General features: G+C 36.9%; 2 protein-coding genes, 1 long non-coding RNA gene and 1 other non-coding gene across 5 annotated transcripts; 3 read left to right on the top strand and 1 right to left on the bottom strand.

Annotated features, from left to right (window-relative positions):
* Positions 1–46,755: 46,755 nt before the first annotated feature.
* LOC133820147 (small nucleolar RNA R71) lies at positions 46,756–46,862 on the top strand. Its single transcript, XR_009886577.1, has one exon. It is a non-coding gene; the product is annotated as a small nucleolar RNA R71 (small nucleolar RNA).
* Positions 46,863–53,859: 6,997 nt separating this feature from the next.
* Positions 53,860–55,234, top strand: LOC133819789 (glycine-rich protein 23-like). Its single transcript, XM_062253129.1, has one exon. The coding sequence runs from the start codon at positions 54,024–54,026 to the stop codon at positions 54,921–54,923; it is 900 nt and encodes a 299-aa protein (XP_062109113.1). The 5' UTR covers positions 53,860–54,023; the 3' UTR covers positions 54,924–55,234.
* A 5,341-nt stretch (positions 55,235–60,575) lies between these two features.
* Positions 60,576–61,346, top strand: LOC133815693 (secreted RxLR effector protein 161-like). Its single transcript, XM_062248502.1, has one exon. The coding sequence runs from the start codon at positions 60,576–60,578 to the stop codon at positions 61,344–61,346; it is 771 nt and encodes a 256-aa protein (XP_062104486.1).
* A 1,310-nt stretch (positions 61,347–62,656) lies between these two features.
* Positions 62,657–64,737, bottom strand: LOC133816792 (uncharacterized). 2 transcript variants are annotated; one of them, XR_009885469.1, is made up of 5 exons: positions 64,585–64,737; positions 63,919–63,993; positions 63,753–63,810; positions 63,242–63,360; positions 62,657–63,151 (listed from the first exon to the last, which is right to left on the bottom strand). It is a non-coding gene; the product is annotated as an uncharacterized LOC133816792 (long non-coding RNA). The 2 variants fall into 2 exon arrangements; XR_009885468.1 differs by lacking the exon at positions 63,753–63,810 and having other exon boundaries at positions 64,585–64,733.
* Between the last annotated feature and the right edge of the window lie 7,352 nt (positions 64,738–72,089).

The following is a 72,089-nucleotide window of genomic DNA, read 5'->3' as shown; positions in this document are numbered from 1 at the left end:
AAAACAGAGCAAGAACCAGAGTTTTAATGGCTAGAAATTTACCTCAAGCTCAGAATCACACCCTCTTCAATGATAGAACACAACCCTAGACCCTCAAGGTCCACTGCCCTAGCTTGGTTCCTCAAGTGGAGCTAAAAAAGTCAAAGGAAAAAGAAGAGAAAAAGATGAACGAATGAAGAATGAGCTATGCTCTGTTTTGGTTAAGTTCTACACCCATCTTAGTTCATATATATCTTAAAGTCAAAAGACCAAAATGCCCATATGTAACGCCCTGGTTACCCCAAGACTGTTACGGTGAACGTTGAATCGTGATTTTAACTCGCTACCCGAGTTCTTTGGTTAAAAACGTGCTTCTAGGTGTTATTAATAGGGTAAGGTGGAAAACCAATTAAAAGGAAATGATATATTTTATTTAAAACATAAAATTGTTCATGGGCCCATAAAACATTTACAAGTTATTTACAACTCAAAATGGTTGTTGACCCTTGTTTTGGTCAACTGACACAGAGTCAAAACGCTTGATGTGGATAGATGTGTTGGAATGAATATAATGACAAAAATAGTAAAGAACACAAGAAATTATAGTGGTTCGGCCCCAAGAATTGATAATGACCTACGTCCACTTAAACTATTATTGATATGAGATCTCAAATGAGTGATCAAAGAACTAGGGTTCTCTAAGTTTCACAAACCTGAGAGGGATAAGCAATATAATCGTAATACAATAGCTCTAATTCTCTTGTAAGTGTATAACTTCAATTAACCAAAAGCCAAAAATTCCCTTCCTTGAGCTATCTTTCTCTATTTATAGGCTCAAGGAGGATTACATGAATTTGATACAGATATTCTCTCCTAATTAATTGGATAATCAGAAATCATTGGAGATAATCTCTGAATTGATTATGATCTCCACAAGATCATCTTGAAATATGTGGAGTGTACGACCATGCTGGTCGTAAGGAAAACTCAACTGCCACGCCAGGAAGGTCTTACTGGTCGATGTTCGAACAGAACTCTGCCAGGTGTCAGCCACGTGTTTAAAAACGCCTGCCACGTCACCTATGCCTGTTTTTTTGGATAACATTTGCCCCCCAAGTTTATTTATTACGACCAACAATAAATAAACTTTAAGGAAAACGACTCTTCGATAACCCCACTAGATCTGTCAGAGCAGTTCGTGCATCCTTGGGAAAAGTAACCTACCCTTGTCTAATCACGGTTTTTCGGTTCCCAAGTACCCCACTGACGGCTATCACCCTTCCCCATGCTTCAAATAAAGAAACTGATGATTACTTCTTCTTTCATGCCACGGACAAAAATATAGCCTTCTCAGAGTCTTCTTTTCCTTTTTACGCAAGTTATTTCTCCTTCAAGAAACCCTAAATCAGAACCATCATTCTTTCTAAAGACCATCTTTCAGCGTTTCAAGAACCAGTCGTCCGTTCGTCTACGCTTGAAACTCCTTCAAACCTCCACTATATTTTCTTTGGTAAGTTTCAGAACCTTTCTGCTCTTTATTTTTGCCGTGCATGCCTCTGTGAGTTAACTGTTAAGTTCTGGTGTTATCTGTGTTCCTGGGTTGAGATGCATGAAAGTAAGGGATTTTTCGGGTGATACTTGATAGGATGATGTTTCTTTTCCATTTTGGAGTTACGAGTTAGTTTGATAACCGAGATCATAAATTTAGGACGTAAAACTGAAGTAAAACTTCGATTTTTATGCTAGTTGAAAAACTGAGTTTTTCTCGCCTTAAAGGAGTTGAAAAAACTTTTTCAAAAACTTTTTACTTTCACTTTTTGATCTGCTTTTCAAAATGTTCGTGTGAAAAATTGGTTTTTTTGTTAGAATATTGTTGTATAAAAGTTTGACCTTTATACACGACCAGCGTTATTCTAACCGACTTTCTAGATTCTCCATCCTCACCTCCCCATTTTTCTGTTCGCAGATTTTAATGCCAGATTTGTGGGGAGGTGAGCGGCCAATCGAAGGCGATCTTCTTGCGCAACTGCTTGAAGGCAAAGAACAGCCGACTCAGCGTGTTCACGAGATTCCATTCTCAAGACTTTCTTCTTCTAGACCTCAACCATCACCACCTAAAATGGCTCGCTCTAAATCACCAGGAAAAAAGAAACCAAACTCTAAAAACAATCCAAATCCTCCTGCCCAGCCTGATTCGCAGGCTAGGGTTCCCTCGACCAGTGGTCGAGAAAACATTACCCCGGACCCTCGCATTCAGGTCAGGGCTCGCCCTCGGCATTCAAACCTTCCTGATGTCGAGTGGTATCTTTCTCCCCTCAGCCATGTGACTCCCAGGATGCTTACCAATTACCTTAGGAAGTATCCTCTCACTGGGGTCAATCTCAAGATCCCTGCTACTAACCAGAGGGCTAACTTGCCTGGGGGTGTCTATAGTGCCTGGTCGAGGTACCACATAGAGGCGGGGGCTACCTTTCCTCTACATCCGTTCTATCAGGGGATGGCAAACTACTACGGTGTTTCCCCCTTTCAAATTACTCCAAACGGATATAGAATGCTTGCTGTACTCTATATCCTTTACAAACTCAAAAAATGGCCAGAGCCTACTCCTCACGAGGTCAACTTCTTTTTTGACCTTAAGTCCAACCCTCAACAGTCCGGGACAGGCTTTTTTCATTTTTGTCACCAGGAAACAAATCGAACATTCCTAAGTGACACCACCCATATCTCCAACGTGGGGAAATACAGCCAGGAGTATTTCCTCACGCCCGACATGACTACGAACAACTTGGCCTTTGTTCGAGGAGGTAAATGTCCTTTTCCACTGGTCGCTACTTTTTCTTAGCAAATTTCTTTGTACTTCTCTAAAGTATCTTGTGCCTTTCAGGACCATGGCTACGTCCAAACCCAACACCAGACATGCTGTTGAGGTCCAACGCATTGGCCAGGATGACTAACGCTGAAAAAAGCGTTAAGTCTCTGGTCACTGATGAAAACTTGAGGCTGTCTGACCTTCTGACCCCTCATCAGGAAACGAGGGAACCCGTGGTGGCAGACGCCACTGCCGAGGGGCATCCCGAGCAGCAACCCCCAGCGTCCCCACCTCGAAGGAGACCGACTGGGGTTACGATATGGGAACCGACTGGCGCCCCCTCAGCAGAAAGGCCTTCTGCTCCCCAAGGGAAGGGGAAACAAGGCAGCAGAAACTATCGTAGACTTGGATGAGTCTTCAAACGAAAACGCTACTATTATTTCGCTTTTAAATAGCTTGCCAATTCCCTGTCACTTATTTGACGGGGACGGCAATTTTACGTATACTCCAAATCTAGGGCCAGAATTCTTCGTGCCAGAGAGTGAGTGTATGACTAGTAGAGTCAGTAGTGTAGCGACAAGTAGTAGTAGCTCGGGTATTGGACTTTGTGATTTTCCTTACTTCTTTTTTGATGAACCATAATCTGTCATCTATTTTTGTCTTACTATCTGCATGCTTATCTTTTTCTGCAGAAATGGCCTCTCCCAACGTTTTCGACTTGTACCAGACTCAGGAGGAGGAGGAAGTTCCCCTGGTTCGAAAGAGGAAATTGGCCAGGAGACAAGATGGCGAGTCTAGCCAAGCACCCTCGGCCAAGAAGGGTCGAGCAGCTGATCCTTCAAAGGATGGGCCTTCTAGCCAACCTTCTGCTCCTGCTGAGAAGGAGGCCCCGCCTGCTGCCACAAATCCTTCGCCTGCGGCTCCAAAAGAACAAGCCCAGCAAGCCGAACTTCCTGGGGCCAGACTCTCGAGCCGCTCCCTGCGATCAGCTAAAGATCACCTTGCTCATATCCTGAAGCATGACCATTGCAGGGAGGCAATGGCTGAGGCTGAGAACATGGGGGTCGATCAGATTCTCAACAGGGCTCTTAATGAAGTGGCCAGTGTAAGCACTCTTTCTCTTTTTGCGATCTTGGTTTTTATTTTTTCTTCTTGTAATATAGCCTAACTCTTATTCTTTGACTACAGGCCATGCTGACAATGACCGCTGCTCGTACTCGCACTGGTGTGAACATCGAGCAGTCTCGGGCAAAGGTCATCGAGGAGTTTCAAGCCGCAGATGCTAGGCATGCTGAGGAGTTGGAGGTGGTCACCCAGCAGAAGGATGCCTTGGTGGCAGAGCTGGCAGAGAAGCAAGCTTCTCTGAAACTCTCAGGAAGCAGAGGGATGATTAACAGGAATCCACCCGAATCCAATGGCGTGAAGTCAAAAAACTTAGGGAGGAGCACCTTGCTAAGGACACGACCATTGATGTTCTTCAGAGCCAGGTGGAGCAGCTTAAGCTTACCAATGCCAAGGACCTGGAGAGGTACAAGAATGCGACACTTCGATGTTTCTACGATTTTTGGAAACACAACCAAAGTGTCGATTTCAGTTACCTTCCAGAGGACGCTAGGAAGGACGAGCTAGCCCGCTGTACTGCTCGGTTGGCTGCCGAAGAGAGAGCCAGGATTCCTGCTTCCCCAGACATTCTACCGGCCGCCGGAGTGGAGGGAGGAGAAGCTGCAAGAGGTGTGATCGATAAGAATGCTCCACAGGATCCTCCTGCTCCTCAAGCTCCGTAAAAAAATTCTTTTATATTTCTTTGATCACACGACCTACGGGTCGTGATGTAAAGACTATGATTATTTTTTCTTTAATTTTGCTGCACGGGCAGCTTATTTTACTTTTGAACAATTACATCCAAGCAGTACTGCTTGTGGTGTAAAAGAATTCCCTTTGATATTATAATATTTCAGCTTATTATAACATCTGTTCGCATGACCGAACTTAGCATAGTACTTTGGCTTGATTTAACAAAATATAAAATTTGAAAAATACTTTAAGTACCGTAGCATGCTTTCACTTCTTTTGTTCATGTGTTTACATACCTCTTGGTATGCTTTGCTATCGATGTACCTTATATTCCCCCCAAGTGACTGAGGAGCTTTAGGTCCTTGGTCACTTGCCTTGACCACGACCTGTACGAACATTACTGCTCGGTATAAAATGAAACACTTATAATACAGCAAAACAACACACGTAATGAACAAATACTTGTAAAAAAGTTTACAAAGGTTGGCAAGAATGACTGGTTGCGCACAGTCCCTTATAATTCTCGTATTAAAATGGACTAAACATGTCATTACGAGTGATCTTTTAGAAAGATCTTACACTTATAAGCAATTAGCCATATAACATGACTAACCCTTTTTCAAAACTTGTAAAAAGTAAAAATTAATACAAGCCAGTCCTTTAAGAAGGACTGTTTATTGATAATACTTGCGCAGGTGTTCTCCGTTCCAATAGCGCGGAACGAGATCTCCATTTAAGCATGCAAGTTTGTATGTGCCTGGATGAAGGACTTCTTCAATCTGGTAAGGTCCTTCCCAGTTTGGTCCGAGTACTCCAGCAGCTGGGTCGCGGGTGTCTAAGAAAACTCGTCGAAGTACTAGGTCTCCAACGTTGAACTTTCTTTCTTTTACTTTTGAGTTAAAATATCGGGCGACTTTTTGCTGGTACGCAGCTACTCGGAGTTGGGCTTTTTCTCGTTTCTCCTCAAGCGAGTCTAGGGACTCCATCAACAATTAGCTATTCTGGTCTTGGTCGTATGTGATTCTTCGATGTGAGGGCAGATCTAACTCGACTGGCAACATAGCTTCATACCCGTATGCTAAGGAAAACGGGGTATGACCTGTTGCTGTTCGATGAGAAGTTCTATACGACCAGAGTACTTCGGGCAGTTGTTCTGGCCATGCTCCTTTAGCTTCTTCGAGCATTTTCTTCAAGGTATTCTTAAGTGTTTTATTCACTGCTTCGACTTGCCCATTTGCTTGTGGATGCGCGACTGAAGAAAAACTTTTGACGATTCCATGCCTTTCGCAGATGTAATGCCCCAAATTTCCTAATAAGGTTTAGAACTTTGATTAGGAGGCTGGGAGGGCCATAATTGATTTATTATGGTATTTAATGATTATATGCATGATTACGTGGATTATATTATTATATGATGGTGAATGCATGCATATGGGAGAATTTATTATTATAAGGGTATTTTGGTAATTTGGTCGTTGTGGGCGTAATTGTGTATTTTGGGTGCATGGTTGTGATTAATTAATATAGCCACATTATAAGGTGGATTGGTTTGAGCTATTCGGCATGAGACGATCATGAGATGTAAGTGTTCGGTCTAGTCATAACGGGTTTAAGTTCGGGGCTCGGGGTGAGTCTCGGGGTCATCTTGATGACTAGAACATTGCCGGGAATAAAAGGGTAATGGGATATGATTTATTGGTATGTGAGAATATTGAGAATAGCGGGAATTGGAGAGCGTTAATTATAATTAACGAGATAGGCGGGAAAGGACAGTTTTACCCTCGGAAGCCTTTAGAGGGATTTATTTGGCTTAAGGGCATTATGGTCTTTTGACCTTAAGGATTTATATGACTTGAAGGCTTTAGAAAATACAGAACAAAAACAGAGCATCCTTATCGTTATGCGTCTCTCCTTTCTGTGTACCATTTCTCCTTCATCCTCCTTTCAATTTTTTTGAGAGCCAATTGAAGAACAAGCTAGGGAAATCAAAGCTTGGGGATTCTAGACTTAGCTCAACCATTGGGAAGGATTCAAACCAGTTTAAGGTAAGGAATTGAACCTGAGTTTTGAGCTATACCCTGTTTTTCTATTAAGTTTTCAGTTAAGGATTTTGATGTGTTAGTTGAGAATTATTGGAAGTTTAGTTGAGGTTTAACTTGGGTTATGATGAGGGTGAGTTGTAGATGATGTTTGGTGGTTGAATTGGATGTTTGGGTGATGTTTGGGATTGATTTGGAGGGTTGGTTTCAAGAGAAATCGCAAAGAAGATGAACCAGAAAGTTTCTGGTCTGTAATTGGCGCAGCAGCGCTAAGCAGGGCTCAGAGCTGGGCTCTCTGACTTGGAAATAGGGCTGCAGCGCCATTTATTAGGGCTGCAGCGCCACTTGATAGGGCTGCAGCGCCATTTGGTAGGGCTGCATCGCTAGTCCATTTTTCAGCAAACCTATTTTAGGGCTCGGAATGATCCTTAAGGCTCGGGGTTTGGTTCCTTTGCCCCGTTTGAGTATATTAAGATTCCCGAGAGTGGGGGATTGATCCCGGGAGTGTGGTTTTAGATTTTGAACCATTTATTAATTTATTTTATTAATGGATTATAATTGGTTATGACTAGGTGACCGCTAAAGGACTAAAAGTTGATCGTTCTCAAGGGTCGTTCTTTAAATCATTCTAGCTCGAATCTGAGGTAAGAAAATTGCACCCTGTGTATATGTGACATGCATGGCTATTCTTGATGCATGTTGGTTGGTTATTAAGTATGACATGCATGGTTATTCTTGATGCATGTTGGTTGGTTATTAAGTATGACATGCATGGTTATCCTTGATGCATGTTGGTTGATTATTGAATGTGACATGCATGGCGGTTATTGATGCATGTTGGATTGTTAAGTATGATGCATGTGATGCACGAGAAACATGTTATTAGGACATGCTTTGTATACTGGGTATGAAATCGTTCAGAGCTTGAGCCTCTGTGTTGTGCATGGACCTAGCTGTACTAGTACCTGTTATGTAAGCATGTTGAATGCCTTGTTTATGGATATTGGACATGTGATATATGTTTGGTGGCATGGCTTACCTGTGTATGGCGCAGGCTTATTAGACAGAATCGGCAATGGTGCTAGATCTGTCTGTGAAGCTGTAACTTATTAGTTAAGTTCACCACGAGCTGAGCACTGGTCGTGTTTCACCGACCCAAGAGTCAGAAGTGGTAGTGCGTTGAGAATGCCGGGCCAAATGAAGATTAGATCTAATCGAGGTTGGCGTTGAATGACTCATATAGGGTATTAATGTTGGACCGACCGGAAGGTCAATGAGAACTATAAGCGCTTACCTGGTCTAAGACCAGATGTTTTCAGCCAAGTTATATGACCCAGGTGACTATTTGTCACATGGCTGGGGGACGCTGTCCTTAGTTACGACTCTAGAGTCGGGATGATGGTTATGTTGGTGACCAATCACCATGCACCTATCCTGATCAAACTTATGAAAGAACCACTTATCAATTAAGCCCTGGTGACCCTATCGTCACATGGCTAGAGGGAGCTGTACCCATTTCTGTGACTTTTGGCTATTGTCACCTATCTGTGTTGGACCGTTGGTCCTGAATGGCTATTATGATTATTGTTGATATTATATCATGCTTTATTGTGTTTTCTTGCTGGGCTTCGGCTCACGGGTCCTATGTGGTGCAGGTAAAGGCAAGAGAAAGCTGGACCATCCTTGAGTTGGAGAGCTTAGGTGATGACGTGTACATATGCAGCTGCTTGTCCGCCACGGCCGAGGTTTAAAGTGGAACTAGGGTTAAACCCTGTTTTGCCGCTTAGAACGTCCTGTTGTAAATATTTTCTGTAATAGACTCTGAAACTATATTTTCGGGATCCCAATGTATATATTAAATGTTCTAGTGAAACGTTACATCTTAACCAAAATGTTTAATCCCTAAACCGCTAATCATACTTAGTTACACGATTTTGGCCAAATGACTCGACTAACGAGTTCAGCACTGTTTACAAGGCACACCGTAACGGTCCCTGGAGTTGGGGCGTTACAGCAGAAGTCTGTGAATAGGTCGCTGTCAAACTGGGTGTTGTTGTCTGAGACAATCTTCCGAGGCAATCCACACCGACAAATAATGTTCTTGATGACAAAGTCAAGAACTTTCTTTGTCGTTATGGTAGCGAGTGGCTCAGCTTCGGCCCATTTGGTGAAGCAGTCGACTGCTACAACTGCGTATTTTACTCCACCTTTTCCTGTAGGCAAGGACCCAATTAAATCGATACCCCATACTGCGAAGGGCCATGGACTTTGCATTTGCTTTAAATCGTTGGGAGCTGCGCGTGGGATCTTGGAAAATCTCTGACACTTATCACATTTTCGTACAAACTCCATTGAGTCTTCGTTCATAGTCGGCCAGAAATAACCCTGCCTCATAATCTTTTTCGATAAGCTCTGCCCCCCAGCGTGATCCCCACAGAAGCCTTCATGTACTTCCTTCATTAGCTCTTTAGCCTTTTCTGGTGTAATACATATGAGCAGTGGCATGGAGTATCCTCTTCGGTATAGAAAACCATCGACCAATATGTACCTAGCAGCCTGTCTCTGAAGAGTCCTGGCTTTGTTTCTATCTGCTGGTAGTACACCATTCGTGAGATACTCCAAGTATGGTGCCATCCATGTATCTTCTATCCGAATTTCCATACTGGTTTCATTTGCCCGTATGCTCGGCTCGAGTAGCCGTTCCACTGGCACTATATTTAAAGTGTCAGCATCTTTCGCACTCGCGAGTTTGGCTAAGGCATCTGCATTTGAATTCTGATCTCGAGGTATTTGCTGGAGGGTATATTTCTCAAACTATGCCAACAGATCTTTGGTTTTGTTCAAATAAGCCACCATTTTCAGACCTCGTGCTTGATACTCTCCCAAGACTTGATTCACTACCAGCTGTGAATCACTGTAAATGTCCAGCACCTTTATGCTCATATCTTTGGCCATCATTAACCCAGCGAGTAGGGCTTCATACTCGGCTTCATTGTTTGAAGCGGTGAAATCGAACCTAATAGCACAGTGAAATCGATGCCCTTCTGGCGTTATCAATATCACTCCTGCTCCTACGTGAGATTCGTTGGACGATCCGTCCGTGAATAACCTCCACGATGGAGCTTCAACTTGGAGCTCAGACGCACTAGGTTTTCTGCACTGCTCATTGTCTGGGAGCTCAGTGAATTCGGTGATAAGATCAGCCAAGACTTGTCCCTTTACTGCTGCTCGCGGTGAATATGTGATATCGAATTGCCCGAGTTCGACTACCCATTTCAACAAACGTTCAGCTACCTCCGGTTTTTGTAGAACTTGCCGAAGGGGCTGGTCAATTAAGACTGTGATGGGATGGGCTTGGAAGTAAGGACGTAACTTCCTTGAAGCCAAAATTAAGCAATAGGCTAATCTTTCGATGGGAGGATACCTCAATTCGGCACCGATTAACCTCTTGCTAACATAATAAATTGCCTTTTGTACACCTTCTTCTTCTCGTACTAGTACCGCACTAGCATCATATTCAGTGATCGCCAGGTAAATGAGCAAATTTTATCCATCTATAGGCTTTGATAAAACAGGAGGCTGTGCCATGTGGGCTTTTAAGGCTTGGAAAGCCTGTTCGCAGTCTCCAGTCCACTCGAACTTCTTGTTGCCTCTAAGTAGATTAAAGAAAGGGACGCATTTATCCGTCAACTTTGAAATAAATCTACTGAGTGCGGCAATCCTTCCAGTTAAACTTTGCACATCCTTGATTTTCACCGACGATTTCATGTCGATCAGGGCTTTGATCTTTTCAGGGTTGGCCTCGATTCCTCTTGAATTAACAATGAACCCCAAAAATTTCCCTGATCCTACTCCGAAGGAACATTTGAGAGGATTTAGCTTCATCTTATATTTGTTCAAAACATTGAAGCACTCCTGTAAATCCTTCACATGTCCTTCTGCCTTTTTTGACTTTACCAGCATGTCGTCCACATACACCTCCATGTTTACTCCGATCAACTCCTTAAACATGTGGTTAACCAATCGCTGGTAAGTCGCACCAGTGTTTTTCAGTCCGAATGGCATTACTTTATAACAGTATAACCCTGTATCGGTCTGAAAGCTAGTGTGATCCTCATCAGGGGGATGCATACTGATCTGATTGTATCCTGAGTATGCATCCATGAAAGAGAGGATCTCATGTCCTGCAGTTGCATCGACCAGCTGGTCGATCCTTGGGAGTGGGAAGCAATCTTTTGGGCAGGCTTTATTAAGGTCTGTGAAATCCACACAAGTTCGACATTTGCCAATAGGCTTGGGAACGTGTAACGCCCTACTACCTTAGAGCCGTTACTAAGTGAGTTTAAAATGTGCTAACAACTCGCTAAACGAGATTTTTAGATTAAAAGTGTGAATAAACTGAAGTTAAGGCTGTAATCTTTGAAAATCTCTTAATTCACTAAAAATTTCAAGTGTCTTACATCTAGGATCCCAAAATATAGTTTATGAAATATTTACAACTCCAAAACAAGTCTACAAGTAGTTGACTGCCAAAATTAGGGTTTACACAGCCTTTCCTACAAAATACCCCCAACCAGGCAGTTGGGCAGGCCAAACATCTACGCGCTGCCCCCACGCTCTCCGTACTCATGGCTGGTTGACTTTCTCTTTGCCTTTACCTGCAACACACAGCACCCGTGAGCCGAAGCCCAGCAAGAAAACTCAAACAGTACATAACATATGCATGATATATAGTCATTACAGCAGATAGCTCATATCTAGTCAGACAATCCACAAAATCTAACACATATACGGCCATGCCGTCCCAGAAGTGTTACCAAAGCCTGGGATCTCGGTCTATACCGTATGGATATCCCATGTATCCACTGGGGTCTCACCCTAGCCACAAGCACTCCATGTGCTAAGTGGTATTCCCGGCCCCACTGCCGTTCTCGGCCTTTCGCCGTTCCCGGCCCCTCGTCGTTCATTCATTCAACTATTTCCACATTTAGCATTCTCAAATAACAATCAAATATATAATCATTATTGTAATGCTACATCCTAGCAATAATAAAATCTAGGGCCGCGCCCTGCAACAAAACTAAGGGCCCAAGCCCCGCTCTACAGGTGCTACAGTTTTCTTACCTGTATCCCAAGCTTTCTGATGCACTAAGGCCGCGAGAATGGTCCTCTATCCCGAGCCTCTCCGAAAACCTAGTCACAACGCATATAAAACACCCTTTAATGCTAACCAATCCAAAACCACTTTCCGGGGCCAATCCCACACTCTTGGAACCCCCAAATCCCTAAAACAATACATCGAAGACATCCCCCGAACCCCCGGAGCAAAGGCTCAAAATTACAAAATCTTATGTTCTGAAAATGGCATAGCGCCATGGCGCCCAGCAAGTCAGAGGGCTTCCCCTGCCCAGGAACAGCCTCGCGCCGCGGCGCACCCTCGCGAACCCAGAAATCTGAGATTTTCCTTGCATTTTTCCCCGAGCTAAAACCATTCCAAATCATTCCAAGTAAGTACCTAAGTCCCAAAATCATTTCAAAACCCCAAATGAACCCTTTAACATCCTATAAACATCATAAACAACCCCAATCACACAAACACACCCAAGATCCCATCTTGAGTTTCAAATTCCTAAAACTTAAACCATGGCTTCCAAGACTTAAACCAGAGCTTGAAAACTATAAGTCACACCTCTAGAATCTTAAACCACACCAATTACAAAAATTAAACATGCTAAAGATTCTTACCTCAATCAAACTCAGCTTGAACACCTCCCAATTCCAGCTCCCAACCTCTTTCCTCTTGGTTATCCTAATTGAATTCCAAGTAAAACCAGTCATATTCCCTTTAGGTTTTCTCACTCAATCTCTGAAAATTCAGACTTAAATTCAACATAAACAGAGCACAATTCTTACCTTTGAGCAATCCTAGCTTAAATCTGGTTTTGGTTGCCTCAAACTCCTTTGAATCTCCTCCTAGGTCTCACAAGTTCAGCCCCTTCTTCATTTCCCCTTTCTTTCTAACTCTTTCTTCCAAATTCAGCATAAATCAAAATATAGCTAAGTGTAATTCGTATTCCCTTCTCCTTCAGCTGAAGTAATCCAAATCCTTGCCTAATGACCATTTTACCCTTCCATCTATTTCCCATTCCAACTAAACCTCAAGGCCCTTTTTGTCATTCCTACTTCCTTACAATTCTACCACTTCTTTTAACCAAACTTGTTACTCTCAACGGTTACTAACGGCTACACAAGTTAGCAAATTACCAGTTACCACTTACCACTAACTCACAAGAACCCAGTTACAAAATCCCCAAAATACCCCTAGGCTCCTCCCGAGCCGGGTATTTAATCCTGTTGTGACTTTTAAACTAAATAGCTCCTTAGGACCGTCTCGGTACGTGCATCACACTGATATCACCACACTCACGTGGTACAAATCACACAATACAATTATCGCATTTATGCCCTCAACGGGCTAAAATTACCAATTTACCCCTATCATGCAAACGGGGCTCACATGCATATTTATACCACATAAACATGCATTCAAATCACATATTCATTTAAATTTACATATTATCATATTAATTCACTTATTGCCCTCCAGGCACGCTAATCAAGGTCCTAAACCTTATTAGCAACTTAGGGTGCCACAGAACAAGTACTGGATTAGAGACCCACAATGGATAAAATGCCACCCTGATGAACCCATTCTCCTTCAGTCTTTCAACTTCCTCTTTTAAGGCTTTCTATCTATCCTTATCGAGCAACCTTCTTTTCTGTTGCACGTGTGGAAAACGCTTGTCAACGTTCAAGACATGGCTAATAACTGCAGGATCTATCCCAACCATGTCTTTATGTGACCAGGCAAAAACTTCCTAGTTCTTTCTCAAAAATTCCACCAGTGCATGCTTCGTTGTTGCTTCTAAATTTTTACCGACCTTTACAACTCTGGTCGGATCTTTTTCATCAAGTAGGACCTCTTCAAGGTCCTCGACGGGTCCAAAATCTTCCTCAAAATCCCCAAATCGAGGATCTAAATCCCTAACCTCACTTTGGGTAACACCCTATTTGGTGACTCCATCACCGGATTGGGCTTGTGTATCAATGGCCATCTGCAACCTCTCTGGGGGAGTGCTCTTCGACATTCCCTTCTTTGCCTTCGTGATTGAGGCATTGTAGCAATCCTTTGCTTCCCTCTGAATTCCCAACACGCGTCCTACCCCTGCGTCTGTCGGGAATTTCATGGCCAAGTGCCATACTGAGGTGACGGCCCGAGGTCAACCAGTATGGGCCTTCCAATTACAGCATTATACGCGGAAGGACAATCGACTACTATGAAAGTAGCGAGTAAGGTCTTGGTAGTAGGCGTTGTACCTGCTGTTACCGGAAGTCTGATTGACCCCGTTGGGGCGAGTCCCTCACCAGAGAAGTCGTAAATTGTTTGGTTGCAGGGTTCCAAATCCTTGACGGACAACTTCATGCGTTCCAGTGAATACTTGTACAGGATGTTTACTGAACTTCCTGTATCGACTAGCACTCCTCTTCACCATCATGTTGGCAATTTGAACATCCACGACCAGCGGATCGGAATGTGGGAACTGGACATGCTGGGCGTCTCTATCAGATAAGGTTATTTCACCGTCCTCTAACCGAGCCTTCTTTGATGCCCGATCCTCCACAGTCATCATCTCGATGTCCTGGTCATGGCGTAGGGTCCGAGCATATCGTTCCTTTGCCTTTCCGCTGCTTCCCGCAAGGTGTGGGCCTCCACAAATGGTGAGTAAAGTGCCAGCTACGGGATCAGGCTGCAAAGATGGCGAGAGTTGGCGTGCAGGTGCCTGATCGTTGCCACCTGGATCCTATCGTTGGGAAGTTCCTGAGGCCCGTACGTATCTTCTCAAGTGTCCTTGTCTGATAAGGAACTCGATTTCTTCCTTTAGCTGGTTGCACTCGTTTGTTTCGTGTCCGTAGTCATTATGATAACGACAGAACTTGGTAGTATCTCTCTTCAAAATATCCTTTCGAATGGGAGCAGGTCTTTTGTAAGGCACACTAGAACTCGTGGCCTAATACACCTCTCCTAGAGACTCAACAAGGGCAGTGTAGTTAGTGAACCGCGGTTCATAACGATTGCCCTTAGCGCGTTTGTTTTCAGAGGTGGAAGGTTCATTATGAGACCGCTTCCCCCCATTCTTGCCATTGCCATTGTCGTTCCCGTTGCCGTTGGGTTTTGACCCATTGGCGGCTTTGGCGGGCTCGGCAGTCCCCTTATCTTTTCCTGGGGGCTTTCCCTCGCTGGCGATGGCATCCTCGAGCTTGATGTACCGATCAGCTCGATCCAAGAATTCTTGAGTAGTCTTAACTCCATGCTTTCTGAGGCTACTCCACAAAGGCATGCGACGCCTAACTCCTGCAGTTAGGGCCATCATCTAGCCCTCACCTCCCACTTTTTTAGCTTCAGCCACTGCTCGCATGAAGCGTTGGACGTAATCCTTCAGTGGCTCTCCTTCTTGCTGGCATATCTCCACCAGCTGATTCGCCTCAGTTGGGTGCACACGACCCGCATAAAATTGTCCGTAAAATTCCTTTATGAACATCTCCCAAGAAACAATACTTGTAGGAGGGAATTTGAAAAACCACTCCTGTGCAGCATCAGAAAGTGTTGCAGGAACGATCCTACACCGAGCATCTTCGGACACTTTCTGAATGTCCATATGTATCTCAAACTTGTTGACATGAGATACCGGGTCACCATACCCATCAAAGTTTGGAAGCGTGGGCATCTTAAACTTGCTGGGAGTTTCTGCCACAGCTATCCTTTGAACGAATGGAGTGCCCCTTCTCCTGTCGTACTCGATATGAGACGTCCTTCCCCCGACTAGCTGTTGTACTGCCTGGTTCAGGGCATCTATTTGGGCTTGCACGGTGTTAGGAATCACCGGGGCCTCTGCTGCTGGGGGAATGTACTCATCATGCCGTTCCCGGCGGTCGTTGAGTACATCTCTTAAGTCTTTATCTCTTCTCTGTTGCTTGCTTGCTCCGAGCCGGTTAAAGACGTTATTTTGTCTGGCTGCCCCCCAGCGTTACGTCTTTCGGGTTGGTCTTCCCTAGGTGGTGGGCTTCTGCCCCCACCTCTCTCTTCATTTCTTCGACCGACATTTCCTCTGCCTGAGTCGGCCTCATTGTAACCATGGCCATCTCTGAACCTCGATTGGCTATGGTGGGATCGACTGTCCCCTCGGTTGCCTCCTCGGGTTGGAACTTCCCGAGGGTTAGAGGGTGGCATGCGTTGGTCGGTAAGTCCCCGTGCATTATCATGCAGTGGGGGGCCCCGGACCGCAGAGCTTATCTCTGAGTTCCTTGTGTTGCCAGAAGGACGCTGCCCCCTGCTCAATGGGTTCGGCTCTTCGCCTCTATGGCGTCTAGGACTACGGGGCTGCTGCCCAGCCCTATTCTGCCTTGGCTGCGGGGGATTGCCTCGACCAGCCTGGGATAGAGGCTGCGCTTCAGGATCTCTTGGTGGGACATCATCCTGAGGCATTGGCGGTTGCTCGGGCCTTTGGGGGCTTGACGGCTGGATCGGCGGGCTAGGATTGGGACCCCTTTGGGGTGGTCCATTCACGGGTTGATCAGGTTGTGAGGCAGGTGTAGCCTAATTCCTAGCCAACTGCAGGGCTGCTTTGAGGGCTGCCATGGCCTCCCTCTGACGGCGGTCCATCTCCGCCTGTCTTTCACTTAGCTCATGGCGCTGTCGCTCTATCTCTTGTTACTGCAGCGTCATAATCTCCGCATCACTTTCTTGGCTGGCCCTCAGATTGGCCAGCTCATCCTGCAATACCCCCAGGGTATTTCTCAGCGTCTCAGAATCCAGTTCTTCCTCATCAAATTCCAAATGTGGCTCATTTTCAGCCATGTTTGGAGGAGGAGGCGGTTGAGATGGTGCAACGCCAGCCGTCTGCCCAGTTTTCTTTATTGTTTTCGCCATTACTGCTTCAACAATTTCGTATCAAGCTTTCAATGAAAGCACCAGAATGTTGACCCTTGTTTTGGTCAACTGACATGGAGTCAAAATGCTTGATGTGGATAGATGTGTTGGAATGAATATAATGACAAAAACAGTAAAGAACACAAGAAATTATAGTGGTTTGGCCCTAAGAATTGGTAATGACCTACGTCCATTTAAGCTATTATTGATATGAGATCTCAAAGGAGTGATCAAAGAACTAGGGTTCTCTGAGTTTCACAAACCTGAGAGGGATAAGCAATATAATTGTAATACAATAGCTCTAATTCTCTTGTAAGTGTATTACTTCAATTAACCAAAAGCCAAAAAGTCCCTTCCTTGAGCTATCTTACTCTATTTATAGGCTCAAGGAGGATTACATGAATTTGTTACAGATATTCTCTCCTAATTAATCAGATAATCAGGAATCATTGGAGATAATCTCATAATTGATTATGATCTCCACAAGATCATCTTGAAATATGCGGAGTGTACGACCATGTTGGTCGTAAGAAAAACTCAACTGCCACGCCAGGAAGGTCTTACTGGTCGATGTTCGAACAGAACTCTGCCAGGTGTCAGCCACATGTTTAAAAATGCTTGCCTCGTCACCCGTGCCTGTTTTTTGGATAACAATGGTCATTACAGTTTGAAATCTACAACCCGCCGACCTAAGCGGCAAAAATAGGGTAAACCCCCTAGTTCCTCTGAGAACTCCTTGGCTGTGGTGGTCAAGTGGCCACATATGTACACATCACCACCTAAGCCCTCCACTCAAGGCTGGGTGAGCTTTTCTTTCCCTTTACTTGCACCACGTAGCACCCATGAGCCAAAGCCTAGCAAGAAAACACAATATTGCATGAATATAATATCAACAATGATCGTAATAATCATTCAGTCCAAAATAGAGGAGTGACAGTTGTAAAAGTCACTAAGGTGGGTTCCGTTCCCATCAGCCATGTGACGATAGGGTCACCTGGGCTTTATAAATAAGTGATCATTTCACTAGCTTATCAAGATAGGTGTTTGATGAACTAGTCACCAATATAACCTACCGCATGGCCATAGGGTCACAACCATGGGATTCCGCTCCCTAGTGATGAGTCCGTTTTTAGCATAGTTTTAACATGTGTTTAGGGTAAGTTTGAGTCAATTTGGTGGAGTGTTATGCGGTATTATGCTTGTTTTGGTATGTTTGCAGGAAATAGGAGAAGAATTCGTAAAGTTGGGAAATGACTGCAAAATTAGCTGAAATTGGGAAATTTGTGCTAAAATTTGACAAGAATGAAGTTGAAGACTCATTTGTGGAGATAATTGGGAGTTTGGAGTTTGGAATCAAGATTTTTGAAAGAATTAGAGGGGCCGCGGCGCTTGAATGGAGAAACAGAGAAGGCAATTTTTGGAATATTTGAAGGGCCGCGGCGCCTGAAGGACGCGCCGCAGCGCTTGCTGAAGTCAGTGAGGGGATGCGCTGGGCATAGATGCGCGCCGCGGCGCCCCCAAAAACTTGATCGCCAAAAAGTTACACGCAAGTATTCGCGGTCTAATCAAGTAATATATGATAAGTAACGTGTCGATCCCACGAAGACTGCTATTAATTACCAATAATTAACCTCTAACTCTAATTGATTTGAATAATAATTTCAGATTGATAAATAAAAATAACTATTACTAAAAAAGTAAGAAAACTACTAAGCACTTAAAGAAATGCAAAGATGAAATTTGATTTAATTCGAATAGATGCAAAAGTTAGGGCTTTAGTTTCATCAACCATCCACTTATGATTTCTAACCAATTCTCAAGATTTCTTAAGTCTATTGTGGTAGCAGATTACAATTATAAATTATAGTCTTGTTAGGATCTATAATTCTCTACAATATACTATTTCCTACGTCTCTGTGGTAAATCAATATATTGCAGGCTTTAAACGCATAAACCCTAAACTACACAATTCATAAAAGTTCTTTCGTCTAATATAAAATTGTGATTATTTATCTATAGCATAATTATCCTTCTCTTTTCAGAGTTTAGGTTAAAATCATATAAACATGTAAATGATGATCAAACATTCACAAGCATTAAGCATATGATAAATAATCCACAGCAGATGAAAGAAATTCAGGAAAATTTCATTAAGATATCTAAAGTTTCAAGAAGAATCCACTAAAACCCTAATAACAAAATTAGTTCAAAGCAGGCATAATGACATCAATCAAATTAAATATAAACATGAAATTCAGTAGAGAAATTAAAGAAGAGAATAAGAAATCAAACTCTAGGTCTTCAATGTTTTCCTCTCTCTCTAATGACTTCTCCCCTCTTCTGATTATGAATAGAATAGAATAATTAACTCTAAAAACGTATTTAAACAAAAACCCTAAAAAAAATCTCACAAATTCGACAATTCTGAAAGTCACGCTCAGCCACACGCGCCGCGGCGCTAGCATCCGGGCGCCGCGGCGCGCATCTATGCCCAGCGCATCCCCTCTCTAACTTCAGCGAGCGCCGCGACCCTTCAAAAATTCCAGAAATTGCCTTCTCTGTTTCTCCCTTGCGCCGCAACTCTCCATTCAAGCGCTGCGGCCCCTCTAATTCTTTCAAAAATCTTGATTCCAAACTCCAAACTCCCAATTATCTCCACAAATGAGTCTTCAACTTCATTCTTGTCAACTTTTAGCACAAATTTCCCAATTTCAGCTAATTTTGCAGTCATTTCCCAACTTTACGAATTCTTCTCCTATTTCCTGCAAACATACCAAAACAAGCATAATACCGCATAACACTCCACCAAAATGACTCAAACTTACCCTAAACACATGTTAAAACTATGCTAAAAATGGACTCATCAAATTCCCCCAAACTTGACTTTTACTCGTCCTCGAGTAAACCAGACAAATAACTCAACGAATAACAAAAACACACACACATTTTTGAATCAAGCCAACAACAATACTAAGCCTCAAGCTATGACAAATAACTCACTTATATAATCTTCAAGAAACTCAACTTGTAATCCAGAATTTCAGTTGAAACATTCATTCCATTCAATTAAACAACAAAAATAATAGCTCTCAAAATCATGATTAACAAATAATATGTAATTAAATTCATTTATGCTCACTAAGTTCCCATTCCAATCCACAACCAAATAATATCCCATAAGCTTGCTATACTTGCTAATCTCCACTAATGTAGGCAAAACATGCTCAGAAATCAATAGGTCTTTTCAAGCTTATAACTTAATGGCTTAGGCAAAGGTGGATGAAAAAGTCATTTAAGCTCAACATATACCATGAACACTAACCAACCAACTCTACATTGAATACAAGTCCAATCCCACTGTTCCCAATATCTTATCATTTTGAGAGAAATTGCATAAACAAATTTTCTTTTTCTTCTTCTTTTTATTTATTTTTATTTAACATTACACTCCCTTAAACTTATTCCTTGATAATACAATTTGGAGTGTAATGCTATCTCATCATTGAATTATTATTTTTTTCTTATTTGTGTTTCTTTTTTTTCTTCTCTCAAAATGTATTTTTTTTTTCATTGTTGACACAACTTGTCATACATAACCCCCTATTACAAATCAATCCCAATTATCATTCATATGTTCATGGTACACGCAAGGGAAAGACAAAATAAAAGTTAGGTTTTGAAGTTACTAGCTCAAACAAATGTCAATCAATAAAAGGTCAAATTAGGCTCAACAATGGGTAACTAAGGATTAAACATATCAAGGTTGGCTTGAAAGGCCCAAACGGTCCAACAAAATATTTGCCTAAATCATTTTTCTAAGCATGCATGACCTAAGATTTCCCCTCAAAAAGCAAGCAAACAAGTTCTAGGATAAACCAATCCAATCTTCCCTTCCTATTTCAAACTTAGCAAGCATAAAGTTTATTCCATCACATAAAATTTATCAAAATCATGATTAAGCTCTCAATTATTTAAGTGTTTAATAAAAATAGAACAAAATATTCAACCAAGCACACGGATTTTTTTTTTAGCTTTATTCCCATTCAATTTACACAGTTCATCATTCAATCATATTATCATTGGCTAATCATTGGTAACTTGATTCAACTCACACCCTAAACAAAACACGACTAACACAACTAAAACCAAAACAACACAACATAGAAACCAAAACAACACAAACACGACTCAAGCAATAATACACCTAGCCACGTGACAAATAGTCACCTAGGCCTTAGGCCCTTGCTATGAGTAACTAGTCTTTGACTAGTCAAGCGCTTATAATTTTTATCGACCTTAGGGTCGATCCAGCATTAATGCTCCTTGAGTCATTCAACGCTGATATTGATTAGATCTAATCTTTTATCAGCTCTGCGTTCATGACACTTATGCCGTTCCTGACTACCAGGTCAGTAATACGCGACCAGTGCCGATTCTGAATAGTCAGTGTCATACACAAGTAAGAGAGATTTGCTAAGTATTTAATATGCAATTAATGTCCACATTTAATAATCAACATGCCTCAACAACAACCACACATGTCATATACACAGGGTGCAGTTTTCTTACCTCTGGTTCGAGCGAGAAATAGAACAAGAACGACCCCTGAGAACGATCAACCTTTTGATTCCTTAGCGGTTACCTAATCATAACCAATTATAACCTCCATTAATGAAAATTAACAATAATAGGGTCTTAACCCAAACCCCACTCTCGGGACCTCGAAATGTACCCACACAGTGAGTAGACTCGATCCCGAGCCTTAAGGATTGAAACCCCGAGCCAAAAACCCTTAAAAATACTCAAAACGGGATTTTGAAGGAACAGAGTAGCGCCCCAGCGCTCATCTCAGAACCAAAACCTCCCAAGCACAACCCTGGGTAGCGCGGTAGCGCTGTAGCGCTACACCCAACCAGAAATGCCCCTGAACCTTTCTCCTTCGACTCCTTCATTTCTAACTTGATTCAAATGTTTCCAAACATCAAATTAAGTACCAAATGAACCCCAAAACCATCCTCACATGTCCTAAGCATCACAACCCCAAGAACCCTAGCCAAAAACTCCAATCAAATCCATTCAACCTACCTAGAAATCCCAGCTGAAAAACCAACACAAAAACAGAGCAAACCAAAGATTTAGTGGATAGAATCATACCTTAAGTTCAACTTATGATGCTCTTCAATGGTGGAACACACTCCCAAGCCCTCAAGACTTACTTCCCAAGCTTGAACCCTCATGAACAGCCCAAAAATCCAAGAAAATGAGAGAAAATAGGTACGGGAAAAGTAATATCTATGCTTTGTTTTCTTCAAACTTCCATAACCTTCATGGCTTAAATCAATCCTAGGGGTGAAAAGACTAAAATACCCCTAGGTCAAATAAAGGTTTCTAAAGACTCCCAAGGGTAAAATTGTCCTTTTCCACCTATTTCGTTAATCATAATTAACACTCTTCAATTCCCGCTATTCTCGATATTCTCAAATACCAATAATTCATATCCCGTTACCCTTTCCCGGCAACGCTCTAATCATTAAAATCACCCTGAGACTCGCCCCGGGACTCGAACTTAATCCCATTATGACTAAACCGCTAATTTGCACGTAAGATCGTCTCATGCCGAATGGCTCGAACAAATCCACATTATAATGTGGTCTCAACAATATGTCACCGACATGCATACAAATATACAATTACACCCTCAACGGCCAAATTACCAAAAACCCTTGTAATGAAATGTGGACCCACATGCATGCATTTAACATCATATTATAATATAATTCACATAAACATGCATATAATCATTTAATGGCATAATAAAGCAATTATGACCCTCCCGTCCTACTAATCCAGCCATTAAACCGCTTTAGGGATTTCAGGGCATTACACCCTAGGCCTAAATAAACCCTAAACAACCACCAAGGGCAAAATTGTCATTTCCCGTCTATCTCGTTAATCATAATTAACACCCTCCATTTCTCGTTAGTCCCAATATTCTCAAATGCTAATAAATCATATCCCATTACCATTTAATTCCCAGTAATGTACTAATCCTCAAATTACCCCGAGACTCACCCCGATCACCGAAATTAACCCCGTTATGACCAAACCGATAACTTGCATTCAAAGATCGTATCATGCCGAATGCCTCGAACAAATCCACACTATGATGTGGCCTTATTCAAAATTCACCAACATGCATGAAAATATACAAATGTGCCATCAACGGGCCAAATTACCAAAATTCCCTTATAATGAAAAATTGACCCATATGCATGCATTTATCATCATATAATAATATAATTCACATAAATATGCATATAATCATTTAATGGCATAATAAATCAATTATGACCCTCCCGACCTCTTAATTAAGGTCATAAACCTTATTAGGAAATTTGGGTCATTACAATACCTGTTATCCAAAAAATTAGCATTGATGACGTGGCAAGTGGTCCCTGGACACGTGGCTGACACCTGGAAACGTTCTGCTAGAGTATCGACCAGAAGACACATTAGAAGCAGTGCGGACCAGTCTGGTCGATAGTTCCGCGTACAAAGCAACATTTATGGGAAGATCTTTGTGAATCCCGAATTTATCTCACACAATCTCCTGGATATTCGATTATTCAAGAGAGAATATCTGTAACAATATTTTGTAACCCCCCTTGAGCTTATAAATAGCAAAAGATAGCTCAAGGAAGGGACTTTTTTTTTACTTCTTGGCTTTTGAATCATTTGAGACTATAGCAATTCTCCTAGTAATATTGTATTGTTCTTCAGAGGTAAGTGAAACTGTAACGCCCTACTTCCTTAGAGCCGTTACTAAGTGAGTTTTTAAGACAAAACAGTGTGCAATGAACTCGCTAACCGAGGTTTTTGAAACAAAAGTGTGACTAATTAAAAGTTAAGGCTGTAATCTTTGAAAATGCATCGTTTCATCAAAACTTCTATTATTAAACAGTTGGGATCCCAAAATAAGGTTTGAAAACTAATTACATCTTGAAATAAGGTTACAGTTTGAGAAATTATAAAATTATAGATTATTACAGCCATTTTCGAATAAACCCCCAACCAAAGCAGTCGGGCAGGCCAAACATGTACACGTCGCTTCACGCTCTCCGTACTCATGGTTGGTTGACTCAGTCATTGCCCTTACCTGCAACACAGAGCACCCGTGAGCCGAAGCCCAGCAAGAAAACTCATGCAGGACATAACATATGCAATGTATACAGTTTATCATAACAGATAATCCACAATAAACAAGTCAATCATTAGACTAAGAAAACACGGCCAAGCCGCCCCAGAGCCTTACCGAAGCCTGGGGTATCGGTTCTCACCGCGAGGATAACTCATGTATCCCTTGGGTCCCACCCTGAATATAGCATCCCATGTGCTAGGTGTTACTTTCGGCCCACGGCCGCCCCGGCTTACGCCGTACTCGGCCCACGGCCGCCCCGGCCTACGCCGTACTCGGCCCACGGCCGCTCATTTCATCATAATCACACATATAGTACATTCGAAATAATCATTCACACACATCATGATTCATTTAAGTTTAAACATTTGCACATAATACAATCTGGGGCCATGCCCTAACCTCGGGTGTTATAGTTTTCTTACCTGCATTCCGAGCCTCCTGATGCACTAAAGCCGCGAGCACGGTCCTCTAGCACGAGCCTCTCAAAGAACCTAGTCACAACACACAAGAAACATCCCTCAATACTAATCAACCCAAAACCACTTCCCGGGACCAATCCCGCACTCTCGGGACCTCTAAAACCTTAAAACAACATCCCGGAGACATCCCCCGAAGCCCCGGAGCAAAGGCCTAAAATTGCCTAAAAGTGCCATCCTGAAATTTGCCTTGTGCCGCGGCACAACTTTCTTGTGCCGCGGCACCCAGAAACCAGAGGCTCCCCGCCGCGGCAAGCAAAACCCGTGCCGCGGCACGCCCTCGCAGACCCAGAATTCTGGGTTTTTCCTTCGCGTTTTCCCGAGCTTCAACCTCTCCAAATCATCCTAAACCAATACCTAAACCCCAAAACTCAAATCCAAACTTCATATGAACATTCTATCAACCTACAAACACTAGAATCAAGATCCAAAACACACTCATACCCAAAATTCAACCCTTGATTTCTAACTTCAGAAAAACTCAAACCAAGGCATGAAACTAACTCAAGCTTTAGATCCACAACTCAAAACAGAAATCAAACTTAAATATGCACAAGATCCTTACCTCAAATGGAGAATCCACTCAAAAGCTCCCTAGATCCTCCTCCCAAGTTCCCACTTCAGCCCTTCACCCTTCTTCTTCTTTTCTCTTCACTTGCCCTAGCTCTTCTTTCTCCCCCTCTTTCTTCTCTTCAATTTCTATCAATGCCACAAGTGACCCCAAATGCCCAAACCGTACCCCCTTAGATCACAGCTGAAATTTTCATAATCCCCTTGCCAAAAGACCAAATTACCCCTTCCTATTAATCTTTCCAATCTAAACCTTCAAGGGCACTTAAGTCATTACTCTTCTATTTCATTTCTACCATTTTCTTTCTAAAACTTGTTACTCACAGCAGTAACTAATGGTTACCCAGGTTACTAAATCTCCAATAACCATTACCCGCTAAACCTCAACTTAACCATAAAATCCCCGAGGTACCCCTAGGCTCCTCCCGAGCCGGGTATAGAAATCCCGTTGTGACTCTTGAGTTAACGAGCTCTCTAGAACCGTCTTGGCACGTGCATCACAATAATACAACCACACCCACGTGGTACAATTCACAGAATACAGTTATCACATATCAATACAGTTATGCCCAACATGGCCAAAATTACAATTATGCCCTTCTAACACGATCCGGGCCTACATGCATACTAGTAAACATAGCCATGCATCTCAGTTAAACAAATAGCCAAATAACATGCTTTAAATCATAATCATGCATTTAATTCATAAAATCACACATAATTCCCAACCTGCCCTCCTGGCACACTAATCAAGGCCCTTAAGCCTTATTAGCGAATTTGGGTCGTTACAGAAACTCATTGAACCCTAGTTCTTTGATCACTCCTTTGACCCTTAGATCAATATCAGTCTAAGTGGACGTAGGTCATTACCAGATCTTGGGGCCGAACCACTATAAAATACTGTGTCTTATTTACTTTTGTCATTACGTTCTTCTCATCATATTCATTCATATCAAGCATATTCTGACTCCGTATCAGTTGGCCAAATCTTGGGTCAACAATACCCGTCCACTGTTCAATTGTGAACACGCCCAAACCTCCCTCATAAACTAGAGGATGACACATTTGGAACCTTTCATATAGTAATTCCCATCTATTTCCACCCTCAGGTTGAATCGTAACTGGTGCCATTGTTGCCAACATGCACAGGGGAGCATTCCTTGATAGACCCTGTTGTCTCAACCACCTAATCTCTTCCTTTTGCCTTTGCAATCTTGATTGTATGCCAGCAAAAATCTATTGCCAATCCCAGGGCCGAAGGATAATTCTGGCCTCAACCGCCATCCACAACCCCACCATTAACACTGCCTAATCTAGTTGACTACCTTGGATACAAAACTTCCAACTCTATCTGCAGCTAGCAACCTAACCTACCAGCCCTAATATTATTATCCAACACTATTCTATTAACATGGCCAAACAACACAATAGCCATATACAATGTATATACCAAGACGCAAGTCCATACCACTCATGCATCAATTACCAAGCCCCATTTCCCAAAAAATACACACATATACACCATGCTCTCTATTCTAACAGATAATGCAATTCAAATAAGTAGTTAAACAAGTATTGCATTTAATACCAACCAACCTTGAGTATAACTTGTCTCTGGCAGCGAGCGTACATGTTCGGTCAATCTCCAGGAACCATAAACCTTGGCTTGCTCTGATACCAAGTTGTAACGCTCTACTACCCTACAATCGTTACCATGTGATTTTAAAAGGTGCCATTAGCTTGCTAATCGATGTATTAGATTGAAAAGTGTGATTAAATCAATAGAAAGACTTGTTTAATGAAAATTGTATAAAAGAATTGGTCATTCATTAAAATTATAAAAGTGTTACATTGGGATCCCAAAATACTGTTTTGAGATATATTTACAATCCAAAAATGTGGGTATAGTCGACCTAAGCGACAAAATCGAACGTTTACAACGTGTTCCTCAAAACAACCCCAGCCACGGCGGCCAAGTAGGCCAAACATGTATGTAGCGCTCCATGCCTTCCAACTCATGGTTGATCGATCATTTCCTTGCCCTTACCTGCACCACAGAGCACCCGTGAGCCGAGGCCCAACAAGAAAACTTCACAGCACAACATATAATAATTTACTTTAACAAATACATAATAATCAAACACGTCAAAAAATTTACAAGTTCCTATCTGCATTCACAACAACACATATGCACAACAACACAGCACCAAGACAACACATTAGCACAACAATATAGCAGCACATAAGCACAACAACGGCCTCTGTTGATCAGGGTGCATTATCAGGCAACAAGTCCATGGTCTTAACCTGGTGGGTGAGTACAACACCCTTTGAGGGTCTCGCCCTAGCGGCTTGCATTCAGCATGCTTAACGCCGATCTCGGCCTTTGCCGTCTCTGACTGCAAGTGTACACGGTCGGCAAACAAGTAATATAGTGATAAGTGAGTATCGACTCCACAGGGATTGTGCTAGTAAATAATCGTGCAAAAATCAATACTAAACAACTTGGAACAAAACAAGTAATAAAGATTTAATTAAACCAAAAAACTACATAAGAAAGTAAATAAAATAAACAATGAACGAGGGAGCAAGACAATGAACGAGGTTGTGTCTTCCTAAAGAATCACCATGGTAAGGGGTGATGAGTAAAAGCAAGTTGAGCCTAGATTGGTATGGCAGTTTAAGTCCTGGAAAGGACTGGTCAGATTATCTTTTGTTGGACCATAGTTTTGGTTCTGATGGTTGTACATTGTTTTGTGCATTTCCATGCAGTGGACATGGGTTGAAAGAACTCATGAGTTGAGTTATGAGATTCTGAGGAACAAAGTACACCTTGATTTAAGGTATGTTACGGAAACAGTGAGATCGAGGGAATGACCTGGGAAACTGGAATCGATTGTGCGGAATTCTTATTCCGGGCTGGTCAGATAAATTTCGAGGACGAAATTTCTGTAAAGAGGGGATAGTTGTAATGCCCCGAATTTCCTAATAAAGTTTAGGACCTTGATTAGGAGGCCGGGAGGGCCATAAATGATTTATTATGGTATTTAATGATTATATGCATTTTTATGTGAATTATATTATTATATGATGGTGAATGCATGCATATGGGCTCATATTTATAATGCAAGGGCATTTTGGTAATTTGGCCATAGTGGGCGTAAATGTATATTTTGGGTGCATGGTTGAGATTAATTATAATTTTACCACATTGTATGTGGATTGGCTCGAGCTTTTCGACATGAGACGATCATGAGATGTAAGTGTTCGGTCTAGTCATAACGGGTTTAAGTTCGGGGCTCGGGGTGAGTCTCGGGGTGAATTTAATGATTAGAGCATTACTGGGAATTAAAGGGTAATGGGATATGATTTATTGGTATTTGAGAATATGGAGATTAGTGGGTATTGGGAAGCGTTAATTATGATTAACGGGATAAGCGGAAAGTACCAATTTTACCCTTGAAATGGTTTAGAGGCTTTTGTTGGCTTAAGGGTATTTTGGTCATTTTGGGTTTTGGATATATATAACATAGGAAAGCTGTGGAAAACAGAATAGAAAACATAACCTATCCTCTCCTTCTCCCTTCCTTCCCGTACCTTCTCTTTCCCTCATCTTCCTTGTGTGATTTTGTGAGCTTGTTGAGGATTTGAGCTTGGGAGCTAAGCCTTGATACTTTGGGAGAGTGTTCCACTGTTGAAGAGCACCATAACCTGAACTTAAGGTAAGCTTTTAGCCACTGGTTTTTATATATGCTCTGTTTTGGTTGTTGGTTTCAGCCTTGGAACTTTGATATGGAAAGTGTGAATCAAAGGAGGTTCTTGTGTTGTTTTGATTGGGGTTTGATGAGGGTAAGCTAAGGGTGTTATTTGGGGGTTTAATTATATGTTTGGAGGAGGTTTAGAGATGGTTTAAGGGACTGATTCTAAGGGAAAGTGCAGGGGAGAATTCTGGTGTGCGAGTTGTCATTTTGGCTGAACTGGGGTTGCGCCGCGGCATGGCCAAGGAGAGCCGCGGCCCTTGGAGTAAATTGGGTTTGGGCGCCTCTGTCTGAGGGGCGGGCCGCGGCATGGCCAAGGAGGGCCGCGGCATGGCCAAGGAAGGCCGCGGCCCTTAAGGTAATTTTTTCCAGAATGGGGTTTTTAGCTTGGGGATTCAAGCCTTAGGCCTCGGGGTTGAACCTACTACTCGGTTGAGTAGTATTTGAGGTCCCGGAGGTTAGGTTTTGGTTTGGGAACATTTCATTATTCATTTTATTAATGGTATCCCATATGTTTGGTTATGGCTAGGTGACCGCTAAAGGACTAAAAGCTGATCGTTCTCAAAGGTCGTTTCTTTTATTAATTCACGCTCGGACCCAAGGTAAGAAAACTGCACCCTGTGTATATGTGACATGCATGGCTATTATGGATGCATGTTGGTTGATTATTGAGCATGACATGCATGGCTATCATGATGCATGTTGATTGGCTATTGAGTATGACATGCATGGCTATGATTGAAGCATGTTGGATGTTTAAATGTAAACATTGTTAGTATAACGAATGCTTGGCAATCTTGCCCATTTGCATATGACTATTGTTGGGGCATGCCATGAATGATGAATATGAGCTTGGTCAGAGCTTGAGTCTCTGAGTTTGTGCATGATCATGACTATGCTAGAAACTGTTTAGTAAGCATGTTGAATGCCCTATTCTTGGATAACTGGCATATGATATATAATGATAGCATTGCTTACTTGTATATGGTACTGACTAACTAGTCAGATCGACAAAAGTGTTAGTATCAGCTGTGAAGCTGTGACTTACTTGTCAAGTTCGACAGTGATACTGGACACAGGTCAGGAAGCGCTGACTTACTTGTCAGAACGGCATTAGCATGACTCACGCAAGCCAACAGAGATTAGATCTAATCGACTACTAGCATTGAATGACTCAAGGAGCATTAATGCCTGACCGACCCTGAGGGTCGATGAACAAAACAGAGCTTGGAGGCTGGTGGCTTACCTAACAGCCACTCTCCCGCTACAAAACAGAGCTTGAAGGCTAGTGGCTTATTTAACAGCCACTCTCCTGCTAGAATCATGTGATGTGCACCCATTGGTTTGAAAGCTTTATATTCAGTGTGATTAAAATGATAATCATTTGATAATGTTTATGAAAAGTGTTATGTTTTCTTGCTGGGCTTCGGCTCACGGGTGTTATGTGGTGCAGGTAAAGGCAAGAGGAAGCTAGACCATCCTTGAGTTGGAGAGCTTAGGTGATGACGTGTACATATGCAGCTGCTCGACCGCCACGGCCGAGGTTTAAAGTGGAACTAGGGTTGAACCCTGTTTTGCCGCTTAGAAGGGCTTGTAGTAAATATTATCTGTAATATAACTCTGAAGTTATATTTTCGGGATCCCAATGTATATGTTAAACGTTCTAGTGAAACGTTATATCTTAACCAAAATGTTTAATCCCTAAACCGCTAATCATACTTAGATCACGATTTTGGCCAAATGACTCGATTAGCGAGTTTAGCACTATTTACAAGGCACACCGTAACGGGCCCAGGAGTTGGGGCGTTACAGTACTCCTAGCTGCCTCCAATCTTCAGTCATACCTCATGTCCAATTCAGATCATCACCAAGTTGAGAGCTCCAAATTCTACACTTCTAAGCTTTGAGAGAAAAACTTAGAGGGAGAGAGAGAGAATGATAAGGCTGAGAGAAGAGTCTAAGTATTTCCTAACTTCTAGTGAATTCTAGTGTCTCAGCACAATTCAAATCTATCCCCAGCTTCCAAATGTCCAAAATGCCCCTAAGTAACTCCTGAGAGAAGAGTGGTGGATGAATTGGAAGAAGTGTCACTAGAAGTTTCGTGATGATTCATCCACTCTCGGAAATCATAATTAGATATTTTTTTATTTTTTATATTTTTTTTGTTAAACTTGTTCCGAGGTATATTTGGAGATTTTTGGGTGATCTCCAACGCCTTACTAGAACTCCCCGAGGTTACTGAGTAAGTATGGTGGATCACAAGTTAACCTTTTCGACCAAACAACCTTTAAGCAGAGTGAAATTGCTTATTTTGACAGAACAAGCTTGGTTTTCTTATAGTAATAAGTTCAACAATGTAATAGTGCAAAAGTATATGCTTGAAATGTTCCCAGGCTGATTAGGAAGGTTGCCAAGGTACTGCTTTAGACCCACACTTGCCTAGACAGAACTCCCCGAGGTTCCCAGGTAAGTGTGAAGGGTAACGCTATCACAAACCTTATTTAACAACTAATCTTTCTAGACAGAACAATATCGGTTTCTACCATTTGTAATATTACACAATTGTTCTCAATACTAAGCGTTTTATAATTGAAATTTTATGACCAATTTTATGTTTTTTTTTTTTTTTGAAAACCTAAATTCTAAGGAAAACTAAGGCAAAGGATAATGAATAACCTAAAATAAAGAAAAGAAAATTAAATTAAAGTGATGACAAAATAACAAGCTTAATATTTTTTTTCTTTCAAATATGTGTTAAACTAAAAAAAATAAGAATAAATTAAGAAAGAGAAATGGAGTAAGAATTAGCTAAAAAGAAAAAAAATATAATTATATAAATATATATGTGGTTCCCTTTTTGTTAAACCAAAAGAAAGTAAAATGAAAAAAAATAGAAATAAAAATAAGAATAATTATATATATAATTTTTTTTTTATAGATATGTATATATATATATTTTGTTTTACCAAAATAAGAAAAGAAAGAAAGAATATATATATAAATAAATAATTTTTTCTTTTTATTTTTGTTATAATAATAATCTAATTAACTAAAAATTAGTAAATAAAAAAATTATACTAACACAATATTTATTCTAACAAAAACACAAATAAAGTTACTAACATTTTTGTAAAAATTTCACTAAATCTTTGAAAACTATCTCCCTGGCAACGGCGCCAAAATTTGTTTAACGCACAAATCGTGACAACCACTAAGCGGTAGTTGTAGTAAAATCGGGCGGTCGATCCACTAGGAGGTAACCTAAAATCAAAAGATTAGTAGAAAATAACACAAAAAAACTAGCAACATGAAATAAATAAAAATGGGAATGAAAAGAGATTTGAGATTTTGGTATTGTTTTTTTTTTTTTTTTGAAGAAATGATAAAATGAGATAAGTGAAATAAAAGTAAGAGTAATCAAGAGTTTGAGAAATTGAAAGGTTTCAAGAATCATCTATAAGCTTGTTTAGTTCACATCCCAATATTTACTTGGAAAATCTAACATTAAAGTCCATATTCTTTTATAACAAAAGTCCATTCGAGTTATAAAGTTCTCTACTTTAAAAAACACAATGTTAATCTTATGAAAAATCTAAAAATGATAAAATACCCAAGGGCAATAATGCAATAGAAGATTAGACATAAAATTATGTATCAATATCACTTTTACTAATTAGAAGCACATAGAAAAGAGCATGACTAATCCTATATACTATTAGCACAAGTAAATAAAGATAACAAAATAGAGATGGGGATGAAAAAACATAAATAACTCAAATACATTACATTAAGAAAATAGTAAATCAAAGTAGCAAAATAACATCACTAGCATATGGAATCATCCCTAACCTTCCTAGGAAGATTAGGCCATTATGCTCATGATTCTCATAAAATTCTAAGAAAATATGAGAAGAAAGTGAGTATAAATTTTGCTATAGTTTTTTTACTCTCAAAATTACATACTAATTGTGAAGAAAGAGTCCCTATTTATAGAGGGAGAAAATGACTAAAAATAAATTAAACAACAAAATGGGGTTTACAAAATAAATCTGAAATATTAATAATAAAATATGATTTTTTAAAAATCAAATTTTATTATTAATATTAACCTAGCTATTTTCGTGTATGTTCATTTTTTTCCTTTTCTAAAATACCACAAAAACATGAGCTTTAAAGCTCAAAATAGTAATGTGCAAGGCCCAATACCCACAAAACATGGGTTGAAGGAGGCTGGTGGCACAAGAGGGTTTTGACCCATTTCCAGCCAATGGGGAGGTGCCACGTAGGTGCTGGCTGGTGGCAGAAGTGCAGGAGGGGTTGGGCTGCTGGGTTGCTAACATGGGCTGGCTGCTGGGCTTGCTGGGCCGAGTTGGTTTCAGCTGCGCTGAAGGAGGCTGGGCGCTGAAGGGAGCTAGGGGGTGACTGCTGGGCTTGGGCGTGAGCTGCTGGGCTTGGGCCGCTGGAGGTGCTGAAAGGAGTTGGGTCGGCTGCTAAGGAAAAAGAAAACACAAATTACTCTTTCAAAAATGCCATCCTTGATTAATTCTTTTCATTTTTTTTTCTCTTTTGCTTTTATTAATGTCACAATGCAACATAAATTAAATTAAAATTAATATTTTCCATTAAAGAAATATATCAAAATAAATTTAAGGAAATATTAATTAAAACTTAATTTAATTTAAACTTTAAGCTTAGTAAAATGTCATTTTTAAGCACTAATCAATCCACTATATGGATACATTGTGAGAGTCAAGTAACATTGGCTAGAGCATACGGTGGAGTGTATAATGGGAAGTCTAGACACATTAGTCTAAGATATGGATATGTAAGAGAATTGATTCAAAGATAAGTCATCTCAATATCCTATGTGAGAACAAGTGAAAACATGGCAGATATTTTTACTAAGCCACTAACGAGAGATTTAGTGGCTACATCATCTCGAGATATGAGACTTAAACCCCCTAAGGAGATTCACGATTGATGGTAACATATCTTGACACTAGTTACTTAACTAGTGTTATGTATATTAGGTAATAACAAGTCAATCAAGTGAATGTTAGTTGTACTTAAAACAGTCTCATCTGAGATATTGAGTACTTGTGAGTTACCAAATTGAGGGTTAAAACTAGGGGTGAGCATTGGGCGGGTTGGTCGGGTTACAAGGCATTTTTACCTGTCCAATGTCATAATCGGGTTAGCAAAAGTGACCCGTAACTTGCCCAATTAAGAAAAAAAAAATTTAACCCGTCCAATAATTTGGGCGGGTTGGTCGGGTTAACCCGCCCAAACCGAAATTGTATATTTTTTTTTGCGGGTTGGTCGGGTCAACCCGCCCAATCAAAAGTGGTAATTTTTTTTTTTTAACATTTTTGTAATTTTTTTCTTTTAAATACTAGTACTAATAATGTGAAGTTTATATTTTTAAGCTTAAAACAATATTTTAAATTTATAGTAAAAAAATTAAAATAAAATTTAATTAATTTATATATTTATTTGAATATATTAAAAATAATAAATTCTTAATTGGGCGGATTGGGTTATATTAGGCGGGTTGATAATTATTTTCAACCCGCCCAATGTAACAATTAGGCGGTTTAAATTTTGGTCGGTTTATTCGGGTTGCGTTTTTTTGCTGTTTTTTCGGGTTGGTTTGGGCGGTTTATTCGGGTTGGGCGGGTTGTAAAATTTTTTGCACAGCCCTAGTTAAAACTGAGAGGTTTTTTTAATAGAATTCAATATTGTTGCTACGAGTGTCAAACTAAGTCCCGGCTTGAACCAAAATCCATAGTCATAAATATACTATAACTATTACTATTACTACTACCATCTATCTAGCTAAGTAAAGTTATTGGACTCTACACATGGCCATTAACGGTGCAAAGTGAGACACAGAGGTCTCAAGTGAACATAACAAACGTGTGTAGTATCACTAATTTGTTTTCATGAAAGATGGTTCAATGCCTAGTGCAACCAAACTTTCAACAAATTTTGTGATAATTACACTAGTAAAATTCAAGTTGAAAAACATTTTACTTTATGCACCAATGCAATGGCTTCTATAAGAGAGAGTATTATTTAATCAAGTGGGGGATATGTCATATTTTTAAAATATAATGTTGATTGATTAAATAAGTGTTACAATAGATAACTATTTAATCTAGTGGGGGAAATTTATATTATTCTATGATGAAATAAATGTGACAAAGAGTGTCACATATTGTAACATATAAAAGAGAGTTACAATATTTGGATATATGTGAATATTCAAATATGTAACATATTTGGTGTTACAAAATTAGTTACAAATTTGTAACTCCCAAATATTGTCTATTATTGTGTAGATTTGTTGTTACACAATTTTGAGTTGAATTTCTTAAAGCCATAAGTGAAATGGTTGATGGAGACTTGGTTTTAACCCTAATAATGTGTTTGAGGGTTACAAAATCAATTGGGGATGATTTGGAACCATTTGGAAAAAACAGCACAAATTTGTGTGCTGAAATTGGCCAGTGACTGCGGCCAGGAGCACTAGTGGCTGCGGCCTGGGTGATAGAAAGCCACGGCCGTGACCAGCAATGCCCGTGGCTGCGGCCAGGAAGGCTGGCTGCCAAAATTTCAGTTTTTTCCAATTTCTTTAACGACTCTAACAATACAAATAATTCTCAAATCTCACTTTTAATTCCATAAACATCTAATTAATTATTGGTAACAGCTATGGGGATTGGTGGAATTTGAAATTCAAAAGGTTTCTCTAAACTCTATGATGGTTGTCGTATACCACACAAATTTAACAATGATTTTTCTTTCAATACTTCCAATTATTTCAGTATAATAGCAAGCACAGGTCGAACCCACGAGGACTATCGTTCACTTTATTATTCAAGAATTAACACTAAAACTTAAAAGGGGATTTTGATTTTTTAACTCAAAATTAAATAACATAAACTAGAAGCAATTAAAGATTGATAATACGATATTAAGAAACAGTTAAAGGTTAATCTCCACCCTCAACAATCATTCATAATCACTAATAATAAATATTATTCCAATTTCTCAATTAAACTATTAACCCCGCAGATAACGCTGAAGCAGTCAATTATCCCAGTCTCCCCATTATAAGTAATCAAGGCGAAACGCTCAATAATTAACTCTTTTATCTAAGCAATAAATCTATGAAGCATACAATCTATTTAACTTAGACAAAGCATTAAGTTCTATGGAAACAAGTTAATCTAGGCAATAAATTAATGAAGCATATAATTCATTTAACCTAGGTTCTATTTTTCATCACAATCAACAATTCTTTTGACTTAACTATCAATTGCAATTTATCACACACACTTAGAATCCTAAACTATTAGGTGAGTAGTAATTCTAAGATGACAATTGAACAATGTAAAACCTTAATTAGTTGGCCACCTAACAAGAAATTACAAGATTCATAACATTCAATTGGAAAAATAGAAACAATCTAATATTGAGAGAAATTGAAGAACAATATTTATTATTAATAATCAAGAATTCATGTCTTGGGTTTTGAATTAACCCTTAACCTAAAAAGAATCTACTCCATAATTGTAATCATAATCACAAATATAATTATAATTAAAATTATAGAGGTTAAGGAAAGAAAAGAAACTAGATGGATGAACAAGATTGTTGTCGTGTTGTCGTCTTCTTTCCAGCCCCTTCAGAGTCTCTTTTTCCCTCTAAACCGTAATAAAAAAACTTAATATAAAATTAACCCTAATAATTATTTATAGTCTCAATTCAAATCTAATTAAAAAGAAATAAAAAATCTGAAAACGACGTCGCGAGCCGCGGCCTAGAATGAATTCTGTGCCTAAATCTGTCCCTCAGACAGCGGCCTGAAATTTTCGCGCAGCGGCCTGATTTTTATGCGCAGCGGCCTGTCTGGAAGAAAAATTCTGAAATTGCAATTTCCATTTAAAGTGCAGCGGCCTGAGTTTTATGCGCCACGACCTACCTCCGAATTCTTCAATTCTTGATCTTAGAAAGCTTCCACATTGCCACCACTTCCACATTTCAATCCCGAAAGCTTTGAATACTCCTAAAACTTTATTTTAACTACACTTGCCATCAAAATGTCAGATTTATCATCATAAAACGCAACGTAGAAAATATGTGGTAGAATCACAAAACTTAGTGAAAACTATTAAAAATGCTATCATAACACCATCCAAGCATAGAAAAACTTAACAAATATTAATACAAAAATGACCTTATCAAATTCCCCCACACTTGAATATTGCTAGTCCCTTAGCAAAACACTAAAATAACAAAACTAAAAATAAAACAAACTAATCTAGACTCACTAAACAACGGTCTTGTCAAAAGCTTGAATGTCTCTGAGAATCATACAAATAAGTAATGCCAAAACAATTCAGATTTTCATACTCATTAGAATTTCAACTCCATATGTAATTTACCATTTGATTTTCAAAAATAATTTACTAAGCACTTAATCACAACACCAACTCAAATGCATCAAATTTAATCCATACTTGCCAAATAATTTTCTTTTAAATCAGTCCCTAAATACCAAAATGTTTTTCAATGAAAAGATCCACTCCATAGACATTAACCAATCATTCTCCACTAATATAAACACACAATGATCAAAAATCAAAAGGTCTTTATAGGCTTGTAATGTAAGGCTAAGGTTAAGGGTAGTTGAGAAAGATACATTTAAGCTCAAATCACACCATAGCATACATCAACTTCATTCTTTGATCTTGCCCCAAATTTTCCCAAACAAATCAAGAAGTACCTATTTTTTTTTCTTCTTACTTTTCTTTCCATAATGATCTCACTATTTCCCCCACACTTATACTTTTGCAAAATTTGCATATATGCATTTTCTTTCATTGCAAATCATTTTTTGTTTTGTTTTTTTTTTGTTTTGTTTTTTTAATATTCCAAGGAGAGAAATAGAGATCATACACTAATTACAACCAAACAAATAACCCATAAGTATTTCCCTTTTTTTTTTCAACAAACCATCCCACAAGATCAAATCATATATATAACCATGGTGTAATGGGTTACTAAAAGAAATATTTTTCAAGGAAGTATAAGGTCAAAAATTTCGGTTCATAGAAGAAAAGAAATAGTCATCATGGCTCAAACATGGGAAACTATGGATTATCATATAATAGGTTGGCTTGAACGGCTCAAACGATCCAAAGAACTGCCTTAATCATCTTCCTAATCATGTGTACTTATGGTTTCGCCTCAAACAATTGATTAATGATTTCTAGAGTGGTTGGGACTTCAAATTTTTTTTTTCAACAAGCATAAATTTTTTTCCAACACATTTAAGTGGTGAATTCAATCGTGCATAGAATGAAAAAACAATATAAATCAAAATAGCAATTCACATAGGAGTCAAGCACACAAATCATACAAAAATTCCTCATTGTCTAACATCACTTTAAGCATAATTCAAAGCTTCATCATCGACCAATGCTTTCAACAAGACCAACACAACTGAACACTAACAGACACTAAATAAAACAAAAAGAACAGAAAATTAACAAACGGAGCAAAACACAAAACATAAAATTTCTTCCCCCCCACACACACACACTTAAACAGTACATTGTCCTCAATGGACTTAGGAAAATAGAAAAGAAAAGAAAGAAAAACTCCCTCATAACACATCATTCTTCAGGAATATCCATATCTATCGCTCCAGCAACATCCTCATCATCAGGGGCCTGATATGGCACCATGGGCATGGGAACCGATGGTGGGTATGGCTGCAACCAAGTAGGAGCAGGTGGATAGCTAGACATATCAACGTTCAAACGAGCTTGATCCATTCTGTAACAAATATCTTGATAACTTGCATATTCGACAAACCTCTGGTTGTGATCCAGGATATGCTGAGTATTCGCCCGAATATCAAGCCGACCATAATAAATCTCTTGCTCCAAAGCTTGTAAGCGTTGCTGAGTGGTCCTTCTACTATCGTTCAAAGGAGGAACAGGGGCCGGAGTAGAAGATTGACCTTGATCATTAACTTGAACAGCAGTTTTCCCCTTCAATCTATCAAGGGTATTATGATCAATGATGCGCAATGGATGCACCTTGTCTTCAGACTCATCCCAAGAAACACCGGCCTTCTTACATAATGCCGTGATCAAAGAGGGAACATAAAAGCCATTCGTCACTTGATTCATACTTCGGATGATGGAAGCATGAATAATTTGGCCCACATTAATGGTTTTGTCTGTCAAAATTGCATAAAGAAGAATTGCTTCATGAATATCCACATGACCAAGTTGTGCCGTTGGCATTAATTTGGCCCCAATGAACCGCTGCCATGCCTTTGTATTACTATCCAGGTACGCTGCTTTGATGTAGCGAGGAGCCCCATTATTATATAAGTTCCAAACAGCACCCGACATTGCAATTTCATCAATAACAGCTTGATGATCAAAATTATCCTTAACCGCACCATATTCATCTCGCTGAAAGAGAGGTAGCTCATAATAGCTATTAATATCAGCTGCTTTGAAGGACACTTTTACACCTCTCACTTTCACCTTATAATTTTCATGAGCCACAGTGTTATACCCAAAAATTGGAGAATGCATCCTAGGAGGCTAAGGAGAATGCATTCGAGGAGAGCTAAGGGGAGTGGTCCTAGGAGACCCCAAGGAGGATGTGGTCCTAGGAGACCCCAAGAGAGTGATCCTAGGAGAACCCAAGGATGAGGTCCGAGGATAACTCAAGAAAGTGGTCCTAGGAGACCCCAAGGAGGATGCGGTCCTAGGAGACCCCAAGGGTGTGTTTGAGGTAAGCCTCCCAAGGTTTCCTAAGTGTTGGCTCGAACGTGTCCAAGGTAAGTAGATAAGGAGGAGGAGTCCCATGCAAGCCAAGAATGGAGACTTAGATTCTACCAAGGAGAGCCTACACAATGTCCGATCGGACTTAATTGGGAGATGCTAAAGGGGAGTGCCTCAGGCTTGTCCAAGGAGAGAGGTCAAGGAGGATGCCTTGGACCACCTTGGTCCAAGGAGAAGGCAAGAGGAGGATGCCTCGGACCACCTTGGTCCGAGGAGAAGGCCACAAGGTCCGATCGGACCTTGATTGGAGAAGGTATGCTTGGACTTGTCCGAGGTGAGAAGCAAGGGTGTTGCTTCGGACCACCTTGGTCCGAGGAAAGCCAAGCATGCATATATCACCTTGGTCCAAGGAAAGCTTGAAGGAGTAACCAACATGCATGTGAGACTACGTCAAAATCCCCATAAACAACTTCAACAACATACCCGGGAATCTCTCATTTCTCACTCAAATTAAGGAATCAGTTGTATTTTAAACATTTATTGTAATATAAATATAAGATGAATAATAAAATATCCCGATCATAAGGGGATATCAGTTGAGGATCCCAAGCCTATAAATAGAGAGCTTATGGGATGAGAGAAAGCTTATTTCTGCTTCTTCTTTCTAGAGAGAGAAAATTGGGTCTGTCTATTCTAGAGAGAGAAAGTGCTGAAATAAGAGAGAATTCTTGTATTTTTGCAATCTGTACTGAAGAAACTCAGTTGGCTCAGTCCATCTGATCTTGAGTACGGATCTATTAATCACAACTCTAAGTGGATTAGGCTATTACCGACAATCGGGGCTGAACCACTATAAAAATCTCTTGTGTGTTCTTTATTTTCTTTATTATACCGTCTGTGTCGTTTATATTCTCTTGAAGGCTTGTCGTTATTGACATTCTCACGTCGTTGGCTAAAAAGACAGTCAACACACAGCGTTGGCATAAAACTCACGAACTATAGGACCAATGCCCGATTCAGGATGAGCACATAATTTCTCCCAACCCCGAGACTCCATTTGATGCATGAGGAAAGGTTGATCATGGTGCATATGAAGATCAAATCCTCGCTCAGGGACCCATGCCTTATCATGAGCAATGGCATTCAAGTAGCTCTCATAGGCCTCCATAGACACAAATTTTAGGGGATCGTATGGAATTGGTGTCGATGAAGAGGCTTGATTCCTATTTGTCTTGGGAGCCATGGCTGTCCAAAAATTAGAAAAATAAAGAACAAGAACCCAACACATCATTGTTAGTCATTAGAAGATTAAGAGAAAGAAAAAAACCACAATGGCCAACATTAATCTTTCCAAAGTTTAAATGCTCCCATATCCGGGTCAAAGTGACACAATGCATCATTCAACTCCTACATAACAAATTCTAACTCACCACAAGTACACTCAAACCCCAACCATATACTCCATTCCTCACAAACTTTTTATCAAACACATAGAGTGCATAAAAACACCATCTCCAACAAATTATATACCGTGAAGCAAAATTTCCCAAAAACTCAGAATGTCCATGAATTAATAATCAAAGTAATACAAAGGACATGGATTATCAAAATAAACTCCCACACAAATATTTTCAAAATACACCACACTTCAATTATTCAAGTAAGAAAACAAATATTTTATTTCAAGAAAAACTTACTTGATGAAATGAATAAATGAATGTGCAAATCTTCTTGGATTAGATATATGAAATGTAAAAGAAATGCAGCAACCAAAATGGAATGTATGAATTTCAGATTAGGGTGGGAAAATTCGGATTAGTGTGGGGAAGTTGAGGTAGAGATGTGTTTATGGAGATATAGGGGAATTAAGATGGGGATGTGTTATAGAGTAATGGAAACAAGGGGAAATGTAGGAATTGGGAGGGTTTTGTGATGAGAATGATGGGAAAAAGAAGAAAGAAGAATGAGGGTTTTTTTTTGTGTGTGTTTTAGAGAAATGATGAAATGGAAATTTTAAATTTTAAAGTGCTGAAAACGTTCGTAAGCCGCGGCTTGTGAATTGCGTGCCGCGGCCTACACAAACCTAACGCCGTTCATTTTATTTTTCTGAAAAAGGGCCGCGGCACGCCATAGACGAGCCGCGGCCTGCGAACCTGTTTTTCTGAAATTTCTCTTGCGTGCCGCGGCCAGCGAAGTACGTGCCGCGGCCTGAATTGCCCCTGATGCCTTGTTTTCTTTTCTCATAAAAGGGCTGTGGCACACCATAGACAAGCCGCGGCCTACCTCGCCCTGATCCCTTTCAACATTTTTTTTTCTTCTTTTCAAAGTTTCTTTCCATTTTTTTTTCTTCTTTTCAAAGTTCCTTTCCATTTTTTTTTCAAACTTTTTCACTTTTTTTTTTCTCATTTTTTTTTCACGATTTTCACGGTTCTAAGTACAGAAATTAAACTAAAATTACCTCAACAAAAACAAAAAATAAAAACATAATGTTCAATTTAAATAATGAAACTAAACTAATTTACAAAGTAGCTAAGTTTATCGTCGCTAGCTCGACTTAATGCTTCATTCATCAACATATACCGGGTCAATGAGGTGAATCACCGCAGCTTGTTCTTCCTCCATCGATTCATAATATGGCTTTAATCTCTGACCATTTACCTTGAATGACTTTCCGGTACTTGGACTTACAACTTCGACCGCTCCATGAGGAAAAACTTTGGTAACAATGAACGGACCTAACCAGCGAGACTTCAACTTCCCAAGAAAGAGTTTAAGGCGAGAGTGATACATGAGAACTTTCTGGCCTTCCACAAAACTCTTCCGAAGAATATGTTTGTCATGAAAAGCTTTGGTTTTCTCCTTGTAAATTCTCGAAGTCTCATATGCTTCATTGCGTATTTCTTCTAACTCATGCAATTGAAGCATTCTTTGTTGTCCTACAGCAACCATGTCCATGTTACACTTCTTTACAGCCCACCACGCCTTATGCTCTAGCTCAACCGGTAGATGGCAAGGCTTCCCATACACCAACCGATAAGGTGACATACCGATAGGTGTTTTATATGCTGTACGATACGCCCACAAGGCATCATCAAGCCTTGTACTCCAATCTTTCCGGTTTGGATATACAGTTTTCTCAAGAATCAATTTAATTTCACGATTAGAAACCTCCGCTTGCCCGTTGGCTTATGGATGATAAGCAACTGTCACCTTGTGAGTTACACTATAGCGTCGAAAAAATGCTTCTATACTTTTGTTACAAAAATGAGTGCCTCGATCACTAAGTATAGCCTTAGGTGTACCAAAACGCACAAAAATGTTGGAGCGAATGAAATCCACTACTATTTTTGAATTATCCATTATAGTTGCAATTGCTTCCACCCATTTAGACACGTAGTCTACTGCCAATAGAATATATTCATAGCCAAAAGAGGATGGGAACGGTCCCATGAAATCCATACCCCAAACATCAAAGATCTCAAGAATTAAAATAGGAGTTTGAGGCATTTGATCCTTGGTCGTTATGTTACCAACTCGTTGACAACGATCACATGCCTTACAATAAGCATAAGCATCTTTGAAAATTGTGGGCCAATAGAAACCGCTGTCAAATATCTTACGAGCTGTCCTCTTAGGTCCAAAGTGTCCACCACAAGCATAAGCATGACAAAAAGCAAGGATGGAACGAAATTCAGATTCAGGTACACACCTACGAATGATTTGATCAGTACAATGCTTCCAAAGATAAGGTTCATCCCATATGTAGTGGCGAGCATCATGCTTGATCTTGTTCTGTTGTGCTTGTGTGAGAACACTTGGTAACTCTTTTGAAGCAAGGTAATTTACAATGTCGGCATACCAAGGAATAACTTCTTGCATGGCGAGGAGTTGCTCATCCAGAAATTTTTCTTCTATGGGCAAATTATCTTCATCCCGAATAAGACGACTCAAGTGATCATCCACCCTATTCTCAGAACCCTTTTTATCTTTTATCTCCAAATCAAACTCTTGAAGAAGTAGAATCCACCGGATCAGCCGAGGCTTGGCTTCTTTCTTTGCCAATAGATAGCGAAGAGCAGCATGGTCGGTATAAACAATCACTTTAGTTCCAATCAAGTATGACCGAAACTTTTCCAAGGCAAAAATGACCGCCAAGAGCTCTTTTTCAGTGGTGGAATAATTAAGTTGAGCATCATTAAGAGTGCGAGAAGCATAATATATAACATGAGGGAGCTTGTCAACTCGCTGCCCAAGAACAGCGCCCACGGCATAGTCACTTGCATCACACATGAGTTCAAAAGGTAACTCCCAATTCGGTGGCTGAATTATAGGAGCTGTAGTCAGAGACTCTTATAATAAGTTGAAAGCCACTAAACACTTTTCATTAAATTCGAACTTTACATCTTTTGGAGAAGGTTGCATAGTGGTGTGGAAATTTTAGATAAATCCTTGATAAATCTCTGATAGAACCCAGCATGCCCAAGGAATGATCTCACTTCTTTCACACTATTCGGAGATGGTAGAGAACGAATCAAATCAATCTTTGCCTTATCGACCTCTATTCCCTTGACTGAAATCACATGACCCAAAACTATACCTTGGCTTAGCATAAAATGGCATTTTTCCCAATTAAGCACAAGGTTAGTTTCAATACACCGCTTGAGTACCAAAGTGAGATTATGAAGGCAGCGATCAAATGAGTCACCATAAACACTAAAATCATCCATAAAAACCTCGATGATGTTTTCAATATATTCTGAAAAAATGCTCATCATACATCGCTGAAATGTGGCTGGAGCATTACAAAACCCAAACGGCATTCGTCAAAAAGCGAATGTACCAAAAGGGCATGTAAAGGTTGTCTTCTCTTGATCTTCAGGAGCTATAACAATCTGATTATATCCCGAATAACCGTCAAGAAAACAATAATAAGGATGACCCGCTAACCTCTCAAGCATTTGATCAATGAAAGGTAAGGGAAAGTGATCTTTACGGGTTGCCGCATTCAACTTTCGGTAGTCTATACAAACTCGCCACCCGGTTTGCATTCTTTTTGGTACCAGCTCGTTTTCATCATTATTTACCACTGTGATTCCAGACTTCTTTGGCACTACCTGAACAGGACTCACCCATTGACTTTCTGAAATTGGGTAAATAATACCCACACTAAGGAGCTTCAGTATCTCCTTTTTCACAACCTCCATCATAGGTGGATTCAATCTCCGTTGCGCCTCACGTGTTGGTTAGACCCTTCTTCAAGTAAAATTCGGTGCATGCACATAGAAGGGCTAATCCCCTTAATATCAGCAATAGACCAACCAATGGCTGTTTTATATTCATTGAGTACTCTCATTAACTTTTCTTCTTGGACCTGATTAAGATCCCTTGCAATTATTACCAGAAGTGTCTCGTTCTTCCCCAAGTAAACATACTTTAGATGCTCCGGAAGTGGCTTCAATTCAAGTGTAGGAGCTTGAACAATTGATGGCTGCAATTTCTCATTAGAAATTGGCAAATTAAGAAATGCAACCTTCTTAAAAGTCTTGTCAAAACCACTATTGAGTGTGGTTATGACATCCATGATCTCATGAGACAAATCTTCATCGGTCAACACAAGATGCTCTCTCAACGCAACCTCCAAACGATCTTCACTTTGCAAATCTAAAACTCGTTGAGAAATAATATCCAACACATCAAGAGAGTAACAGCATGCACATCACTTGGATATCTCATAGCCTCAAAAATATTAAAGCAAATAGTCTCCCCATCAAATTCCATGGTCAACGTACCGTCATGCACATCAATCTTAGTTCTCGCAGTCTTCATGAATGGTCTCCCCAACAAAATTGGAGTGGAGCATGGAATAGATTCATCTTCCATATCAAGAACATAAAAATCAGCCGGAAACACCAATTCATTTACTTGAACTAAAACATCTTCTATTACACCCCTGGGATAAGCATTCGACCTATCAGCAAGTTGAATAATCACCCTTGTTTCTTCAAGTGGACCGAGATTCAATGAAGCATAAATGGAGAATGGCATGACATTGATAGAGGCTCCCAAATCCAACATACACCGCTCAATTCTTTTATTACCAATAGTGCAAGGGATAGTAAAAGTACCAGGGTCCTTACACTTTGGTGGGAGCTTCTTTTGAAGAATTGCGGAAACATTCTCCCCCACACTAACTTTTTCATTACCCCTCAACTTACGCTTATTAGTGCACAACTCTTTCAAAAACTTGGCATAGCGCGGCACTTGTTTAATAGCGTCAAGAAGAGGAATATTCACTTCTACCTTTCGGAATGTATCAAGAATTTCCTTGTCAACCTCTTCCTTTTTAGTCTTCTTCAGCCTGCTTGGGAATGGAGGTGGAATGACAAAAGTAGGCTTAGGGCTGAGTTGTGTAGGGGTGGTTGGCTTTGGAGGAGCATCTTCATTAACTGAGCAATCAACTTGTGGCTTGGATGAAAATTTACTGGGCATTGGAGGACTAGGTGGATCATATTGCGTCCCACTTCGCAAAGTTACTGCACTAGCCTTTTCCTTGGGATTCATCTCAGGTTGTGAAGGTAATTTATTTGACAGATGAGCCTCCAACCGGTTATATGATGCTACTAATTGTCCCACCTGGTTCTCCAAACTTTTGATGGAAGCTTGGGTGGTTTGCTGAAATTGAAGAGTATTTGTAGCAAGTGCATTGATTAAATCCTCAATAGAAGGTTTGTCACTTGGTGGTGGAGCAGCTTGCGGTGGTTGTGATGGTCTAGGTATATAATTATTTTGAGACCGCTGTTGCAAAGTGAAACCAGGTGGTCTTGCTGCTGTTGGTTGTGGAGCTATTTGTTGTTGATTCCCATATCGAAGGTTTGGATGATCACGCCAGCCAGGATTATAAGTTTGTGAAAATGGCTCATAATACATTTGACGTAATTGACCAGGGAAATTTCCTATAGCGTTAACACCCTCAGTTTCTCCCTCCACTAGAGTAGGGCACGTATCAGTAGGGTGCCCCACTACTTGACAGATTCCACATGGTCGCACCTGTTGGCCCAAAGCTAGTTGTTGTACCACTGCAGTTAATTGAGCCAATTGTTGACCCAGCTGATTAGCATTAGAGGTGCTCACTTCATTAGCTGATTTGGGCGGTGGAACAGGATCTTGACGAATGCCAAACTGTTGTGAGTTAGCAGCCATATTAGAAATCAAGTTCCTGGCTGCAGCAGGAGTCTTATCAACTAGTGCACCCCCACTGGCTGCATCGATCATACTCCTATCCAGTGATTGTAATCCTTCATAAAAGTATTGAATGAGGAGCTGTTCACTTATCTGATGATGAGGGCAGCTAGCACATAACCTCTTAAATCTCTCCCAATACTCATACAAAGACTCTCCTGTATACTGCCTTATACCACAGATCTTTTTCATGATGCTTCCAACTTTAGATGCCGGAAAGTATCGTTCTAGGAACATAGTCTTCATACCATTCCAAGTTTCAACAGTACCAGGTGGAAGATAGTACAACCACTCTTTAGCTGCATCCTTTAGGGAGAAAGGAAAAGCTCGCAGCTTAATTTGTTCCTCAGTCACTGCAGCGGGTTTCATACTAGAACAAACAATATGAAACTCCTTCAAATGTTTATTCGGATCCTCACCAGGCAGCCCATGGAAAGAAGGCAATAAGTGGATGAGGCCCGATTTTAGTTCAAAGTTTACATCCAACGGTGGATATTGGATGCATAGTGGTTGTTGGTCAAGATTTGGCGTTGCCAACTCTTTCAATGCCCTTTGCTGAGCCATTGTTCTATAGGATCGAACTGAATCATCAGAATCAGATTTGTTGTCAGACGGTAATGGCACTTTAACAGGATTTTCTTGCGGAGCAAGACGTTGAAAGAGCGGATTATCGGTAATAATTCTTGAAGACCGAGAAGCTGACGATGACTCAAGATATTGTTTAAGCCGAGATAACCTTTCTTGAGTATCGTCTTCACCAGACATATACACCTGATAATTCCACAGTAAGAACTAATTAGTCACAAATAAATAAATTTGAATAACAAAGAGAATAACAATAGTCCCCGGCAACGGCGCCAAAAATTTGACGGCTGTCGTATACCACACAAATTTAACAATGATTTTTCTTTCAATACTTCCAATTATTTCATTATAATAGCAAGCACAGGTCGAACCCACGAGGACTATCGTTCACTTTATTATTCAAGAATTAACACTAAAACTTAAAAGGGGATTTTGATTTTTTAACTCAAAATTAAATAACATAAACTAGAAGCAATTAAAGATTGATAATACGATATTAAGAAACAGTTAAAGGTTAATCTCCACCCTCAACAATTATTCCTAATCACTAATAATAAATATTATTCCAATTTCTCAATTAAACTATTAACCCCGCAGATAACGCTGAAGCAGTCAATTATCCCAGTCTCCCCATTATAAGTAATCAAGGCGAAGTGCTCATAATTAACTCTTTTATCTAAGCAATAAATCTATGAAGCATACAATCTCTCTAACTTAGACAAAGCATTAAGTTCTATGGAAACAAGTTAATCTAGGCAATAAATTAATGAAGCATATAATTCATTTAACCTAGGTTCTATTTTTCATCACAATCAACAATTCTTTTGACTTAACTATCAATTGCAATTTATCACACACACTTAGAATCCTAAACTATTAGGTGAGTAGTAATTCTAAGATGACAATTGAACAATGTAAAACCTTAATTAGTTGGCCACCTAACAAGAAATTACAAGATTCATAACATTCAATTGGAAAAATAGAAACAATATAATATTGAGAGAATTTGAAGAACAATATTCATTATTAATAATCAAGAATTCATGTCTTGGGTTTTGAATTAACCCTTAACCTAAAAAGAATCTACTCCATAATTGTAATCATAATCACAAACATAATTATAATTAAAATTATAGAGGTTAAGGAAAGAAAAGAAACTAGATGGATGAACAAGATTGTTGTCGTCTTCTTTCCAGCCCCTTCAAAGTCTCTTTTTCCTTCTAAACCGTAATCAAAAAACTTAATATAAAATTAACCCTAATAATTATTTATAGTCTCAATTAAAATCTAATTAAAAAGAAATAAAAAATCTGAAAACGACGTCGCGCGCCGCGGCCCAGAATGAATTCTGTGCCTAAATCTGTCCCTCAGGCAGCGGCCTGAAATTTTCGCGCAGCGGCCTGATTTTTATGCGCAGCGGCCTGTCTGGAAGAAAAATTCTGAAATTGCAATTTCCATTTAAAGTGCAGCGGCCTGAGTTTTATGCGCCACGGCCTACCTCCGAATTCTTCAATTCTTGATCTTAGAAAGCTTCCACATTGCCACCACTTCCACATTTCAATCCCGAAAGCTTTGAATACTCCTAAAACTTTATTTTAACTATACTTGCCATCAAAATGTCAGATTTATCATCATAAAACGCAACGTAGAAAATATGTGGTAGAATCACAAAACTTAGTGAAAACTATTAAAAATGCTATCATAACACCATCCAAGCATAGAAAAACTTAACAAATATTAATACAAAAATGACCTTATCACTCTATAAATAGGAGCCTATTGCTCACTTGTAAGACACCGTTTTTCTATCCATTAGAGCACTTGGCTAGAAAACACCTAGAAACTTGATAATTCTAGGAAGTTATTTCCAAAATTGTGAGAGTTCCCTTAGTGCTTGAGTTAGGGGAAAATAAGCTGTTAACCGAGATTTTCGGCAACTATATTAATAACTATTATTTAATGATAATTACGATGAAAGCAGAAGATTAACACGGGGTTTTTACGTGGTTGGGGCGTTAACTAGCCTTAGTCCACGAGTCTATATTATTAGAGCTTGAAGAACCTTTTACAATGGAGTTTTTCTCTATATTTTGACAGAGTCACTGTATCTTAGGTGAAGACCGACCCTTTTTACAGTGTTCAGTAGCTTATATTTATAGGCCAATGGGAACACTGGATCTGGGCTGGGTACGACTCGGGCCCACCAGAGAAATGGATATTCTTGGCCTTTTCAACGGAGGCCCAATACAAAAAAATACAACGTACACGAATTCCAAACCAGCTAAGGCCCAATAAGTTGACTCAAGAACTATATCTCGCCCGACAAAACGGTGCTTTTGGTCTGGACATTTCGAGTTACGATGCAGATTCAGGAGACAAGACTAGTCAGAGTACTTGGCAGCGCAGACCTGAAACAACGGCGTGCAATCCCGAGGTGGCCTTTTCTGCAGGTGAAAAGTGGGGACAACACCCACGCGGAGTGAGGCGGCTTCAGGGTCCTGGACGCTTGACCCCTTCAAACGGGGGTGAGGTGATCCGGGTCCGTTTACCTTGGTCCCTCTTCATTTACCATAGGCCCGGACCGTGCCAGGGTCCGGGATCAGGATGTGCAGGCTGAGGGGTCCGAATGATCTGCACATTGCCCGAATGACCGTCCCGGAGGACTGACCCCGGAGGTCCATGCCGGACCCCTCGAATGGGCCCAGACATGCACCCCCGGTCCACGCCCCTCCTTTCGAACATTCCCGTACCAAGAGGCCTTGGGCCAAGCCCGCAAACTCACATGGGCCCTGACTATGGGCCTGGACGAAGGCCCCAAGTCCATGCAGGAAATAGGGATAACATAAGCTTTTTGACAAATGTTTCAAATCTTGTTCAAGTTGGTAATCCCCAATACTCTTCACTTTTGTTGTGTGAGTGAGAGTTCTTTGTTCTTTTTTCTTTTTATACTATTGCTTTTATCTCCTTCTCATATTCTCTATTTACTTTTTTACTTGTATATTTTGTTTTAAAGTTGTAATCTTCTCTATATTTTTCATTCTACTACTCCTAATTTATTTGTATCACTTTGTCATAGAGTTGTATTTTCATTACTATTTTTTTCTATCATTTTCTATATTTACATGCATTTTTTATTATAGAATTGTAATATTATTTAATCAATCATTATTCATTTTGTATATTTTACTTAAAGTTGTAAAAGTCTTTTTACCATTTCCATGTATGCAACTTATATTTTCCTAACCATTTTTGTGATGAAAGAAAAGAAAAAAATACCACAACTAGTGTGATAGTTCGTTTTTCTCTCCGAAATAAAATATATATAAAAGCATTTATCATAATATGATATAGTAGTTCTGTACATATATGTATATTTTTGTTTAAAAGGAAAGTTCAGTGCATGTATATTAATGCCGACGCAGTAAATTATTTTTGTGGAGTATCGACATTTGATGTACACACGTACCATATATTGACATTTAATGCGCAAATATATATAATTGCTAGAGTAAATAATTAAATACATTTATATATACAAGCTTATATACATGAAAATCTCTGTGTGTAGTTGGACCAACATATTTTATTTCTATAAGGAAATTATAATTTAATAAAATTATATTTATAAAAAATTAGAAATATGCATACTTAAATTTAAATTATATAATAATTGATTATAAAATATGTCAAATTCAATATATAAACATTAATAAATGAAAATAACATAAATGTATGGCTACAATGTTAATATTTATATAACACTTTAGAAATATACAAACTTATTTTACAAGTCTAAATTGATAATTAATTTTATCATGAATTTTTAGTATATATAAAATAGCATATTTCTTCTATATAAAAAATGTGTAGATAACGAAATTTTTTTGTTTTAACGGTTTTTTAATTTTTTTTGTTAAGTTTAATGAAATATTCTTATATATAATATAATATTTTTATATTTAACAGTAGATTGTAAACATGATTTAAATTTAAATAAATAAATAATTAAACAAATTAAAATAATATATTTTTGAGACATTTTACAATGATAATTATTTAAAAATAATAAAACCATACATTTTATAACTTAAATAAAATTTAATTATACTTAAACTTAATATTATATTAAACATATAATCTATAAACACAAACTTAAATAAAAATATGATATTTTTCATATATTTTATGATAATTTAAATAATTAAATCATATTTATTTAAAAATAATAAAAGCATAAATATCATTTTTTTTATCTTATAAATTTGTGTGATAGTTTGTTTTTTATCAAGTGATTGAAACTTTTTTTTCTTTATCAAATTCACCAAAGGACATTGCGAGATACATTAGAAACTAAAAATAGTTGATGTGTATATTATTGTCTACACTATATTTTTTTCTATTATTATTTAATTTCTATTATTTAATTTCTTTTAAAATATTATTGTATTTAATATATATGTCATGTAGATATATATATGTAAACGATGTGTTTAAATGTCATATAAGTAGAAATTATTGATATAAATATTTATATATACTATAGAACTATAATTCATTCTGTTATATATATATTTTAAAAAAATAGTGAATTAGTTTTTATTAAAATTATACAATGTTTACAATTTTAAAACTATACAAACGTGCATTGCACGTTGTTTCTACCTAGTATATATCTATTATATATAAAAAGTGTGTAGATAACGGAATTTCTTGGTTTTAACGGTTTTTTATTTTTTTAATATTAACTTTAACGGAATATTCTTATATCTAACAGAATATTCTTATATTTAACGGTAGTTTGTAAACATCTCTTAAACTTAAATAAAATAAAATAATTAATTAAAAAAATTTAAGATAAGATATTTTACAATGATAATTATTTTAAAATAATTAAACAAATTAAAATATGATATTTTTGAGATATTTTACAATGATAATTATTTAAAAATAATAAATGATTAAAAAAAATAAAACATAATATTTTTTAGATATTCTATAACGATAATTATTTTAAAATAATAAAATCATACATTTTATAACTTAAATAAAATTTAATTAAACTTAAACTTACTTATTAGAATAATATCATATTAAATATATAATATAATATAATATAATGTGAATTAGTAACAAATTACTTTTTTTTTTTTTAAAACTAGCCAGAAACTTAAATTTAAAATACACGTATAATATTTAATATTACATTAAACATATAATATATAATCTCTTGTTGTCACTCCCAAATTCAAAAACTAGAACATAAGCTTAAACCAAAATAAATAAATTATATGATTAAAATGTGATATTTATTTGAAATTTATATGACATTAATATAAATTTAATAAAAATAATTAATAAATTCTATAAATAAAACTAAGCAAACGTGCATGTTGCACGTTGCTTGTATCTAGTATATATAAATATTTACAATTATTATTGTGTGGAGGCATATTTTCTAAAGACGAGACAAAAAAATATTATAACTTATTATAATATAGAGTTTATTCTCTTTTATAACTAGTACCAAATTAAAGCTAATTAAAACTTTTTATATATCACTATATAAAAGTTATTCCGATATAAAATAACACTTTATCGGTTTTATAACATATTTCCATATAAATTATAATCATGTATATAGGCTTATATAAGAATCAATCAACTACGGTCTATATAGAATTAGGTTTTGGGGGGGGGGCCGAGAGAGCACACAGTTACATAAATAAGTAGTAAAATACTATATTAATTACTGCTTTGAGTTATCACAAAAACAGATGTATAAAATATAATAATGTAATATCAATTATAGATAGAGAAAGAGATCGATCGAACCCTATTAATAATGATATGTCTCATTTTTTTCTCTCTCTCATTATATATATAATACAGTGATCTTCAAGCTACCTTTATATATTTATATCTAAATAAATATAATATATATATAGTGTATATACGAGAGAGAGATGTATATTTGTTGGTAGGACATTGTTTGGTTAGGGTTCATTAATGGCTTCTGATGCAAAGAGCGTCACATTAAATGAAATCACACTATAATAATATAATAGTTCAGAGCTTTCAAAACGAGGATTTTTATTTGGCATTTTAAATTATTAAAATTAAATTTAAATTTAATAATTATTAAATATTAAATATTGACGATATTTTATAATAATTATTAAATTTAAATATTGAATTATACCCGTAACAATAAGTCACGTAGGGAACTCGACTCAAAATTGACCGACATTAATTCATTATTTTAAGTAAAAAAAAAAATTGACCCACATTCACTGAAAAGTAAAGGTTTTATTCATATTTTTAAGTAAAGAAAAAATAAAAATTGTTGAAAATTATAGGTGAAAAGAATGAGATGGATGTAGAAAAAGAGGAGGAAAAAGTCAAAATCCAAATCTAATGCAGAGACGAAGCTAAGCGTGGGCGGTTGGCCAGGAATAAATTATCTGCCAAATGACAGATGAACCTCATTTACTACATCCAAGCGTGACAGTTGGGTGACCTATATATCTTCCCTTCGAATCCATTAATTATTATTATTATTTTTATTTGTATTATTACTTTATTTAACTATATAAATGTCACTCCTTAGTTGCACTGGTGCTACTACTTGTTCACAGCTAGTGAGCTCTCTCTCTCTCTCTCTCGCTCTCGATCGAGCTTTATATCTCAAAACTCCAGTGTTCTTTCAATCTCATTTCATAGTGTGATCTTATATATATATATATATATATATATATCTTCTCGTGTTAAACGACAATGAGGGTTGTTGTCGTTTCTTTCTTGTGTGTTTTTCTTGTTTGTGGTTTGGTCGTAGCCGATCATGGAGGTGGTAAGGTTGAAGAGGATAAGCATTTGTTCCCTCGTCCGCTTTTTCTCAAACCTCATTTCAAACCTCCTCTTCATAAACCTCATGGTCTAGGCCGTGGGATTTACAAGAAGGGTTTTAGGCATGGAATTGGTGGTGGACTTGGTGGCGGCGGCGGGCTCGGTGGTGGAGGTGGGCTCGGTGGTGGTGGAGGGCTAGGTGGCGGTGGTGGTCTAGGTGGTGGAGGTGGGCTTGGTGGTGGTGGTGGGCTAGGTGGTGGAGGTGGGCTTGGTGGTGGTGGTGGGCTTGGGGGTGGAGGTGGAGGTGGGCTTGGTGGAGGTGGAGGTGGCGGTTTAGGTCACGGTGGTGGGCTTGGTGGAGGCGGTGGTTTAGGGCATGGTGGTGGGCTCGGGGGTGGTGGTGGTCTTGGTGGAGGACACGGTGGTGGACTAGGCGGCGGTGGTGGTCTTGGAGGAGGACACGGTGGTGGTCTTGGTGGTGGTGGTGGTCTAGGAGGAGGACATGGTGGTGGACTAGGAGGTGGTGGTGGTCTTGGAGGAGGACACGGAGGTGGACTAGGAGGTGGTGGTGGTCTCGGAGGAGGGCACGGAGGTGGACTGGGAGGTGGTGGAGGCCTTGGCGGGGGTGGGGGGGTAGGCGGTGGAGTTGGTGGTGGTGGTGGATTTGGAGGTGGTGCAGGTGGAGGCTTCGGCGGTGGTGCAGGTGGAGGTGGAGGTGGTGGTTTTGGTGGAGGAGGTGGTGTGGGTGGTGGGGCAGGATTTGGAGCTGGTGGAGGTGTTGGTGGCGGCGGAGGATTTGGTGGTGGAGGTGGTTTCGGCGGTGGCCACTGATCAAAACTGCAATGCATGGTACTGAGGAAGGATCATATATATATATATGTTAATATAGCGTTTTAGGTTCATGATTCTTTATCTTTATTATTCAGAGAAAAAGCAATTAATGTATTAAGTACGTATCGAACCTTGTTTAATATTATCAGTAGTTATATATAGAACTCAAATGCATGCAATGGTGGATCAGTTTTTCCTTAGTCCTTTATATTAGGGAACAATTAAGAGTGTGTTCCTCTCCGCTACAATGGAATCATATATCTAAACTTGTTATGTTTTCGTTAATATAAATAAGATTGGTTGTTCTGATATTTTTATTTCTTTTCTTCTTTCTATTCTATATATATATTATATTATATTATACGTCCATTTATCATATAGGTTTTATTTTGTTATAATTTCTCTAATTTATACACACGTACGTACACTTGAGTCCCTTTAATCTAGTCATAATACAATTTTTTTTGTTTAGTTAACACGTTGTAATGTTACTCGTATATACATACTTGTCGTGATTAACTTACTTCATCCAACCAATGCAGAATTTTTACATTCTGCTGTATAAATTTGAAGACTGTCCTACGTGGACATGCAAAAGCAGAGAGAAAAAAGTAAAATGGCAAATTAATTAATTGTTTCACTAAAATAATAAAAGCCACTCAACAACCAATGCGCGTTTCACCATGTATAAATGAGAATGGCTTTCAATCACTATATATCGGTCCCACTTATATGTAAAATAACGATATTCTTTATAAATATATACATATAATAAATATGAGGCATTTCTTACCTATTATTTTCTTTATATTTTCAGTATAGTAATAAGCTGTAGTTTTATTTTATTTTTTATACGGCGTGTATATTATAATTATAATGAATTTACGTAAATTTTTAAGAAATTTTAAATAATGTAAAATATTGAAATTAATATTGATCAATATAATTGTGTTTGTTTTGTTTTTTATAAGTGCATAAAAAATATTGTTTTCATTCTAATTTTAATGTCTTAAATTATTTATAACTTTCTAAAAAAGAAATTTTCGCTAGCTAGAAAAATTTCCTATGCCACTTTTACAGAACCCAATGGTAAAATCTTCCAATAAATATATATATATATATATTTATATTTATGCCACTAGGATATGCTATCAACCTGAAGGAATTAATATGATATCTTTTGATAGAAGCAAGCAAGTAGGCATAAATAGCTCTTTATTAGAGATCACCCACCATTTATGTTTTTTTTTTTTTATATAGATTTAAATATTTTGGTTTCTGTTAATTTTCAATCAAAATTTGAAAAATTTTCATTTAGTAAATTGGTAAAAAGTATACTATTAGCTCAATAGAATTTCAATCATAAATTATATTTTGAGTTAAGTTTATAATCTCATTTGATAAATTGCTTCTGGGTTAGCTTTCACATACCTTTAAAACTAATTGACAGGAAAATTCCTTTATGTTAGTTTTTAAATTGAAGAAAAAGACAAATATATATATATATATTTAAAAAAGAAAGCAAATGAATCAATAAAATTTGAAAGTAGAGAATGACTTAATTAGTATTTTGAAAAAAAATCGAGTGAAAATTTGAACAAATTTTATTTTAGAGAATCTAAAATTTGATTAAAAAGTATAATACAATTTTGGCAACTTTAATAAGTCTCTAATATTAATATAAAAAGTTTTGTATATAATATTGTGAAGTATAATCCATATGAAAATCAGAAATAGAACTATTTTTACTATGTTTTAAAAGTTAGTTAAAAAGGTTGTTATTAGTCAGTTGAGGTCATAAGTCGGTTGGCTAAGTTTTGTAAAGCTATATAAGCTGTGTTATTAAGACATTAAAAGGTAGTGTGTGTGAGAAAAAAGGAGTGCTGAGACCTGAGATTGATAGAAAGACAGACAAAGAGGTAGACCAAGATTCAAGAAGAAAGGTGCTTCTTAACCATGGCATTCATGGTGGATCGACAAGCTTAAAGAAAGTCAGATTGGTGGTGTTCTGTCTTATGATTGATGAGTAACACTGTATAGCTTGTATTGGTGTTTGTAATCAACCTTTTGATATTGGAGAAACTCCTTGAGGGAGAGCTGGAATAGGACTCACATTGAGATCCGAACCAAGATAATTTCTTGTGTTCATTTGCTTTATTTTTATTGCTGTTTTCATTTACTTAGCATCTGCTTTAGAAATATTGAGTTACATTGATTCTTTTCATTAGTTTTGTTTGTTGGTTTGCTTTGAGTTTGTGTTGTAGGGATTCACAACAGTGTCATCAGAGCCAAGTTTCTTGGAGGATCCAAGACTCAACATCGAAGCAGTCAAGAATCAAGAAAGGTTGATCAATGGCTTCTTCATCAACCAGGTTTGATCTGGAGAGATTTGATGGATCAGGGGATTTCAGCCTTTGGAAAGAAAAGATGATGGCAATCTTAATCTACCAGAAGTTAGATTCAACACTTGAGGAAAAACCTGAAAAATTTGAAAAGGAAGGAGATGCAACAAAGAAAAGTGAAGCTGAAACCATAATGAAACAAGCTCGATCAGCAATAATAATGAATCTTGCTGATAATGTTCTGAGACAAGTCATAGGGGAGAAGACAGCTTTGGGAATCTGGGGAAAATTGCAGCAATTGTACATGGCAAAGTCAACAGCAACCAAAATTTTCTTGAAAGGGAAGTTCTATGGTTTTAAAATGAATGCTGCTATTTCTTTGGAACAGAACTTAGATGATCTTAATAAAATTGTGTTGTCTTTGACTAACATGGGAGAAACAATCAAAGAAGAAGATCAAGCTGTGATTATATTGAATGCTTTGCCTGATCAATTCAAGGAAATGAGAACTGTAATAATGTACAGTAGAGACACCCTCACCCTTGAAGATATAATGAGCACACTGAGATCGAGGGATGCAGAATTAAATTGGAAAAAGGCAGCAAAACAGGAAGCTAGAACTGAGGAGGCATTGACTGTTCGAGGAAGACAACCAAGAAGAGGAAATTCAAGATTCAGAGAGAACTCTAAGCCAAGATACAACTCAAGAACAAGAGGGTACAACAGATCGAAGTCCAGACCAAGAGAAACTAGGAAATGCCATCACTGTGGCAAAACAGGTCATCTAATAAGGCACTGCTGGGAACTCAGAGATAAGAAAAAGCAGAATAAGGATGAGGAAGAAAAAGGAAGCGACTCTAATGCAGCTGTTGATGACAATTACAGTTCAGATGGAGATGTTTTTGTGGCTATTAATGATCTAAAGGAGTATGCAGATTTGGGGAAAGCTTGCACCAGTTCAAATTGTAAAGATGCTGATGAGTGGATTTTGGACAGTGGTTGTACTTACCACATGAGTCCAAACAAAGAATGGTTCAGTGAGTATACAAAGATTGATGGTGGAAATGTCATGATGGGAAATGATCACAAGTGTCAAGTTGTTGGTATCGGCTCAATTGCTTTAAGAAGCTATGATGGCACTATTAGAATACTCAGCAATGTTAGACATATTCCTGAGTTGAAAAGGAACTTGATCTCACTTGGTACCTTAGATGATGAAGGTTTAGAATACAAAACTGGTAAAGGTACAATGAGAATCACAAAAGGAGCACTTCTGGTCATGAGAGGCATCAAAAGAAATGGTTTATATTTTCTGGATGGGAAAACAATAACTCCAACACAAGCTGCACCAGTCACTAAGTGTAAAACAGATTCAAAAGTTTGGCATGCTAGATTGGGACACATAAGTGAACAAGGCCTGGTTGAACTATCAAAACAAAGTTTGCTTTTGAATTACACTCATGCAAATTTACCTTTTTGTGAGATCTGTGTGCAGGGAAAACAACACAAGATAAAATTTTCGAGAAGCAACTATAGAGCTAAACAAATTCTGGAATATCTACATGCTGATCTCTGGGGTGCAAGCAGAGTAAAAACTCCAGGTGGAAATCAATACTTCTTATCAATCATAGATGACTATAGCAGGAAGGTATGGGTTTTCTTATTAAAATACAAAAATGATTGTCTTGATAAGTTTAAAAACTGGAAAATTTTTGTTGAAAACCAAACTGATAAGAAAGTTAAAACATTGAGGACTGACAATGGACTTGAGTTTGTTAATGATGAATTCGATAAGCTATGTATAGAAACAGGTGTCAGAAGGCACAAGACAGTTGCTAAGAATCCACAACAGAATGGTGTTGCAGAAAGAATGAATCAGACACTACTCAACAAGGTCAGATGTATTTTGTTAAATTCTGGTTTGCCTAAGAAATATTGGGGTGAAGCATTATATACTTCATGTTACTTAATAAACATAAGCCCAAGTAGAGTAATAGACCTTAAAACACCAGAAGAATTATGGAATAATAAACCACCATCATTAATGCATCTTAGAACCTTTGGTTGTGCTGCCTATGCACATACTGTAGGAGATAAACTTGGACCAAGATCTGTTAAATGTATCTTGTTAGGATATCAAATTGGTGTCAAGGGTTATAGATTATTTTCAACTGAAACTAATAAAGTCTTAGTCAGCAGAGATGTAGTCTTTAATGAAAATGATTTCCCTTTTAAAAGAAATGAGAAAGGTATCTTGTCTGATGTTCCAGGTACAAATTCTCAAAGTGGAGTTCGGATTGAGGTGGAACCACTGCAGCATGCAAATTTAGATTCAAATGATCACACTGATGTAGATCAAGAAATTGAAGAAGAAGGTCAATCTGAGGACTTAGAAGGCTACCAGTTAGCAAGAGACAGAACAAGAAGGGAAATAAGACCTCCTGCCAGATATGGTGAAGCTGACATTATTGCTTATGCTTTTGCTATAGCAAAGGAATCAAAAGAAGTTGTGCCAAACAACTATCAGGAAGCTTTAAAATGCAGACACTCAATGAAGTGGAAATCAGCTATGAATGAAGAAATTGCCTCATTAAAGAAGAATGAAACATGGTCATTAGTCTTGAAACCAGAAAGGCAAAAGATTATTGGATGCAGATGGCTTTTCAGAGTTAAAGATGGTATAACAGAAGCTGAACCAAAAATTTACAAGGCCAGATTAGTTGCAAAGGGATTCAACCAAGTTGAAGGGGTGGACTACCAAGAAATATTCTCACCAGTTGTTAAAATGAAGACCATCAGAATGATGATTGCACTAGCTGTTCAACTCGACTGGGATATACAACAAATGGATGTAAAAACAGCATTTCTAAATGGGAAACTTGAAGAAACAGTGTACATGGATCAGCCTGAAGGATTCAAGGTGGAATCAAAAGAAGGGGAACTTGTTTGCCTATTAAAAAGATCACTATATGGTCTTAAACAATCTCCTAGGCAATGGTACAAGAAAATCGATTCAGTGATCACCAAGTTTGGACATATTAGATCTGTTTTTGACACATGTTTATATTTCACAAATTTGAAGTCTCAAGCTGCTACTTTTCTGTTAATCTATGTTGATGATCTACTAATCATGGGGAAAGATCAAAATCAGATAAGGAAACTCAAGTATGTTCTAAACAGTGAGTTCGAAATGAAGGATATGGGGGCAGCAAGGAAAATACTTGGCATTGAAATTCTGAGAAACAGGAAAGAAAAGAAACTGATGCTTACATAGAAGGCATACATCGAGAAAGTCATAAAGAAATTTAATATGGAAGGTGGAAAGGAGACCAAGATTCCTCTAGCTGGCCATTTTATTTTATCCTCTGAACAATCTCCAAAAGATGACATGTCAAAGAGAAAAATGGAAGAGATCCCTTATGCTAAAGCAATTGGCAGTGTGATGTATGCAATGATAAGCACAAGGCCAGACATTGCATATGTTGTTAGCACATTGAGCAGGTTTATGTCAAACCCTGGTGAAGATCATTGGAAAGGTTTGAAGTGGCTATTGAGATATCTGAAAACAACTTCAGATTATGGTTTGAAATTCGAAAAAGGAGGAGATGACTTGAAGTTAGAAGGATATGTAGATGCTGACTATGCCTCCAATAGAGATACCAGAAAATCAATGACCAGTTACTGTTTTATGCTGAATACATGCTGTATCAACTGGAAATCTCAGCAGCAACATGTTGTTGCATTATCCACCACTGAAGCAGAGTTCATGGCTGTTACAGAAGCCTTCAAAGAAGCAACATGGATCAAGGGTATTTTACAAGAAATCAGTATGCTAAAAGGTAGAGTTTATGTATTCTCGGACAGTCAATCAGCAATTCACTTGAGCAAGAATCCAGTTTACCATGAAAGATCCAAACACATTGACATAAGGATGTTTTGGATCAGAGACAATATAGAAGCTGGTGAAATCAATTTGGAAAAGGTGCCTACTGAAGAGAACCCTGCTGATGCAGGAACCAAAGTGCTGTCTGTGAGCAAGTTCAATCACTGTTTGGACTGGCTCAACCTTGGACCTGTTTGAGCAATCAGGTTCACTCCCTCAAGGACGAAGATACTTATAATTTTCTATGGATTAAGGTGGAATTTGTGAAGTATAATCCATATGAAAATCAGAAATAGAACTATTTTTACTATGTTTTAAAAGTTAGTTAAAAAGGTTGTTATTAGTCAGTTGAGGTCATAAGTCGGTTGGCTAAGTTTTGTAAAGCTATATAAGCTGTGTTATTAAGACATTAAAAGGTAGTGTGTGTGAGAAAAAGGGAGTGCTGAGACCTGAGATTGATAGAAAGACAGAGAAAGAGGTAGACCAAGATTCAAGAAGAAAGGTGCTTCTTAACCATGGCATTCATGGTGGATCGACAAGCTTAAAGAAAGTCAGATTGGTGGTGTTCTGTCTTATGATTGATGAGTAACACTGTATAGCTTGTATTGGTGTTTGTAATCAACCTTTTGATATTGGAGAAACTCCTTGAGGGAGAGCTGGAATAGGACTCACATTGAGATCCGAACCAGGATAATTTCTTGTGTTCATTTGCTTTATTTTTATTGCTGTTTTCATTTACTTAGCATCAGCTTTAGAAATATTGAGTTACATTGATTCTTTTCATTAGTTTTGTTTGTTGGTTTGCTTTGAGTCTGTATTGTTGGGATTCACAACAAGTATTTTTCTTCACCTTGAATTTTGGAATGACTTTCCTACTTAACATAGAATTTCATTTTTCTTGGACCTCTCGTTAAGAGAATGTGAAACTCAATTGTTTAAAGGGATTATAATTATTCTCAAATTAAACTAAAAAATTGTATTCACAAACCTTCAAGTCATCAAAAATAAATTTATTAAACATAAATTAGATTTGACATTCTCATTCCAACCAAACTAAACCTCCACACCAAACACTCCCGTAGATCTACAAATCAAATCTCTACTTCAGTAATTTTTAGCATAGTAAATGACCAAAGTACCCTATATCAGCAATACAATCACTACAACAAAATAGAGGTTTTATGACTTTAATTGGGAGACATTGGAAGTCTACAATGTCTCCCACTTAGTGAGACGTTGTTGCTAGGATCATTGTAGGTATATATCCCACGTCTCCCATTGGGAGACGTGCCTCACTTCCCACGTCTCCCACTGGGAGAGGTGGAAAGTCAAACGTTGACTTTCCACCTCTCCCATTGGGAGACGTGGGAAGTGACTCACCTCTCCCAATGGGAGACGTGGGAAGTCCCTAGGAGACATCCCACGTCTCCCATTGGGAGAGGTGAGTCACTTCCCACGTCTCCCAATGGGAGAGGTGGGAAGTCTCCCACCTCTCCCAACGGGAGACATTGAAAGTCTCCCACATTTAAAAAAAATAAATTAAATAAATTTATAATTAATATTATTTTAATTTGATTTAATAATTAATTAAATTGAAATAATATTAATTTAAATTGAAATAATATTAATTTAAATTGAAATTATTTTAATTTAAATTGAAATTATTTTAATCTAAATTGAAATTAATTTAATAATTAATTAAATTGAAATAATATTAATTTAAATTGAAATTATTTTAATCTAAATTTAAATTAATTAAATTGAAATAATATTAATTTAAATTGAAATAAAAAAATATATTTGTTAGATATATACAAGAAATACAATATTTGTTAGAAATATTCAAAATGAACAAATATTGCATTGTGTATGAAGAAAGAGTTAAAAAATTAAAAAAAAACCTATCAACGAGGTCGGTAACTTTGGATTATCGGCAACATATATGTCGCCCATTCTTGTCGCAACTCATCAATTTGTGCCTCTGTATATGATGTGCTTGTTAGCTGCAAGAAATATAAAGTAAAATATATTAATTAATTATTTGATTACATTTATAGTTTCAAAAATAATTTGTAAATTTTAATTAATAATACCGTTCTCAAGTAATGCCTGGGACTCGAATGTTCAATCAAGTAATGCCCGTTCTCAACTAATCGTTTATTATCCTAAATAATATCGGGCAGCATTTCCCCTATAATAGTGACCTAACCATCTGCATGTGAATAATAAAACAAACAATTCAAACAACATACAATAAGTTTCTTCCTTATAGAATGCCTATATAAAATTAATTGTTTATTATCCTAGATAAAATCGGGCAGCATTTCCCCTATAATAGTGACCTAACCATCTACATGTGAATAGCAAAACAAACAATTCAAACAACATACAATAAGTTTCTTCCTTATAGCTCCGCAGCACACAGTCAAATTTCTCAGAACCTACTTCACTAATACATACAAGTTCTCAACCTTCCGTTATCACCGCAGCACACAATTTTAATCTCAGAACCTACTTCACTATGGATGAATATTTAAGATATTCAAACTCTTCTAACATTTGTTTAATAATATTAAAAGTAGAAGTAAGAGAATATATATTTACCTCTTGCAATTAATAATTCAAAAGCTAGCAAAATTACTTCAAGTAGTAATCGAATTCGCTATTAAATCCACAAACCAATATAAATAAATTAATAAATAATAAATAAAATATCACTAAATATCTAGCAATATATAACTTATTATTATAATTTTAGAAACTTAATTACCTCAAATGTGTGATTGATAGTTATAGAAGTTTTGATGCAAAGTACTCTCTAAAATCTCACCACCAAAATCACAACCTACGAAATTAAATTAATTAATATGTTAAACATTACTAAACAAATATCACTAAATTCCTAATAAGTAATTGATTGGTAAACAAATAAAAAAAAAACTCCAATGAGCCACTAATTATAACCTAAACAAAAAATCAATAAAAAATTTCATAACCTAAAATCTCAATAATCAACAAAAACATAAATTTTTGCATATATTTATATTTTTAAAATTATTTAATAAATTTATTTTAACATAATAACTATATATATAACAAAATGGTTAGAATTTAAAAAAAAAAAAGTTTAAATATACATACAAAAATATATCTAAATTTCGAAATAAATAATGATAAAAATTAAAAAAAATCATGAACATATATATTATAATGAAATATATACAATGTGATAGGTTAAATTAAAAAAAAACTATGAAATCTTAAATCTATAAAAAAACCTCCATGGAAAAACAAATAAATCTAACAATGTATAGAAAAAAATGCATAAAAATGTAAAATTAACACAAAATCATGTATATTACTCATCCTAATGCTAAACCTATGATTTTTTATCAAAATAATTAACTAAAATTCATAAAAATTAAAAAAAACTAACCTTGAAAACCCTAAAATCGCAGCCCCTTTCGTGCTCTCTGTTTGGTGTGCTCTCTCTGTTTGGTGTTATGAGGAAGAAGAAGACCCAAAATTCATTAAATGGCCAAGGGGACATCCAACGTCTCCCACTGGGAGACGTGGGACACGTGGCACGTCTCCCACTGGGAGACATTGAATGTATAGAGGGGTACATCCAACGTCTCCCATTGGGAGACGTGCCACGTGTCCCGCGTCTCCCAGTGGGAGACGTTGGATGTACCCCTCTATACATTCAATGTCTCCCAGTGGGAGACGTGCCACGTGTCCCACGTCTCCCAGTGGGAGACGTTGGATGTACCCCTCTATACATTCAATGTCTCCCAGTGGGAGACGTGCTACGTGTCCCACGTCTCCCAGTGGGAGACATTAGATGTCCCCCTGGCCACTTCTCAACCTATTTCCAACGTCTTCCACCATTTTTAATGTCTTCCAATTGTAGTCATTAATAAAAACTTTCAATGTCTTACACCATTAGACATTTAAAACCCCTGATAAGTTTTAATGTCTTACACCAATGGTGTAAGACATTGTAGGGAGTCATTGTATGTCAAATTTGTTGTAGTGAATCAACATATAAGAAAAATGTTTTTTCATTGTTATATCTACCTGATTAGACCAATGATGAATATAATTTATCATTGATTTACTGATCTAGAAGTATAATATTAGAGTGTTAACAATTAATTGATCAACTATTTATGTGATGAGAGTAAAATTATTGATTGTATTTATAGGTAGATTGAGTTAAATTTGATGGAACATAAGTATCGTACGAAACAGTTGCATGTATCTGTATCTCAATTATCGTAGGCATATCTCATCTTATCTATACATATACTCTGCCAACTGTCAATATATATATATAAATATATATATTACAATTTTGAAATATCTTTCATTAGTTTATATTTTTAAATATATATATTGAAGAAAACTTTATAAAAATATATGACATTATTTTTATTTTAAATGAAATACATGACATTATTATATATATAAATTTAAATACGGTTGGAAAAATAATTATGAAAAATACTTATATTTTTGTAAAAAAAATATGATGTGAAAAAATAAAAAATTAGAACTTACAATTTTGACTGAGAAAAATACATTATTTGTAACAACGATTTATTTTACAAAACTATTTTGTGAAATGTGAAATTAGTTAAATATTTTTGTAAGTAAAATTCTTGTAAAACAACTAGATTTGAAGAATATCTTCAATGCAAGATGTAAATTTTGTGCCAAAATTAACACAAAAAATGAGTTAATACAATATTTGGTCAAATATTTACAATTATACTCCAATGCACAAGATGCAAATTAACAAAAAAAAAAATCAATAATTCATTTAATATTTATTGAGAACATACAAATATTAATTTTTTTATTATCCAAATTATGTTACCAAGAAATTTTTCATTAAAAAAATAAATAAAAAATGATATATAGTTGGTCATTAATTTTGATCTACTCAATTATAATAATTAGTAACAATATGGTAAATAAAAAAAAATAGTATTTATTGATATGTCAAATTTGTCTCATGCTATATTTTGTGCCAAATTTTGTACAAATTTTATCATGTGCCAAAATTGACACACTTTTTTTAATATTATTAAAGTTATACTTTTTGTAAGATGTGTTAAATATAGCATTGCACTTGCTTTTTGACACTCACCCACAATGACCGACATCAAGTGAGGGTGACAGGGCTTGAGGATTGTAGGTTTCGACAACAGGCAAACACACCTGGCGGTATGTAACACATGTCGACATCAACAGTATATGGCAATGGATATTCTAGGGGTGTTCGTAGTGCGGGTGGTGCGATTTTTCTCTAATTTTTTAGACCACACCGCATATGCGGTTTGAACAATTTTTCAAACTGCAACCCACACCATATAGACCTCAAACCGCATCGCAAAAATGCGATGTGATGCAATGTGGTGTGGCGGTTTATACATATCGCCAAATAATTTAATAATTAAATATTATAATTAAGAAAGATTCATAATAAATCTTATAACCATAGAATGTTTAACAAAATAATTAAATGTACAACAAGCTAATAAACTTTAAGCAAAACAATAAAAATATAACAAACTAATAACAAAGAAAAAATGTAATGTAAAAGTAAATATTATTTTAATTAAGAATTAATATATTTAGATTGAAGTAGAATATGTGTTAGCATCCTATGAAATATTATATTTTTTATAGATATTGTGTATATTATATTATACTATATAAATATTTATGCATTAATTTTAAATGTAGTAAAATTGAAAAAAATAATATAAAAAAATTAATATGTATAATGATGCGGTGCGGTGTGGTTTGAATCGCATTTATAAACTTTAAAACCGCAAACTGCAGTGCACCGCGCAGTTTGGCAAAAATACAAACCGCAACACGAAGGGTTCTAAACCACAAATTGCAGTACGGTGTAGGCGGTTTATGCGGTGTGGGTGGTTTTATGAACACCCCTAGAATATTCCATGGAAGAAGAAGAGAGGGGAAAGAGGCACCGTACATTAATATTTTGTGGTACCATATATTTAAACATATATATATTTTTTAAATATATAGATATCAATTTGTGGTGGGAATTGTAATTATGACTATATTGCAATCAATAAAAATGCAGGACCCACTAGCTATAAAGGTGTAGAACTCGGAATCAAACCCTACATTCAATTTGAAAACCTAGAAAATTACTACTTTGCCCTCTTGCAGCTTAAACACAATATTAAGTTTAACTCTGAATTTTTTTCTTAAAAAGAAACTAAAAATAAGCCTACATGTTATTTTATATAGTAAAAAATGGCTCCTATTACCTATTATTAGTAAAAAAAAAATCTTGATAAATACAAAACTACTTTACTTAAAATGTGCTAATATATTTAATTTTTTATAAATATAATCTATAAAATTGAATAACAAAATATAAATTTAAAATAAACCTAGTTTAAAATTAAAACAAAAGTTAAAGTTTTATTATACATTTATACTAATATATGCCAGGTATAATTTAATTATGCCCAATTTAGGACAGATAATAATAAAAAAAACACATGTTGAAACAATACTACTTTTTTGTGCTCAATAATGCTAAATATTGCATTAACTTATATATTATACCATCTCTAATATTAGTGTAAATTTTTTTGCCAAATTTAACAAAAAAAAATCAATATTATACATATTTGTAATTTTATTTCAATATATGTGCAAGATATAAATTAACTCGAAAAGTTAATAATTATTAATGGTTATTTAATATTTTTTAAGAACATACAATTTTTTATTTTATTTCTTATTGTCTATATTATGGACTCCATTTTTTTATACAATTGTATGTGCTCAAAAAGTTAGTCATTAATTGTCAATTAATAAATGACACAACTAGTGGTCATGTGGTAAATAAAAAGATAAATTTATTGATATGGGAAATACCAAATTTGACCAATGTTATACTTTATGCTAAATATTAGAACTACATCATAGTGTGTGTGTTTTTTTAAATAATGTACTAAAATTTCTCAATGCATGCTTTTAAGTTGGAGATAGTAATATTGGTGTTGTTTGGTAATACTTAAAAAATTAATTTTTTATTTAATTAATTAAAAATTTGATAATTAAACATAAAATATGTCTGATAATTTTATTTTTATTTATTATTTTTTAAAATTTTAATTAAAATGCATTAAATTTTGAAAATATAATTTTTTCACTTTTAAAATTTTTTAAAACAATTTTCGACTTTTCCTTTCTTTTTTTTATTCTCTTATTCAAATCAATACCTCATATTGTTAAACAAAAAATAAAAATAAAAATTATCAAACGCGTTTATTATTTTTTATTTTTAAAAACAAAAATAGTTACCAAACATATTTATATTTTTTAAAAATAAAATTATACTTCTATTTTTGTATTTAAAAATTTCAAAAATAAAATTTTTACCAAACATAACTATTGTAATTAATTTATCATTTCTATTTATTAAATGTTATATTAGTTATTACTATAGATATAAGATGAGCTAATATAGGTAGGGTTGGGAAAACATTATTAATTATGTGAAAAAATTAGAACCTTGCCCCCTCTATATAAGCAAAGCAAGTAGTCCTCGCCCACTTCTTTGACTCTCTAAGAACGTGTGGTGTGTAAAGTACTTTATTTAATTATATTAGAACTACTAGTAAATTTAGATAATATTTAATGATAGATAACTAGTAATTTAACCAATATTTTTGTAAGAAAAATACAATGCCAGCTAGCTACAACATCGAGATTTTTTTTTTAGGAAATAAAATTAGACTAATAAGAATGAGACTGAGAAAATGAATATATAAATGAAATTAAATAAAATTTAATATGAATAAAAAAATTACTTAGAAAATTATTAAATTTTTTTCAAGTTTGCACTGAAATGTTATTTTCTTCCATTTTCAAATTGAATAGACATTTAAATTGTAGAAAAATTATTACAATGACATTCAAATACTCTAAAGTATAACAAAACAAAGTAATGAAATTAAAATTGATTATTTCCATTTCATTTTATTATTACTCTAAAATTGAATTATGTGCACTCAAATATTACATACATTAATATGACAGTTTAGCTTAATCAATCACATTTATTATCAAACTTGATATTCATTATTTTAAAAAGCAATACTGTATTATTTTTATGTAATATTTGAGTGCATATTTTTTTAATACAAATATCATTAGTCATAAAATATAGCACTGCATCGTGTGAAATCCTTTTTACGTACATGAAAAATGCCTCCCATGCACAATTATTTCCAAATCCCACGTAATATATGGTCAAAAGCTAGTCTCATCTTTTTGGGCATTTGAATTTAATCTCACATTACATTCTTAAAAAAACTTAAATTTATTATCATTAATTTTTCAATTCAATCCTGAATATGATCTTGTGGGTCTATTTTTGTGGAACTATTTTTTTTTTAATACTTAGGTACAGTCAGCTTTTGATATTTTAATAGATTTAAAATTTATTTTTAGAATATTTATTATTTTTTTGTGGCAATATTTATTGTTAATTAATATATACCAACTATTAAATTGTAAAAAAATCACTAATACAAGATAAAATTAAAAAATATTTCAATAAAAAATAATAGAAATTAATTTAAAGCCTATATAATAAAATCAGTATTTAATAGTTTAAATTAATTAAAATAATCTTTGGACTAAATTGAAAAGAAAAAAAACTTGCAGTTAATGTTTATTTTTAGGAATAGAGACAAACGCGACGTATTACTGAACCCAAATTGCCAAAATAGTATATCACTTTTTAAAAAAAAAGAAATAATAAAAATAAGACTATACCATGCGTGGAAGGTTAATAACAAATTTAACTTGCAATTAGTAGTAAATAATGAGAATATGAAAATAACTAATACAAATCGCTTTATTTTAATTTCACAAACATTTAGGTAATATTAATGGGGTTTAAAATAAAATATAGCACGGACATATCTCCACTGGAAAGATGCAAATATTATACTATATTTAGCACAAAATTCAATACTAATATATTTGGCACAACTTTTACAATTGTATTCCAATACACAATTGTAAAAATTAATGCAAATATGAATATTTCATTAATGCTCATTTAATAATATAACAAAAATTCATTTTAATTTATTATTATCTAAAAATCTAATTATATAAAAATTCTTAATTTACATTTAATATTATACTAAAAGTAATAATAAAATATTAAAAATGACATAACAATAAATAAAAAAGTAATTAATTGATGTTGTTTTAAATATACGTCGTGTTAAGGATGGCAAAAAAATCCGACGGATCGAGGCGGGTCGGAGCCCTGACCTGATGGGGCGCCCCTAATCCGAATATAACCAGGGCCTAAATAGGGCGAGTCGAGATCCGACCCGACCCAGTTATTGTTGTATTTTTTTTTGCAATAAAGAATTTTTTTTAAATCTAATTACTACTACTATTTAAGGTGATCTACGATCAAAATATATATATAAATAAGATAAAGTATATTTAAGAGAGATTTTAGGAGAAAATTGATGTTTTGCTTTGAAGAATATTAATTTTTTTTTATTTTAGTATGCAATATCATTTATAAAAAAATTTAGGTAGCTCATTTATGTCTAGCATGAGATTTTTTTGTCATTTATTTTTATATTGTAACATATTTTAAAAAATTAGTCTTTCTTTTATTAAAGAAAAAGAAAAAAAAAACTTACCAGGTCGGGTCTAACCCGCTCTATCACATTCGGGGTGGGTCTGACCCGACTCGCATCAAATGCCTTAACGTGGCGCGGTCGGGTCGGGGCATAAGCTTAGCGGGTCGGGGCGGATCTTTAGCGGGGCCGAGGCCGACTCACCCCATTTACATCCCTATGTTATATTCTATGTCAAATTTCACATGAATTTTAGCATGTGCCAAATTTGGCACACTACTAAAAACAAATTATTTTGTAAAGTGTATTATATTTAAGCAGTATATCACCAACTTGACACTTGATTTGAGATGCTTTAATTTTGTGTTGTGTGCGTTGTTGGTGAGGTTCTTAAATTATTTGGCCATTGTTATTACTTTTTCTTTTTTAAGCAAATGAACCTCAACTACTTTATCACACATTTACTCAATTTTAGAGTGATAACTAGGTATCTTAGAACTATGGAGAGGCATGGAAATTTGGGCATTTGAAGTCCTCTTTTTTTTTTTCAAACTTCAAATCAGTTCCCTTGATTGACTCATTTGGACGGAATTCAACATGTGAGCAGTAAAGATAAACTCATTATTTGAGCAAAATTTAATGGCACCAAGTCACAAGGACACAACTACACCTAAAAATGTATAGCTTTGGGGACCAATTACAATTTCCAAAAATAAATACACATGAAGGTTGGTCCTCCATTCAAAATTTTAAATATAAAATAAATGGCTTCTCAAAAAACAAAGAACTTTATCGATCTACTTTATTACTAATTATTATTTTTGAAAATAAATAAAAAATAACCTTTTTTATTTTTTTTATATGACAAAGGACCAATTTTATATATAGATTTATTGTTGTAGTACAATGGTCTCAACACGGTAGAATTTTTTCAAACCAAATAAACTCATCGTCTATGAGAAGTATATGCTTAATGACTAATTTAAAAAACAGCACTTGGAAATATAATAAGTGTAATATCTCTAATGATAAAAATTCATTGAGATAAAATAGAATAATAAGAAGAGTAATGATATGTGCATCCAAAATATGTACCTAAATATTACACACAATGACGTGTTACTGTTTTTTAAAATAGTGGGTTCCAGTTTTAATAAACTTGATTGACTTTGCTAAAGTGCCACATTACTGTGTGTAATGCTTGGATGTATATTTTTTATACACATATCATTAATCTAATAAGAAATATCATAAAGAGAATACAAGT

This window comes from Humulus lupulus, chromosome 2 (genome assembly GCF_963169125.1).
Source record: "Humulus lupulus chromosome 2, drHumLupu1.1, whole genome shotgun sequence".
Taxonomy (NCBI): Eukaryota; Viridiplantae; Streptophyta; class Magnoliopsida; order Rosales; family Cannabaceae; genus Humulus; species Humulus lupulus.
Note: the sequence above shows the minus strand (reverse complement) of the source record. Positions and strands in the feature narration are given on the sequence as shown.

What these genes read in the sequence shown, in the direction of transcription:
- LOC133815693 (XM_062248502.1), top strand. Translation starts at nt 60,576, where the DNA reads ATGGAAGGTGGAAAGGAGACCAAGATTCCTCTAGCTGGCCATTTTATT.
- LOC133819789 (XM_062253129.1), top strand. Translation starts at nt 54,024, where the DNA reads ATGAGGGTTGTTGTCGTTTCTTTCTTGTGTGTTTTTCTTGTTTGTGGT.